This window comes from Cyprinodon tularosa, unplaced genomic scaffold (genome assembly GCF_016077235.1).
Source record: "Cyprinodon tularosa strain WSP-4 unplaced genomic scaffold, ASM1607723v1 ctg8, whole genome shotgun sequence".
Taxonomy (NCBI): Eukaryota; Metazoa; Chordata; class Actinopteri; order Cyprinodontiformes; family Cyprinodontidae; genus Cyprinodon; species Cyprinodon tularosa.
Genome location: NW_024039562.1, coordinates 3,015,593 through 3,087,681, shown reverse-complemented (window position 1 = coordinate 3,087,681; position 72,089 = coordinate 3,015,593). Strand labels below are relative to the sequence as shown.

General features: G+C 37.7%; 3 protein-coding genes across 3 annotated transcripts in view; 1 reads left to right on the top strand and 2 right to left on the bottom strand.

The window, feature by feature from the left end:
* Positions 1-6,909, bottom strand: part of eif2d (eukaryotic translation initiation factor 2D) — a 12,670-nt gene extending 5,761 nt beyond the window's left edge. The window contains exons 1-8 of the mRNA XM_038271312.1: positions 6,685-6,909; positions 6,201-6,391; positions 6,043-6,126; positions 5,872-5,962; positions 5,676-5,783; positions 305-579; positions 98-215; positions 1-18 (exon numbers count right to left, since the gene is read on the bottom strand). The exon at positions 1-18 is cut by the window's left edge and continues 28 nt beyond it. Of these exons, the coding sequence (XP_038127240.1) occupies positions 1-18; positions 98-215; positions 305-579; positions 5,676-5,783; positions 5,872-5,962; positions 6,043-6,126; positions 6,201-6,391; positions 6,685-6,740 (941 nt within the window). The 5' untranslated portion in view covers positions 6,741-6,909. The remainder of the gene's footprint in view (positions 19-97; positions 216-304; positions 580-5,675; positions 5,784-5,871; positions 5,963-6,042; positions 6,127-6,200; positions 6,392-6,684) is intronic.
* Positions 6,910-16,261: 9,352 nt separating this feature from the next.
* On the top strand, positions 16,262-27,948 carry fmodb (fibromodulin b). The gene is made up of 3 exons (XM_038271308.1): positions 16,262-16,432; positions 16,544-17,437; positions 27,598-27,948. Exons 1-3 carry the CDS (start codon positions 16,300-16,302, stop codon positions 27,747-27,749), a joined length of 1,179 nt encoding a protein of 392 aa, XP_038127236.1. The 5' UTR covers positions 16,262-16,299; the 3' UTR covers positions 27,750-27,948.
* A 22,033-nt stretch (positions 27,949-49,981) lies between these two features.
* csf1b (colony stimulating factor 1b (macrophage)) lies at positions 49,982-70,132 on the bottom strand. The gene is made up of 9 exons (XM_038271333.1): positions 69,888-70,132; positions 68,429-68,548; positions 68,291-68,353; positions 68,009-68,179; positions 67,684-67,885; positions 67,456-67,592; positions 50,897-50,940; positions 50,765-50,802; positions 49,982-50,627 (listed from the first exon to the last, which is right to left on the bottom strand). Exons 1-8 carry the CDS (start codon positions 69,927-69,929, stop codon positions 50,766-50,768), a joined length of 816 nt encoding a protein of 271 aa, XP_038127261.1. The 5' UTR covers positions 69,930-70,132; the 3' UTR covers positions 49,982-50,627; position 50,765.
* Between the last annotated feature and the right edge of the window lie 1,957 nt (positions 70,133-72,089).

The following is a 72,089-nucleotide window of genomic DNA, read 5'->3' as shown; positions in this document are numbered from 1 at the left end:
AGCTGCTTTCCACTTGGACTGGAAAACAAAAGATTGTCTCAGAAGTGCTCATTTTAGGTTGTTCTCAGCAAGTCTGAATAGAATGTGAATACTATACCAGCAGGAGAACATGTGGTTGCGTAGAAATGTACTAGTGAGCAGAGGAAGCTCTGACTTCTTAACCTTGCTTTTCAGAGCATGCAGGAAGCACTGCAGCAGCAGAGCATCCATTTCCTCTGTAAAAAAAGGGTATAAGAGCAGGAATGTATTTTCTAACGTTAAAAAAAAAAAACTTATTTTCTTTAGAGACACAGCTAGAACCTACCTTGTGGAGTTTTCTGTTCATCCTGGTTTTCCTCTTCGTTTCCGTTGCTGCCTTCCACTTGGTCTTCCTTCTTCTCAGTGACACTCAGCTCCTCTAAGCCACAACAAATTTGATCAGTGATAGTTTCATCAGAGCTCTGCTGCTCCTCCGTACCCTTTCCAACATCATATTCTCCATCTTCTTTCTCATCAACTTCACTTTTCTCGTGGTTTGAATCTTCAACTTTATCATCTTCGTCTGGTAAAGAGGGAGGGTTTGATTTATCTCCGAATGCCCTGTCAAATAAAAGAAATCCAGCGTGATTTAACATATGGTGACAGTATGAAGTAAGGCCAAAAAGGGATATAAAACAAAACCACCACCAATACCACAGTGCAAAGTTCACCACTTGTGTTAACACTGCCTTTCCTGTGTTCTTGCTTCCAGAATTACCTCCAGATATTTATATAAATGGCAAAAAATGTTATTTTAATTTGTGCTTTTTAATTATTTTGCTCAATTCTTTTAAAACATATATATATTTTAAAAAAATGGAGCATGAGTTGAGAAGCAATGTTCATTCAAGTTCAGAGTTAAGTTTTTAAAGTAGTTTTTTTTTTTTGTTGCTTTTCCAAGTCAGGTGATTTTAGATGCTGTACCCACTATTGATTTGCTTATACTGTAATACTTATGACTTACAGAAAACCAAAACCTAAAATTCTGTGTCTTACAAAAATATAAAATTGTATAAATGTTATAAAACACAACGATCTTAAACATATAAAAAAAAGTAAAGTCCAAACCAAACTTTTTCAATAATTTCAATGTTTTATCTGTGATGTGTCGATTGTCACCATTTAAATATTATGGGACACTAACAACAATACTAAAAACCCTAAAGATAGAGATGCAATAGAACTATATAACATATTATTTGAGTTTTAGTTTAGTTTAGACTATTAAACAGCAAAGGAACACAACAAGGAACATATTTTAGATTTGATCATCACTAAAGATCTAAACATTTCCAAAGTGTCTGTAACTAATTTTGCCCTATTTTACAACTTTCTGAGGTCAGATTGGGTGAAATGATGCCACCTTTGAAAGAATAATTTCCAGTGGCTCAGTTAGCCAAATAAATATAAGAAACTGGATCTTAAGGAGGACGCAACTGAAATCTTTAATTGCATTGAGTCATTTACTTCCACTTTGCACTATAACTCGTTCGATGAGCCAGTGGACACAACGCAGAGACATATTTCACAGATGGGCAACAAATGAAGCAGTCTGAGTATGAAGGCACTCTGGAACCAGATTGATCATCAGAAGCTCCTTACTTTGGCTAAGAAGAAGACAAAACTGTGGACAATTGATCAGCAGTTTACTGTACTATGTAATCTGTTGGTTCAATATTTTTACCATGTCTAAAGTCAGCAGTCATCTATTGACACATTTTACAGAAATGCTGATTTCAATTTCCAGCCTGTCCTTACATGCCCTATTCTCCATAGCATTGCTGTGCTTTGATGTTTTAACTGATAAAATAATAATCAATAAGCCATAATCATTAAAATTTAACAGAAATAAACAATCTAATCAAACTAAATGCAATGAATCCATAATATATTAGATTTGATTAAGAATTACATGGCCGATATAATTTATATGGTTGCATATAAGGGTTAACTGATTAATCTGTCAATATTTTTTTCAATTGACAATCTAAAAGCCAAAAGTTCCTTAAAGAAGAGTTTCTCCAAACTAAACCAGGTGAGAGTTTAACTTTTCCACTTAAGAAGTTTTGGATAGAGCATATTTACAGATGAAAAAGTTTTTTGTTTTTTGTTTTTATTTTAAATGCAAAATGTTTATATATGCTTTTTGTTTTTGTTTTTTCTGACAATTTTGGTATAATTACTGCTATAAGTGGGTTACTCTGTCAGCAAAGGCATGTTTTAGAGGCTCTATACTCCAGTTAATGATTAATCCATTAGTAAATTACTTAAAGATTATTAATCATGATTAATACGATTAATTGTCCCTTATATTTTACTGTTTGAAAACATTCTGATTTATTGTTTAGCCCAATATAAGACCCAAGTATATTAAGACAGTCTAAGATCTTGTTAAAGGTCCAGTCAAAAATCTTTCATCAGCAGTCAGTAATCTAGAATAGTTCGGGTTAGGCCTTTAGCTCATCGATTTGACCAGCTGAAAACCAAAGTAAAGCTTTCAAAAATGATTTATTCAATTCCCATGTTGTGAAAATGACGCAGATGTGACATCAGTGCCCCGTTTCTTTCACTTGGTGGTTGCTGGATTCTTAAAATCCTAAAAAGTTTTCTTTCATGTAACAGTGAAAGTATGTCTTCTTCTACACCTCGGCCAAGAGATGACACATCCAGACTTTTCAAACATGTGCATATACAAATATCTCCCTCGTGGAATTACATTGAGTTCCTGAACTCCTCCCTTTTTTTTGTTCTGCGTGCCGTTTTTCCAACATAGCTCACGGAATCGATGTTGCAGAGCTATATTACAGCCCAACAGATTAGCTTTCACATGCAGATCATTATGGTAGGACACAGAGACGGAAAGGGAGGTGAGGGGATAAGAACTAAGGGGAGAGAGAAAGACAGAGACAGGAAAGAGTGCAATAAAAGAGAGAAAATAAAACAGGAAAAATAGAAGAGAAGATATACAGTAACTCCTAGAAGTCTAATTCAACACCTGCATGAGATGAGAGGAACAGGGAACATAACAGCAAAATGAAGATAGACATGATAGCAGGTTTCCCCTAAGATATTAGAACCGATTAATCGGCAGGCTGGTTTATCAGCCGGTTTAGTGCCTGGCTCATTAATTCACATCAGCCAAAATGTGGCCGACATAAAAATTATATTTTTGCTGGAAACATCTGAAAGAAACTTTGGCCACACGCTGATTCGGCTCCTCTGCCCCTCTCTTACTGAGCTGCTCTGTGCCACCCCTCCCCTCTGTGAGCTCTATCTGCACTGCCCCTCCCCATAAACACACACGCTCACACAGCTGCTGCTGGCGTAAGCATGGAGGTGGACGAAGAGGTAGAAGGTGAGCAATTTAGTCCATGGTAAACTGGGATTATGTAAAACTACACTTTAGTGCCCCATGACAACAGACATCCTCATGGAAACACGCCATCAGTGCGCTTTAAGGAGAGCAGACAAGTTTTATATGCGCTAGTTTTGCTGAACATCTTAGCATTTTACCTCTGTGTACATTTTAGCTCTTGTGAAATAACAGAACTTTAGAAGGAAGATAAGATTATAATATTGTGTCCCACTGCACTTACAGACATGCAGACTGTTCCGAGGCTCATAAATTCAGAAGTTAATGTTTTCATTAAACTAATTTTTACATAATTTGAACAATTTTGTATTTGGTTATAATCTTGTTTGGATGTTATAAAAGCTGCAGCATCGCTATTTAAATCTAGTTTAGTTCCTTGTGTTCAGCAGAGGATGGAACTTTCAATTTGCTCGTAAATATGGCAAATTTAGAAAATTTAAAATGAACTGGATACAAACAAAACTCCCTTTTGGCTGTGTGTTATCACTTTAGACTGTTTGCAGTTATTTCATTTTTTTGAAAGGCTCATCTGTAGAACTGAAATCTAATTATCAAAATACATTAAATGATCATATATGTATTTCACAGGCAGAGGGGACCAACCAGGTGTGGAGCCACTTCATGAAGGATGTTACAACTGTTTGATAAAGCCTCTGAAGTTTTACAGATAGTCAAGGATCCAGCAGTAGTAAGGAGAAAAACACCTCAGATTTGAGGCAATATCTTAAAAAAGGGCAACAAAAACATATAGTGTTTATAGTCTTTTCTTTAGTAGAATGGATTATTACAACCAAAAAAGTCCATCCGGCAGCTACAGCTGATCCAAAATGTTATTGCCCGTGTTCTCAGTAGAACTAAGAAAGTAGACTACATCAGCCTGGATCTGAAGTGCTTCCACTGGCTCCCTGTAGCTCAGAGAATAAGCTTTAAAATCCTTATTTTAGTCTATAAACCAATGAATGGATCAACACCTCAATATATAACAGATTTATTGTCAGTGTATCAACCTTCCTGACCACTCAGGTCTTCTAGTTCCAGGCTACTCTGTAAACCTGGAACTAGAACCAAACATGGAGAAGCAGCATAGCATAGCTGAGCATGGTTCCTATGCTCAACATATCTGGAACAAACCCCAAGAAGACTGAAAAAGTGCTGAAAGCCTGAGTTCTTTCAAGTCAAAGTTAAAAACCTATTTGTTTAGAACTGCCTTTGACTCTTAAAGTTAAACGGTTAACTGAGGAATTATTAGTTTAAGGCAGTGGTCCAACTGTTTTATTGGTTTTACTACGTGCTTTTATCATCTTCTTTCTTTACTTGCTTTTATTTTTATTTTATTTTCCTACCATTTTTTTGTTTATTTCAGGGGTCTTCAACGCTTTCCAGGCCAAGGACCCCCAAACTGATGGCAAGATGAAGCGGAGACCCCCTAATTATATATAGTATGAAATTGTGTTACATCAAACTGCTCCTACAGTCACTCTATAACATATGGAGTCATGTAATGAAAGTAATTTAGCCCTAGAATTATTAAGTATTTCTGATTGGGATTCCTCATTGATGGGACAGGTGTTGTGAATGAAACGGTGCCACGCTGAATGTGTGCATTGATGACTCAAAGACATCTTCTGCTTCCATTTGTACTACATTGTGCTAAATTCATGTTAATGTGTATTCAAAGACATTTCAATTATTGGATAAACTGCAGGGGGGACCCCTATGCAGGACCTCCGTGGAACCCCTAGGGGTCCCGGACCCCCTGTTGAAGACCTCCAGTTTAATTCATGTAAAGCACTTTTAATTTTCCATGTACTGAATTGTGCTACACAAAGACATTTGTCTTGCCTTGGCTGTTCAGTAGGTGGGAGGTCAGCATCAGTAAATTCTAATTAGGGTTGTGCCAAAAGTCCTTCTGCCAGATTAACGAAAAAATTGATTGGAAGGCCGTGCACTGTCAGTCCTTTATTTAAATATAAATACTATCTAACTCTTTATTTTATCTACATCCTGAAAATGTGTAATGCATAAAATGTAAAAAATGCAGCCATATCTATATTTTAAAACAAAGTGATTATCTTTTCTGGTGTTTACAATGACACCTGTGTCTAACCTTGGACATTACAAACCACCATCTTCACATCTAAAGACAATATTTCATAAAACCTATAAAAAGTATTTATTCAGCTGGTTAAAATTGAAAGAAAATGACACTTTCCTTTTTCATAAAAAACATCAATGACTCAAAAAAGCTTGATTAGTGGATCTTTTCTGAAACAAAGCCACTCACCAGAGATAATCCATATAGGTGTGGAGAACACACACTCCTCTCCCTTTCATACCCGAGCTGTGCATCTCTGCGCTTGACATTGCAGCCTTGCCAACAGCAACAGGAGCTCTGCCAACAACCAGAAGATCACAGTTTTACTAATATCTTTGAGGAATGTTGAAATAAAGTATCCGCACATCTTTTCTATGTGACACACCTATTATTGACAACGGCAACAGCACAGCAGGATCCTGGCTTCACATCTGGGAGCCCACACGAAGGCACCACCACACCTGGCAGCATGAGATCTTGGGAAAAGAACATTGTTTTCATCTCAATTAAGACACTAAGACACATATCACACACCATGCTGAAATGGGAAATTTACCGGCCCCTCCGATCAACTTCTGAAGCACAGGGGCCCATGTTCTGAAGACTGGGAGGAGAGCAGGGTATCGCCAAAGCACATACACTGAAAGATGAGAGAAAAATAAACATTTATTACTCGTTAATCTCCATTTACTCTTTTTGTTTTTCTTTAATTACCTGTAGGATAAAGTCTTTTCTCCAGTTCAAAGAAGAGAGGGTTCTTATGAAGAACATAAAGGGTCACAGCTTCTCCTTTGTGCGCATAAATCTTGACAACATTAATTTCTTCTTTGTTGGGTACCAGCTCAGACAGATCATCGGCAGAAAGAGAAGGAAATGCTGCTGACAGGTCAACTTTTAGTTTCCTCCTAAATGATAATAAAGAGATTTTAATGAGATAATTAGCTACCTTATAGTAAACTCTCTATATAGCAACAATCTTCATAAATATTGACTACTATACTAACCTTCTAATAATTAAATAATAAACTATAATATTAAAATAACCATTACCACGACATCATTTAAATATACCAACCTATCCTATCAGGGAAGAAGCTGGGATTTATATTCAGATCATTCAAAACATCTAAAATCTCAGCACAGATAGGAGGTTTATGAAGGTATAAACATTAGAAATGTCTTAGCAGCAGTGGCTCACCTGTCTGATCCTTTCAGCACAGTATTGGATTTGACCCGAAACGCTTTGGCAAACATATTTTCCACAAATTAATACTTTCAAACGACTACTTCCGTGCATGAATCATAAAACACACGTTCTTTAATGCGTCAACAAATTTGTAGCCTAGAAGCACGTTTATACCGCAGAAACATCTTTTCTTTTTGCTTTGAAAAGATCAAGTGTTTTCAGTCCGACGCTTATACATGTCCGTGTGAAACAAGTTACCTAGTCATACGGAGCAATATGAGTTCCGGCTTCGTTCATACACATCCTTTTTCGTTGAAATTTTCAATGCTCTTATTTTGAATAAAATCACCTCTCTAGCAATTTACTTCTCAGCTCCCTACATACAGAGGGAGCTGAATCCAATGTTTTGGATTTGTTCTGTTTAAAAGGACTTAGAGTGACATATGGAGAATTTACTACACATTCTGATACATTGTCACTACCGATATCAATTTAAAATGTGTAATTTTACGCTGAAGAGAGCATAAATTAAAAGTCCGAATAAAGTTTTTATGGTTTTCTTTATCAAACTCTAAAGGATTTTATATATTTCTCTGCATACTGTGTTAAGGCAGACTAAAGCTATTGTACTGTGTTGGTTGATTGATCGCTTTGGTCAATAGACTCATGGTCCATAAAGAGATTATACACAACACAAAGAGTCAATACACAACAACATGACACAAAAAATAAAATAAATCGTATAAGAGATTTGCAAAGCAGCCCTGTGTGGAGGCACTCTATACTGTATATACTCCAGGAAAATTTTTTCTTCCTTTGGCACCTAACCCTTTTTGACTATTTGAGCTGATGTCATGAGTAAATTTCTCAATCAATCAATCAATCAACCAACCAATCAATCAATCAATCAATCAATCAATCAATCAATCAATCAATCAATCAATCAATCAATCAATCAATGTTTCCACAGAGCCCATTGGTATCTTGTCGAAATGAGAAAGGGATGTAAAAACATTACAATAAGACTGTTCAATGAGCTGCTCAAACCACACATAAACTTGCATATGTTACTGTTTTATAACATACAGTTTTCTACGGTGACCCTTTATTTGTATTTAATTGTTTAATTTAACAAAACATGCAAAAGGAAACTTCTCAGAATTATAAATACGATTTATCAGAGTATTGGCAGGCATTTATGCCAGAGTTTAAGTTTCATTTTATGCTACTTGTATTTAAAAAGTAACACAAAGCATTCTCATACTTCCATCTGTAATAAAAACTGCAATTAAAAAGTTTCTAAAAGAAACCATGTCATGAGATGAGTTCCATTTTCATGCACAAAGCATACCTTTATTTTCATCTCATCTGCTCTGGTTATTTGTGAATAGTCCTTAGAAACCTGATATGTTTTGCTGTAAACAGGATGAAGGCTTGCCTAACAACTATCATGCTTAGCTTCCCTGCCTTTTATCATATGCTCATAACAATTTGCAGAGTATCTTGCTGAACTCTTCAATCAGTTAAAGTAATCACATGTCTGATATCTATTCAACAACAGAATATAACTCGCAGTCTGTGGAGAGACACAAAGAATTTATTTAGATTAAAATGCAAGATTCTTTTAAATGGGTCTTCGTTGGGAAATGTAATTGTGACAAATCTAAGTCGGAAACTAACATTTAGAATATGAAAAAAATTAAGCTGTTCAGCGGAAAGGAAAAAAGGTATATTTATTGTCAAAGTCTCAGTCTCCTTAGCAGGTAGTCTGCTCTGACCCTTCCTCTGGAGAGCATCAGTCTTGGTATTTCCAGTCTAGTTTATTGTTAGGGGAACACCCAGATGTTCACAGGAGTCCAATATCAGCATCAGTTCTTTAACTTTTACCACTGTAAAGGACGTGGGTCTGTGTCGATAAAAGCCCATCATCAGCTCATTTAACATTTGATGCTTCTGTTGCTGCCAGAATACAAAGAAGCAAGGAAGAAACTGGTTCCTGGAGGAAGGGATGCTTAAATCTACATAGACTAAAAAAAGGAGATAAAGCTTTGCTGAGGAAATAAAGACCTTGCTATCATGCTGAGTGAACTAACAATCTGGCATCTCCTTAATGGGATCTTCTCTTCGAAGCCAACCAGTGGTAGTGGTCTTAGGCTCTGTAACTGATGTAGTAAGAGAAAGCAGCTCATTCAATTCCTGCTGCTGGCTCTCTAGTTCCAGCCTTTCCTGCAAAACTCAAAGAAAGAAATATGCAGACGGCCTGTTTCTAGTGTTTGCTGTGGTCATTAGACTCTGTGGAAGGAAAACTGTACCTAACTTTAGATAAAAGTTTGTAGAATGGTGTTCCTTGCCAGCAGGTTAGGTCGTTCGGCTTTGTCTCCTCTGTGCGGCCCGCAGGATGAAGACAATTAGTCTGCTGGGAACAAGGTTTTTTATGGCGAACTATTGCAGTGTTCGTATACAGAACATGTTCCTATTCCATCCTATTACATATTTATCCCATGGCTGTGAGGCAGAGCTTTGCATTCAACTGGAATGATGCAAAACTAGATCCATAGATTTTATAGGCATTTAGACAACATATAGTGTGGATTTGTTTATTGATAAGATGCAGCTGTGTGTTTCCTTACTTCTGAGTTCGACTTAAAGAGGAAAGCTATATGAGAAGCTGCAAAGCACCTAATACACGTAAAGATCATGTTAAAAATGTTTTATATTGCAACCATCTGAATTGGTTTTCTGTGACATATAAAAAGATGTTTTTTTTTCCACCAATGCCTTTCTTCAAAATGTCTTTGAGAACAACATAAAAAAAAAAAAATGACATTTAGCAGGAGATACAATTGAGCTAAATGTTAAAATTCAAGACAATAGTAGTTTCTTAATATAGGACAGTAAATCATAATCCAGTAACAGGGCCAGATTAAAATTGTTTGGCAGATTTTCAGTCATGCAACAGTTCTATGCCTTTAAAACTGTTCAGAACTTCAGCATATTTTACTCTTGGAATCAAATCAAACTGAAAGAAGTGATTGTATTTTACTATCATAATTTATCTACTGCTTAAACAGTTATTTATAGTTTTTTGAATAAGCATTAAAACATTTCTGGAAAAGGGTAGACATGTCTTAAAAATGAGTTAAGAGTAAAACAATTTTAATAGAAATGTAAAACAGACAAAAGAGAAAAAAACCCAACTTATACAGATCCAATGCAGAGCTAAAAACAATACTCCAAAAGCTTAAGGAGATTGCGATATTACTCCAGTTTCAGAACCTTAGTTGGCTGTTGCCCTTAACTCATTAACATTGGTTGGAGGAGTGGAACAAATCCTGCTGAGTGTGCAGACTGGGTTTGTGGTCCCAGTCATAAAAAATCAGGGACTTGAGAGCATGTTCCAACAATTGAGTGATCAGGCTTCCAGGACTTCCTTAGTTTACCCTAGGGTGCTGGAAAACACCCTAGGGTTTCTAGGGGATCTGGGGTTTTTAGTTCTCTAGTCTACATTTTTCCATGGATATGGAGGAGGTATACAACCATCTTCTCTGAGGTATTTTGTGAAGGATGAATAGAGAGAATAAAATCAGAATCATCTTTAGTGGCAAATTCTCTGAACACATTATATCAACATGATCTAAATGTCATCTGAATGACAGGTTGCTACCTATATATCAAAAGCAGGAAAAAGTGCGACAAAATTCTTGGCTTAAAGTCAAGTTTGTTCGGTTCTTCATGCCATGACCACCAGTGTCCACGAAAGCAGTTTACAAAGAGGTGTCAAGTAGCTGAGATGCAAATAGACTACTATGAGGTCATAGTACTTAACCAAAGGAAAGTCGGTCTACTCCATTTTGGTAATAACTTGTCCCTTAAAAGCTAAGACAGATCAAGACATGCCTACTTGTGGTTTAAAAAAAAAACTATCACCAAGGCAACTCTTAAATAAATAAATCATTTCTAAATTGTAAATAGTTTTTTCCTACTTAAAACATTTCCACAGTGCTTTATAACAACATTTTAGACTTTCTACCAGCAGCTGTCAACATGTGGGTTTTTTTTATTTAATAAATTGGTATTTGAACTACATGTAGAACATCTATGAACATTAGCCTATGTAGTCTTGCTTTTCAGAATGAAAAAAGTCTGTTTACTTTGGCTGAAACTCGACAATCCTTCAGTCCCCAGAGAGGGAAATGGGCGCCGGATACATCTAACCATGCTTTAAAAGTCACGTTTGTCCCATAATTTCTCTGTAACATATTTATGAGGTTATGTCTGTGCCAAAAATCATTTGTAGTGCTTGAGACAGATGTAGAGACAAATGCTCAGTGGAACAGTGGGAGGTCTGCTTATGCATTATTGAGCCTAATATGGTTCCGTTTTTGTGTTGTTTTCATAAGCTTTTATTGAAAATACATTCCCTTTAATATAACCCAGCATGGTCAAGGTATGGAACTGAATACTTGCAAAAAGTATTCATTACATCATTACTACACTGAATTTGAAAATGATCAAATAAATATAAGCTGTGGTTGGTCTGAATTTGAGAATGACAGATAAAATAAAAATTAACACCTCCATCCTCTGAAAAAAGGAGAAAATACTTACTACTAAAAATACTAGAAATCTTTTTTTTTTTTTTACATGAGACCTACATAGAGCTATATATTGTATTGTAGCTTCTTTCTTTTTGCAAAAAGAAAAATGAAATTAATGTTAATGAATGAAATAGGTTCTAGATTCTATTCCTGGCCTGGGTTCTTTCTTCATGGATTTGGCATGTTCTCCCTGAGCATGCGGGGGTTCTCTGTGGGTACTCCGGCTTCCTCTCACAATCTAAAAACATTAGGTTAATTGGCTTCTCTAAATTTTCTTTAGGTTTGCATGGTTGGTGGTCTCTGCGTTGCCCTGTGACAGACTGGCGACCTGTCCAAGGTGTACCCCGCCTTTTGCCCATAGACTGCCGGAGATAGGCACCACCCCCCCCGTGACCCTTGACAGGGGCTAAGCAGGAGAAGATAGATGGATGTTTAAGGTAAGGATGTACTCTAGGGTAAAAACATTGTGGTATTATTTAAGCTGTCTTTTAAGATTTATGCTTTCCTCTAAAACATACTTCTCAGGTTGCTACAGATAAGTTATTGTCATGATGGGTTGTGTTACTAGCCCAAATGCAGAACACACACGGAGGAGGCAGGGAAAAAGTTCAGAGGTTTATTAGAATAAGCTGATCAGAATGTCATCAGGTCCAGGGCTGGTCTAAGCTGGGTTCCTGCCTGGAGCTGAGTAGAGCAGCAGAGGAGATAGTCCAAGGAGGATTCTGAGGCTGGTGACTGACTAGGGGCTTGAGGCTTGAGGTTAGCAGGCCGTAGGAGGGAACCAGGAGGGTTTGGAGGCCGGCTGAGGTCTGAGGCTTGAAGTTAGCAGCAGCAGCGTCTAGCTTCTGGCTAGTGAACCTCAAACGTGGGTTTGGTTCCTAGCTCTTCCCTGAGAGCTGAGGGAGGAATCCAGACTGAGATCTTCAGGTTCAACTTCCTAGCTCTCCCCTGAGAGCTGAAGGAGGAATCCAGGCTAAGACCTTCAGGTTTGGCTTCCTTGGGCAGGCAGGCAGGTTTCCAGACAAAGCTCATCCAGAGCTTCAGACTTCGATCAGGTTTCCTGTGAGCAAGAAGACAGAGACAGGTTAGAATCTGGTTTCTCTCTTGAGAACTACTAAGATTCTTTTAAGTAACAGAGGCTCAGGTTCGCTAACCAAACTTAGTCAACACTGCGGCGTTGAAGACAGGTCTGGTCGCTGCTTAAGTAGGAAAGGTCTCCTGATGGGCTGACGAGCTTCAGGTGTGCTGGAGGGCTCCAGCCCAGGAGACCCACAGCGCACTCTGCTGGAGACAGATGGTAACTCTCCAGATCCCAACAGTAACCCCAGTCCTAACAGAAAAACAACATAAAACAGAAGAGGATCCTCGGCGCCCTCTGGTGGGCAAGTCTGAGGATCCCAACAGTTATGGCCTGTTTTTGTTCAGGCAAAATTTTGCAGGCCAGCTGACAGCCTTAGCCTGGCAGAATACACCCCTGGCAGACCACAAGCTTACTACACCAAACAAAATGTAGAAGTGGAGAACAGTTTCGAAAATTTTCAAAGCCTTTTGTGTCATCCAAGAGTGTGTGTAATTTCTCTCGAAGAGTTGTTCACAACCTGATGATTGTACCGAAGTTTATGGTTCAAATCATAAGATGTCTACAGATTCCTATATAAAAAAAAATGGCAGTAGGAGCTGTTGCTCTTACACCATGTTTCTCCACATGTAGCTGTCTTTTTTCCAACTTTCCAATGTGCATGGTGTGTAAATTTAGGCCGCGAGGAAGGCCCTGGTGCTAAACTTACTAAATTTGGCTGCACTGACTTCGCAGAAGCATTAGCATTAGCCTCTGATTATATTAACTACATTGGAAGCAATCGAATATTCACATTGTAACTAAGCAAAGCCAATCAGAATAGCGAAGCAATCATTCTTTATAATTGTACTCGTCGTCTCTTCTTATTGAGGACCAGGTCGTGGGCGCAGCAGTCCTCACCCCATCTTTAAGGGAGTGTCCAGCCATGCCGTGGAGGAAGCTAATTTCAGCCGCTTGTATCCGGGATTTAGGTGAGGGTCGGAACATAGACTGAATGCTATAATTGAGAGCTCTGCCTATTGGGCCAGCTCTCTCTTACCCACAAGAGAAAAGGGCAGCATCAGCATTAATGCGGAAGCTGTATCAATTTGTGTATTCATCTCCTGCTCCATTCTCCCCGCACTCATGAACCAAGAGATACTTGAACTGCTCCACTTGAGACAAGAACTGTCCTCCAATATGAAGAGCACAGACCACCCTTTTATGGTTAAGATGGTTAGGGTGTGCTCTACATCTTGCGTGGGGGCTTCAACAGTTTTTTTTTCCAACTTCTCATATCTTTGTTCAAAACACATAGAACTCTTATTTTTAATTATCAGAAGATTTGCTGAAAATGCTGCCTCAGTAAATGGTATCAGAGTGAAAATAAATGTCATGTAGCAGAAATATGAAAGCGTTAGAATTATTCAAATTAATTAAGGAAAATAAGTTTATATCATCACATATGATCAAACAAATGGAAGAGTAAAGACAATTCTGTTAAAAAAGAGTAAGATCAGTAGAAATAAGCCCAGCATGGAGAGTAATGTTCTGCTGCATTCTTTAGTTTTACTGACGATTTATTACCTCGTAAATTTCAAAACAACATTTGTTTCAGGTCACGAAGCATGGTCAAAGGAAAAAGAATAAAGGGGAGTTGGAGTAAAAACCTAGACATATTTAAAGGAAACGTACTTATTACCTTATCAGAAATGATAAACAAAAAATAATTGTTGAAAAAGAAAGTCTAGAAAACATTAAATGAAATATGAAAAATCAACAGTATTTTTTTGCATTCCTAAAGTGTTAAACTATTAGGCCTATTATTATAATATTGATGATTCATATTTATATATTATTTTGTAGGGACTGCACAGTGCCTTCCAACGTTACATTTCCACTCCAATACAGAATCTCAGCATTGCACTAAATCTACACCTAAACCTTGTTGGTTTGATCATAAAGTTTTTCATGGCTTTCTTAAAATGTACCTTTTTTTCTGGTTTCATTCCATTACATTTAATTCCACTGTTTCTCAACACTGAAAACTGTAGAATCAAAGCTTAAGATAAAACTCTATACAATTACATTATATGCCAGAGGATGCAATTGATTATTCTCTTTTTTTCTTTTGTCCATTTTTTTTTACCTTCTCTCTCTTTTAAATGTTTTTCCTCACCTCCTTTTTGTCTTTTTCTATTTCTTTCTATTGCATTTAACCTGTAATGCTCCACATGTAAAAGTAACTCTGTTTAGCTTATCTTTGGTAGAATTATTCAAATAACTTTACACTGTATACAAGAACAATTCCAATTTTAAAGTCAAGACTTTAGACTTGTTCTTGTGCTCTAAAGTCTCTGGGCTTCAATCGGATTTGAGGTCTGGGACTTGGACATCATGAACAACCTATATCCCATTTATCCCACTCAGAAACAAGCAAGGAAGTGTATGTAATGGAAGCATACCATCAATGTTGTATTAACTATGTGCAAGTAAAAGGAGTTAACCACAGCTTCTACATTTGTATCTGTTTATCAGATACAAATGCTGCTCTAATAAAAAAAGAACATAAAAATACATGAAATCATGAATTAATCTCTGAAAAAATAGGTACTGTATTCAAAAATTGCATTCCTTTTATAGGTTTAATGCATTTTAATCAATCTTGAAATAATTCTCTTTTTAAGCATTCTCGTTCATCACTGTATCTTGGACCATATAGAAAGTGTTTCACAGATTCTCAATCTTGGCTCAACTAACCTCAATCTGTAACACGTCTTCTTAAGTATCACACGCTTGAATTATTAGTCTCCCTCTTAAATAACTCAAATTTTCAGGAAGCCCTATGGTAACAGAAATGCCTTAAAAGTGAAAACTTACAGGTTTAAATGTATTTCTTTTCAGACAAAACCAAGGAAATATAAAAGCTAAACATTAAAAAAAAATTTTTAAACTTGCAGTTTGACATATGGTTGTTTATTTTAAATAAATGTTTGTTTTTGTAGACTAATGGGCCAGAGGGTTTTAAATTATTAGGTTTTTTTATAAGTAAAACAACTGCTTTCCTCTGCCAACCAGCTGATATACTACAGTACATCTTTAAAGAGGTGGTGACAGAATTGTATTTAATTCACAGAATTTGTGCGTTAACAGTTGTTTGCCAAGTTTTTGTTAAACAAGTAATGGCAAAGTGGTAATTTAGTTTTCTGTCAGCATGACCTCAATACCTCAGTATGAGAAAAATGGTTTTCTTTTGTTTTTCACTGTAATTTTAACCTCATTAGGATTAATTACCTTAGGAAAAAAAGCTAAAAGATTTTTAAATCCGCAAGTTGTCTTTCTTTTGTGGGGTTGGAAAGGAAATACATAGAATTAACTTAATCACCTAAACTCTGAGTCCATTTTTCCTGGCCTAGAGGAATATATAAGTAAGGGGGCCTTTACTGAATAGTATTTAGAGCAGGATAATGGTTCTCTGATGTATGCAGGCGCCAGCAAAACCATATGTGCGAAACCTCTCAACAGGCTCTATACTGTAAAGGGCACAAGCAGACGTTGAAGCCTGTAAAAGAAAAATGTAATTGGAGGATGTTCTTGGACAAATAGCCAGGTTAAGCATACCTTGTTGACGCATGCATTCCATTTAAAGTGTGAAAAGGCATGAAGAGACTCGGGGATAGGACTCAAAATTATATACTTACCACACTTATGATTAACGCATTGATTGTGGTTGATAAAACTCTCAATTCCTTAGGGCTCAAACTTCTCCAAAACTTCAATGACACAACAGTAGATAGCAAACCAGAGTACGAAGAGTCATGCTAATGACAGGGAATGTCTGTGTAATGGATGAAAGACATGTTAAAAAGCAGATGTCTTCACTATTCCCCAGATGGCACTGATATTTAGATTGCTGCAGGTAATAGGTTGTTGTGTAAGTTACATCAAAGTGAAAAAAAGGCATATGCACTAATGAAACAGAATGGATGGGGCCACAGCTGCAGAGAGGGTTGGTGGAGCTATTTATCCTCAGTAGGCAACATATTCTACTCATTCAGACTGAAATACAAGAGAGGGGAGATTGGCAGGAGACATCAAGAAACTGGTAGGTACCGCATCAGTTAAGTTTGATTTTAGCAGTAGGAGATCTGTATTAAGAACATAAACTGACTGCCTTCATCTTTAAAACAACCATTTTTTTGTATCTTTCCTTAAGTGATCATGAGGACATTGGTGCTCTTCCTTTTAATGGGAACAGTGGATGTGACCATCAGCCAGAGCTACAGCCCCTTCCAGTGGCTGTCTCAGCTACGAGGCCGGAGGCAGAATGCAGGCTGGCATTCGGAGGCTGCAGATTGCCCCTTGGAGTGTGACTGCCCAACAACCTATCCCCCAGCTATGTACTGTCACAGCCGCAACCTGCAGCACGTTCCCTACGTTCCGTCACATATAAAGTATGTATACCTGCAGCGTAACCAAATCACAGGCATTCAACATGGCGTGTTTGACAATGCTACAAACCTGATGTGGGTGATTTTATCACACAACAAGCTCAGCTCAGAAAAACTCAGCGACAGTGTGTTTGTCAAGCTGGAAAACCTGGATCGACTATATCTGGATCACAATGAGCTGACCCGGGTGCCTCGTAACCTTCCAAGTTCTATATCTAGACTGCAACTTTCCCACAACAAAATTGCAAAAGTTTCCTCTAAATCATTTGATCGGATGTCGAACCTCACCACCCTTCAACTACAGGCTAATGTCATAGAAGAGTTAGAGGGTGGGTTTAAGGATCTAAAATCTCTTACTATGCTGGATATCGGGAAAAACAAGCTAAGGAAAATCCCCGACAGCCTTCCTGAGAGCCTGCAACAGCTCTACTTGGAGTTTAATAAGATAGAGAGTGTGCCAGCTGGTTTTCTTACTATGTATCCCAACCTGCAGTTTGTCCGCTTAGCTCACAACATTCTGACAAACAAAGGACTTCCCTCCAGTGTCTTCAACACAAGCACACTCGTTGAGCTTGACCTGTCCTTCAACAAACTGGAACAGATCCCTAATGTCAATAGGAACCTGGAAAATCTGTATCTACATGCCAATAAGATCAAAGGTACGTACACTTATATGGAACCTAAAGGAAAACAAAATACAACTAAGGTTTAAAAGGAGAATTTTGAATATTTTATTGTTTTGAATACTCTATTGCTTTTATGCCTAGAATAATACAATTTTCATTTTCAATCACTGAAACAGGACATAATGGTTTACACCTGATTTCATCATCTCGGTAAAATGTTTATCATGCCCTCAAAAAGCCTTTGTTAACACAAGTCTTGCTAACAGGTCACTTTTCTTACAGCATTTGTAGTGATAAGGACGATGAAGTCATTTCACAAATCCTTACTGTTGCAGCACTACTTCAGAGTGCAGGGCCACATCTGTTTTAATCAAGAACAAACAGTATACAATTAGTCAATTATATAGCCAGCAATTGGTAAACAAAATACACAAATGCTAAATGCTGCATGGATTTATGCACTCTTAAGATCAAATGTGACATAAGTTGACATTAATGTTGAGTTTTTCACTAATGATTTAGTTCTGTTAGTTGTTTTTTACTTATGTATTTATTTATTCATTGCTTTCCCATATTTAATTTCCTTAAGATCATGTTTGCTTTGTGTGTAGAATGACTTTATTATTAATATTTAGTCACTTTTAGATGTTTTCAATCTATCATTACTTACCTTTGCATATTCATCTCCTTTTATTGTATACATGTGTTTAATGGCCTCAGTAGTACTTGTCAGGCTTGCACACAGCCAAGACATCATATGGGTCCCTACTCATAGCATGTATTATGTTGCCATCCCCCTGTTGCTTAAATGCTGTCTCTGTTTGCAGCAGTTTCTAATCATTTTGCTGCTGTGCCAGAAATCTCATGATTGAAATGTTAGTGAAATGTTACAGTACGGAATTTTTTAAGAGTTAAAAGTATTGTAGAATATCTTTAATTATGGTGGTCAAGAGGCGCAAACGATGTGCAAATCAATTATTTGACATCAGATTTGGAAAGTTTTGTAAACACAAATGTGACACTACTAAATAAAAAAAATGAGATGAACAAACACAAAACCTGAACTAGCAAACACTCGAGTTAGAAGTAAACTAACGTAAATATAGATGCATGAAAAAAAATGCAGTAAAGTAAAAAAGCTGTGATAACTGAAATACAGAGAAGCAAGGTGGAAATGCCCTGCAAACATAATACCCACTGAAAATAGATAAATTATGTTAAATCACAAATCCATGCAAAGGAAAAATGCTGCAAGCAACAAAAACAGTAGCAAGTTAAAAAAAGCTGCAAACTACCTCTGGATATAGAAGTGCTCCAAACCTATAGGGGAAACGATAATCACCTCATATGTGACCAGACCATTAGTCAAGGCATAAACAAAATGCTAAGAGAGATGGTTTAAAAAAGATTAAAAGGAAAACTTGCCTCGTCTTTATTCCATCCAAGCATCCCTGGAAAGCATTCCATTCATGTTTGAAACAGCTCTGGTCCTTAACATTAACTGCTAATAAGGTAATGATCGTCTCTCCCTAGAAGACTGCCCACAAATAATAACAGACTAGTGAAACAAAACAGGAACTAAGATCAACAATTAGAAAAACATGATTAGAATCCATAAACCAACACTGCACCATAGATAAAACAGGTATTTTAAAGGTATAGAGGACAATCTTTTATTTCCAGGTGGATCATCTAAATAAGCGGTCCTGCTAATTGTCATTGTGGATGATATTTTTACGTAAAGCCGTCCTACATGTTCATTCTGTTTGCTATCTTTTTGCACACATTCAGGTGTATATCCATGGTGAGCTACAGTTTCAGACATTCATTCAAGCTCACCTTTCTCACAGAGGTTCAGAGAAAAACTGTCTACGAATTACATATGTGATGAAAAGAAAGGCCTCAGAAGAGGCAGATATATCCCGGAATGCTTTGCACGGAGGAATCTCCTCACAAAGCATTATGGGATTTGCTGTCACAGCGGCCCGCTGTCGCTATAGGCTGTCGTTACCCGAGAGCGGCGACTAATAACAAAGATGGAGTAGTCACCTTGCAGTGGAGGAGGAGTTACGTGATCATCTGCCCAAACGGTCAGTTAACTGAGTTCACTATAAAGTTCACTATATAATCCCCGCTCTATATAGTGATTGAGGGATTTAGGTGTCAGGGCGGATGTTCAGACACAGTAAACTTGTATGAGCCATGAGAACAGCAACTTTTAAACAGAGCGTGGACAAGAAGAAATGGGCTTGCGCATGATCTCGCAACGTCGTTCGCTCTCAGGGTACAGGGTTGTGCATGTGCATTATTTTTAAAGTAGAGAGGGTGGGTCTTTTAAAAAAAATCCTCCACAATACTTTAAAGTTCAGTCCAACAGTAAGCAGCATGCTCCACATACTGAAAGGTTTGGTCGTAAGCTGAGCTTTTGATCAATGTACTTTGGAATAAAACATACTTAAAGGGGGTCATAGAATTATTATATAGGGCATTTGGTGCTGGTCCTTAAAGTCTCTGAATAGGGTGTGTAACATTGGTTGGGCTCAAAATGGCATATTTGCTCTTCTATGAGCTCTGATATAAGCCTGGTTCAAAGCCCTAGAATGAAACGACAGGTTTTCTTCTTTTTATGGTGTGCTCATGAATATTTAGATGAGCTGTGCGCTGATTGGTTGGTTTACAACAAGCGAAGCTGCTGAGCAAAGGCGCTTCATAGCAACAAGCACTCACTGAAACATTGAGATTTCTGATATGGTAGGGTGACCAGACGTCCCCTTTATCCCAGACATGCCCTACCTTTCACACCTAAAAAAATGTCCGGGGGGAATTCCAAAGTCGTCCGGGATTTTGGTTGACTACAGTGCAGCACAACCGAGCCGGCAGGCGGGGGGAAGCACGGGGGGAATCACGCTAAGGCAAGCATACCATCACCGGATCAGGTTCGGATCAACCCCGGAGCTGATGGTTCAGTTCGAAAGCCCGGGTCCGCTCCAGTCAGCAAACCAGCTCTGTATGTCAATTTCGGGGCGTGACAAAAGTACAGGCCAGAACCAAATAGGACAACATCCCCGAATTGATGTCAAATCGTTGCTTCGTTTGAATTTGCTCGTTTTATGGTGGAAGTTTAGAATTGTGAGATTTGCAGAGAAAGGAGGTGTCGATGGGGTTTGAACTTGTCTGTATGTAAATTTCACCCACTGAACTATTGTTATTCATCTATGACAATGTAAACTCCGTTTTGCGTTCTATGACCCCTTTAAGCAAATCTAAAACACTAACTGTGGAATAAAGCCAACTTTGTGCAATTTTGTGCCCCTCCCTGTATTTGTTTTCACTCTACTTTTAAGTCAACCAATGCGGTGGACAGTAATATTTGGGTCTTTTTGTACATTCAATTGCTCTAACAGCTGACAGTTTCCACCAAAACCAAAACCACAATTCCCAGATAAGTTCTATGAATATTTTTCAGCTATTGTTAATAAATTTACTGTAATGGTTGTATTCATCTTTCATTTTTCACAAATGTTGGTGGTGGAAAGATCCTGGATCATTAATCATGATTGCAAGATGTTCACAAGCACTGCCTCCTTAGTTATACAATGTGTTTACCGCCATGTTTGTAGGGATACTGAAATAAAAATTATATGATATGTGTAGTTAAACTTTAGCGCTTCGCTGCACAATCAAACCCGTTCTTTTATAAAACCATTAAAGAATTTTGATGGTAAATAATAAATCACAATGGTAAACTTCCCTTAGCGTACAATAAACACCAAAATGTCCAAAGCTTGCCAAATGATTTAGATGGAACTATAACTGCAACTGCACAGTTGCAGTTAAGTATTAAAACTCAGAGCAGAAACTATTAAATTAAAACATTTTAACTGCCACAAGCATTGCACTCTGCCAAATGTCCTAAGAATGATTGCCATTATTGCATAAAATTAGATTAGAAACCACAGCACCTTTGCATAAGAAATGGAGCACAGTTAACGGCCTACTGGTGTTTTTCTAAAGTTTTATTTCCTTAACTTAATGAGTATTCCTGATAATGTATCCCATTTTGTTATGGAACTTTGTAGCCACAAATTAGGTTATACAAAAGTTGAGTTTTAATTGTTTCTTGCATTTAAAAAACACATAATTTAAAAATAAAATCCGCAAATTGAGAAAATGATGGATGATCTCAAACTGTACTGCAACTCTGTTTTATAAACAAAATGGCCTAGTTTCATTTAATTGACTGAGCTAGTAAGAGCTGATAAGCAAAAACAGCTGATTAGTTTTTTTTAGCACATTAGTTTTGCTTTTTATAAAGTGAGACAGTAGATTTATTTGATAACTTTAAGTGCAAACTAGAGAATACACAAGTTGTCTAAATCCGAAGGCAAGGTAAATAAAAAAAACAAACAACATAAAAATGAAGAAATACATTTTGACAACATAATTACTTTTGCAATTATGTGCTCACATAGACGTTGGTCTTTATGCAAGAGAGAGTTTATATTGTTAATGAAATCAAGCTTTGAGAGTTTTTTAAACAGGATCAAACTGCAGACAGGAACTTGGTAGTTGAAAATTAATACGATGATTCAATTATAGAATTAAGAGCAAACTTAGAACAGAAACAAGGAATCAGGGCAATGAGCATGAAAGGGCAAATTGTTAGAGTAAGGGACCTGTTGTGCAATTTTACCAGCAGATGATGAATATATCAAATAACTAGAACTGGAAGTTATAGTTAATTAATAGGTCATTCAAATCATGAGTAAAACCAATTTATGATAATAAGTTAAATGATTATACCTGTAATCTGCTTACTCACTGTGATTGTTTAGTCTTCTGTCCAAAGTTGGACTTCCTCAACTGGCTTTTAAAATCCAACTGTCTTTACCAATTTAGTAATTTAGACTATTTTTATTAACAGTTATTAACCATCAAGCAAAAGAAAATGTCTTTGTTTATTCAAGTGTTAACCAGAGGAGGGTGGATCTGCCTTTGAATGATAAATCATTCACTGCATAAATTATCACAGACTACTAAGGGTTAAAATATCAGTACCTCTATTACAGTTTTATTATGTCTAATAACTATACAAACACTACTGAAAATAAGCACAATCTAATAAAAGGGGATAAGGAATGTTCAATTTTAGGCTGGATGTATTAATACAACTGTTCGTATTTTTTAAAAAATAGCAGCAGCTAAATGTGAAAAACCGATGCAGAGATCTTGAATACAATCAAAACAGTGTAGTTTATTCAGTTTTACAGTAAATTCAGGAGTGTATTAAAATGTAGCAGCACTGGAGCAAAATAGATTAGCTCAGATTACAACAGGGGAGCAAGCCACGAGGCGCGCCAGCTGGAACAATGGGCCATAAACTCACATTAGCTGAATATGAGGTAGCTTGAAGCCATAGAGAATTATATACGTGGAGTCCTCACTGGATGCTGTTGGCAGCAAGGCCGACGTACCTAAAGGGCAGCCATCCTGAATCCTCCCACAGTTCAGACAGCTAGTATCAGAATGAATAGGACACGCCTTTGATCTCATTTTTATCACATGTAAGAACAGTCAGAGATAATATTACAATAACCTCTTACATGTCACAACCACTTAAAAGAACCACTAAATTCACCTTTAAATTAGATAACACATATTTATTTAGATTAAAACAATTTAAACTGAACTCAAACTGGATGAGATACATGCAAAGTTATGTTTGCATGTTTTGCAAATAAATATTAATATGATATACACAAAGTTTTATATCGATATATTATAATATGTTTTTACAAATATTAAATATTTATATGGTATATTATTTTGTATTTGTAAGGATTGCTCTTTGATAATGAGTATTATGATATATAGAGGGAAATTTGCTGTAATGCGATTTACGAAAGAGAGTTAAGTTATAATTATTATTTTTTTATTTTATTTTAATTTTTATTTATTTTTTGTTATTATTAATACTCTAGCAAGAGAATTATTCTGATGAAAAACATCAGAGGCAGATCTGCTGGGCTTCATTTGATCATTTACAGCAATTTTGATCTTCTCCTCAGAGTGGCTGCTGATAGCTTTGTAGAAGTCAACCATTTTCACCTACTGGTGGTGAGTCTGAAATAGTGGAAAAATTGCAAATCTTCTTTTGGAAAGTAAGCTTGTAAGAGTGATGCAAACAGCAACATCTAAACAGAGCATGCACGTGGAGTGGGTTACGTGGTTGTGCATGTGCATTTTTTTTTTTAAAAGAGAGGGCTAGTTTTTTCAGAAGTTCACAAAAAATGTCCACTATACTATATTTAACCCTGAAATGAAGCAACCCTAAGGTTTAAAAAAAAATTGTTTCACAACAGCTGCTGCTAGTTTGTTTAATCAACTCTGAGTAGGTGTAACACCTATGGAAAGCCATTGTAAATGGAGCTCCATAATGCAGAATTACAAAAAAAGTTATTGGAGAGTGTGTTTAAAAGGGAAAGAAAATGCGCACCAGCAGCAAAAAAGAGGGAGGTGGCATAGGAAAAGGTTGCTGCTCGAGTTAATAACTAAATTTAGATGATGTCCACTGGCATGCCTTTTTTGGCATTTATTGAAACTGGTTTGCTCTCTGTTATTCCATTTGTAGATCACTTAAATAGGATTTTTCCTGGTCAAAATCACATTCCTAGTCTGAATTATAATAACTGATTTTCTAAACTTCATTTTTGCAATTATAAACAGAATTTCAGAAGGTCAAAAAACAGACTTAGACTTGTAAGAATTAAGTGTTGTATACCTAGAAATGTTGACACATTTTAATTGCCCTTTTTGACTTTTATGAGCTACACTGAATATGTATTTATGACATCTGAAATGAATTTCTTCCTGGTCCAAGTAATGACAAAGAAACATTTGACACAATATTTATTTTAGACATGAAGACTGTCATTTTATTTGCAATGTTCATTTTGACAAGGAGAAAATGTATTTATACTTTGTCAATAAATTTTCAGACGAACTAATAAATATCAAAATAGATTGCCATAGACTGTTTTAATCACAATAACATTATGGTGGAAAACTATTTTACTGCTTTAATGTTAGTGGATCAGTTAATTCTTTTTGGTGCAATCTGACGGGAGACAAGCACACCTGTTAACAGGTGAAGATTAAGAAAAAAAGGTTGTACAGGTAGGACCTGCGCTTCAAAATACTTTCCCTCTGGGATTATTAAAGTTATTCTGATTCTTACTGTGCAGATGTTTTCTATAATGATGTTTTCACACACAGTCCTTGTAATGCTGTTAATATGAGGCTGGATAAGGTTGTGGATGTATGTGATGGATTGTGAGGTAAAATATAAAGATAACTTTCAGAATATAAAGAACACCTATACGTGGTCTAAGAACCCTCTTCCTCTAAATATTTAATTCTCTGTGAATTTATGCCACCTATTCTTTAATTGGATGCTTGTCAAAAGGACTGCTCTGATTGCATCAACACCTAAGGTGTCAAATGGACTTATTGAATTATTTGGAGACAGAGGAGACTAAGTTTATTGAGGAAAACCTTCTCCCGATCAGGTTAGCTCTAGGGAGAATGTTACTACGGAAACAGATGCAGAGGTTGAGTAAATCTGTGAAACAGGCCTCAGGATGACATCGCTGTGATCATGCCAGGCACTGAGAAGGACTACTTGGTTAAATGAGGGAGTTTAATGGAGAAACCCCACAATTTGAGCACACAGGGATAAACCATCAGGGTAACAAACATTGGGTATTGCGAGGAATCTATGGTTGGGGAACAGAAACTTGGTTGAAGCAGTAAAAGCAGAAACAAGTGATGAGGTCCAAGGGTCTTTCTTAACACAGCACAGGAAAAAATGTTGAACTAAGAGCAGCAGATACAGGCTGACAGATCCAGGGGATAGAAAGGAGATGGTAGTGGGAAGCAGAAAGAAAGTAAATGTCCAGGGATCAGGATCAAGGAGAATATTTGATGTGGGTGAGGCAGAACCAGATGTTTCAGGAGACTGAAACATGATGGAGAACATGCAGATAGGCAGGGAACAAGAACTGCTGGACATTTACTCACTTAAAGGCTTTTAAAAATCTGCCAAAGTTAGCCAGACAGAGTTGGGTATATGTATATGTATGTGGTATGTGCAGGCAGGATAGACGCAGGTGGAAACAATGATCCAAATTAATGTAGCGAGAGAGGAGCCAGAACAGACAAATACTACCATACAGTTTAACCCAGAATATATCCTCCTGGGCCTTCCGCATCCTATGATTAAATCAATAAGCGGATAAGCAATAAGCGATTTTATAACCTTGTAAAGTTTGATGCCATTAAAGGAATAGTACACCCAAAACATGATTAGCCTTAATTTTCTACTCACCCCCATGCTGAACAACACTCTGGAGTACTTTTTTGATATCTCAAATGCATCTGGAGATCTGGGAGGCTTCTTGCTGTCTGCTGACATTCAAATAATGGAGGTCTATGGTGACCGAGACAGAAAGGTCCATAAAAGTCCACAAAAAACGTGTCAATATTCCTCCATACTGCTCGTCCAATGTATTCCAAGTGTCCTGAGTGGGTAGCATCCAGAATTTACTCGAAACAAAGTCATTTAGAATGTTTTTAGAGCATAAACAGTAGTGTATAGTATTTCCTGAAAGCGTGCACATGCGCGCTCACGACGCTACGGAAGCCGGCAGACCAAACCAGATGAAAGTGCGCATTCAGCGTCTGCGCCGCCAATAATGCAAGCGTAGAAGAAGAAATGTGCTGTTTACCTGTGCAAAGAAAGAAACAACGAAAGAAAAATGTCTGAGGACTTCAGTGTTAAGGAAGAGCATGAGTTCTTTGCCGAGCTGAATGCGCTGGTTTGGTCTGCCGGCTTCCGTAGCGTCGTGAACGTGCGGGCGTGCGCTTTCAGGAAATCCTATACACTACTGTTTATGCTCTAAAAACATTCTAAATGACTTCGTTTCGAGTAAATTCTGGATGCTACCCACTCAGGACACTTGGAATACATTGGACAAGCAGTATGGAGGAATATTGACACGTTTTTGTGGACTTTTATGGACCTTTCTGTCTCGGTCACCATAGACCTCCATTATTTGAATGTCAGCAGACAGCAAGAAGCCTCCCAGATCTCCAGATGCATTTGAGATATCAAAAAAGTACTCCAGAGTGTTGTTCAGCATGGGGGTGAGTAGAAAATGAAGGCTAATCATGTTTTGGGTGTACTATTCCTTTAAGGACATTCTGCTTTTTGGATCAAGGAATCTGAACCCTCTATGACCTCATAGCACAATGTGATACAGGAGGGTATGACTAGTGATTACACATTTTTCCCTTGGAATTCAACAAACATTGTTTACTCAACCTGGGACCTATACCTTAGACATAATGGGGCCTATGTTGGCTTTGCACCTTTCGAGTTTTTTTGTTTAATCAACTAGATTAATCTATTAAACTGTCAGCTTTAAGCTTTGCAAGGGGTACAAGTTTGCTTTGAGCTGATTTTTTGTTTTTATTTGTTGCATTTGTTAAAACATTTGTTATAAAATTGTCAGACCTTTATGAATATGTGTAAAGAAATATGTACTATTACTATTATAATAGTAATTGTTATTAATTATTATTGTCCTAATTATTACTATTAAAGCATACAGTCATATGTTTACATTATCACTGCTGCTTACCTTTATCAAGGCTGCACTTTAAAGAATGAAAATGTCTTCAGAGCTGTACTGAACGAAATTTCTTTTTGTATACACTCTGTGTACAAAATGACAAATAAAGTCTGTCTAAGTCTATTTAATGCAGCCGTACTTATTATCAAAGTGATGCTATGATAAGTGATGTTAAAAAAGCAAGTCAATTTCTTGTATTTGAACAATTTTGTCTGGGAATTTCTTCACTAAATAAGCCAGCAGCTGCATGAGCAGTGAATTCAAAAAGTGTGAACCCATCTGTTCCTAATTAAACTATTCACAATTGAAGGACTAACTTTAATTATACGCCTGCCTAGTTTGACTGGAACAAAGGAATGTATAACCCGGACACAGCCTTTAAGAAAAGCCTAACATTTCATTTTCAAGCAATAACCACTTCTCAGAGGATGGGTTTCACAGCTGTAATTTTTTTAACTGCTCATGTTTATAACATATTCTCATATTTCTGTCTCTTTCCAGAGTTCTCTTTGAGCAGTTTCTGTGACACATATGATGGGACAAACTTCTCCAAGCTGAAAGTGCTGCGTTTGGATGCTAACAAAATCAGTGCTAGAGACATTCCTGCTGAGGCTGCCTACTGTTTGCGGCTGGTTTCCTTTATTGATGTGTAGAGCTTCTTGTTCTTTTCTTTTTTTTTTTCTTTATCTATAACTTGTATGCCCTCACTGTTACCGGTCTGTTACATTGGTCAAGAAAATGTTTTATTAAACAGTTATGCTATTAACATTCCACTCATAATTCCAGAGTCAGCCAACAGGAAATACCAGTGTTGGATAACCTAATATCTAGATTACAGTCATATGGACATTTGAGACCCGATAAAAACATTTTTCAGAAATATCAGAATTGAGGTTTTTGGATTAATGCTAAATATCATAGTTATACATAAACAGAATGTAGCTAATTGTGGACATTTTATTCAGCCTAAAACTTTTAATCATCTGTATAAGATTCAGTATCGATCTTTGCCTCCACCATGTGGAACGCCATAAAACTTCATGCTAAGGAATTATGTATTAGGCAAAAAAAAATTTTAAATCTTAGTTGATTATTATTTCTGTTTCTTAATTGCACGTATGGCTCTGTAAACTGAGCTGCCTGAATTTGGTCATGCATAAGTTCCATGTTGTCGACATGGAAGCTTCCTTTTTTATCATTACAGTGCTTTAAATACTGGTTAAGGGCTGGTGTCTTTCTTGGTTCTCAGCAGTAACGAGTTATGTAAATAAATGTTTTGCTTTTTCAAACATTCCCCCATGAGGCCCAAGTTTTTTAGTGCTTTTTTTAGGGAGGCAAATCTATGAGTGAGCGTCTTCCATTTTTTGTCTTTTTATTCAGTTGAAAAATGTGTGTTTTACAATGTGTTTAAGAATATTATTTCCCTTTTATCTAACCAGCAAAGCATTTTGATTAATCAAATCAGATAGACTGTATCTAAATGAATGTAAGTATGTTCAACTTGCTTTATCCACCTGGGCAGTTCCACTTAAGGCTTGGGGTCATTGACCAGAGGCCTGGGAGCTTTAGTGTCTGGACAGCATCTACGCTATTCCCAGGACTACGATTTTTGGACGGAGGTTTCTCTTGGAATTTGTTACAGCATTTCCCCCGAGTTCGGGGTCACAGCCCCGAGTGCGCTGATGACCACTAAGCCTTGAATCTCCTCAACGTCTCCATTTCCTCTCTAAGCCCTTGGTATTTCTCAAGCTTCTCATGTTCCTACTTCTTGATGTTGCTGTCCATTGGGATTGTTGTTTTATCTGTCAGTGCTGCTTTTTCTTCTTCCACAATTTCTAGTTAGCTAATTCATGTTGCACCATTTCAGGTAGAATCTTTTCAAAAGGTTCCTTAATAGTTCCTGTTTGATGTGGTAGAACTTTATTGCTCTTGTGCTCATGTTCCTTTGTTATTTGTTCTCCCTTCAGGCCTCATGATGCTTGCTATTTGGGGGTTTGTCACTCACATTCACTGCATGAAAAGTGAGATTTTCGTCCCCGTAAACTCCCGCAGATCTGCCTGATTTTCGTCAGTTTCCGACAATTTGCAACCCGCGCTTGTCCGCGTTTGTCGTGCCACAAATTGTCGGAAACGGACTCTGACGTATGTGGAGAGCGATCAGCTGTACTAATGGCTCTAATTAGCATATGAATGCAGCAAACCCGTGCGGCTGGCCAGGTCTGGCTTGAATAACCTTCTTAGTATTGGCTGAAACCACTATTCTCAAACAAATGAAATCGCTCGTGATTGGCAGCAAAACCAAACGTGGCCACGCCAGGCTTTAATTTTCTTACTGAGTATTGGACGGAACCACTTCTTTTTAAACAAGTAAAGTCGCTCGTGATTGGTTGGCATATATATATATATTTACATATAAATTTACATATATATATTTATTCATATATATATATATTTATTCATTCATATATTTATTCATTCATATGGTGTGTATTTATGTTATCCTACACTACTACACAATTATTATGCTACCATCAAGGACATGAATGAATTTATACAGGAAATGAACATTTGCCAGGAAGCTGTTTATGCAAAGAAAGAGCTTTATTAAAACACACACAACTATATACAACGCGTATCCAAACACATGCGTTTCTAAAAATTACAACTCCATGAACGGTCCGTTTGCTTCCTCGGGGTTGGAGGTAACTGGCAACATTCCCTAACCCTAACCCATTCCCTCCGAGGCAGGTCCGATGTGCTGACGCCTACTGTGCGTGGCTCTGTACTTCGGCATCGCTTCTAACCGGGACTGCAGCTTAACATATGGTTCAGTGAGATCCAGCCTACGAAATGGCGAGTTCCACTTCCTCATCTCCTAGCACACTCTGCCTCGCTTTCAGCAGCTATTAATGCACCTGAAAAATAGTCACCAAATAAAGTATTACCTTCTTTCTTCTGGCCCGACTCCGAGCAGATTGCCTCCGCACACAGCGTGTTGGCTGGCTGCGTATATCTGAAGCTCCTGCGTACCGTCTGAAAATACGTCTTACAGGCAGCTGGAAAACAATTAAATGAGAGTGGTATAAATAAAAAATCAAACGCAAGTCACAGTAACAAGGAAGGAGAAAACATTAAAACAAGTCACTTACACACAATGTCGTCTTTATCAACATCGTGCAAATCTGGACTTGCTGATATGGCTCCGAGCAAATAGGAGGTCACCGCCTCATTGTGAGGCGACAGTAGTCTGTGAAAACAAAATGTAAAGCTATGATCGGTATCTATCCGTATCCATTGCCTTTTACCGCAGAATGAAAGCATATTCTTTAAATCTTACCCTTGCTCCGGTTCATAGCGCCTGCAATTAGTCTCCGAGTTGTTAAGACGGCATACTGCTTCCTGTAATCACAAAAAATACACTTTAATAAAGCTTGTTCTTGCAAGGCTACTATTAGCGGTAGCTGAGGCTAGGCTACTATTAGCGGTAGCTTAGGCTAGGCTGCTTTTAGCCTAGCAGGCAGTAGTCGAACATATATTTACCGCTAGCATCTCTTCTTTGAGTTCGTCTTGTTCGATGCAGAGTCGCATCGCGTCCAAGAGGAGTTTTACCCCGAAATCCAGACGCTCCAGACCGCCTGCACAAAGCAAAGCATACATCCTCCACTATGGCTGCTCACCGCGCCGCTCTGAGTTTCTTGGAGATCGTAGAGCGCATGCGCGAGATGAACCAGGGTTTCCGCGGATCAATAAAAATAATTAAAAAATCATTCATTTTTTTTAAATCAAGGCCTTAATTGGCACTAAAATTATTTAAATATGTTTATCGAAGTATTTATAATTCTTTAATAAAAAATGCTTATAAAAACAATTTTGTCAGATATATCGCTCCAGGCGGAGAAAAAGCTAGAGGATATATATATACGTATATATGTGTGTGTGTGTGTGTTTACATACATACAGGAGTCATGGAACTGTGCTTACAGCTCCTTCATATTTCATGTACACTAATAACTTGTGTACATGGTTCTTGTTGATGGCATTAAAATAATTTCAAATTGCATTAAATTAGAGTCACTCATTCCTGTATGAACCCTGTGAGCGCTTAATTTAATATGACATATTAAAAAAATCCCACCATCATCCAGCATATGTTCAGTTTCTGCCCAAATATATATTTATACTTTTGTAGATTTTTGTAACGGGGATAAGGATAATTCAAAACTGCTTTTTTTGAATGAACTTGTTCTCTTCTCCCAAACATCTCTTTTCATTCCTGTAATAAGAAGTTTCTTTTGAATGGATTTGATTAAAGTTTAAGTCCCTCTGTATAAAATAAATATTTTTATGGAGATGAGAAATCTGCTTCCTCGTTGGTGAATAACCAATAGTTTGGATCCAATCATTTAAATAAACGGTGTTATTTTTTTTTTTTATATATATAAGAATTGTGCTATAATTTCTAGTCATCTAGTCATCATCTGTTGCTGCTATATTTTAATTTGACGAACCGGAATTTGTCGATGTTCTTTTTCCTGTTTGGTGCGATTGCAATTGCGGATCTTGACCTGGCTGGACCTTATGACCACAGTGTACCAATCTTCTGATACTGAATCTTCTACTTCCAACAGGATAATGCGCCATGTTATAAAGTGAATCATCTCAGACTCATTTCTTGAAACTTTTCCACTTAAGTTATTGTGAATTGAGCATATTGACAGACAACATTTTATTTTTTATCTTAAATGCAAATTTTTTTTTTTTTATAATTACTGCTCTAAATGTATTGCTCTGTCAGCTAAAGATCTGTTTTGGTCTCTATACTTTAATTAAATAAATCAATTCAAGCTAAAATGTAAGAGGCTATACTGAGCCTGATCTCTTTGTATCAGAGATTTTCTTACCTTTTAGAAAAATGTCACTTGGAGTAAAACCCCCCCTGCAACCCTGATTTGCATTTGTATAGCTCACAGCATGTTCATTTACATGTTAAAGCCTCCCCTAGAATTCCATGGGGGGGAGGCATGGGGGGAACACTGCCTAACAAAGTCCACGTCAATTTCTGACAATTTACGGGAGTTTTCGGCGAAGCCTGCAAATTGTCGTAAACTGCCGCTAACCTGAAGTTCCACGACAATCTACAGTGCCGCATATTGACGAAAATCTCACTTTTCATGCAGTGATTTTTTTTTTATTATTATTATTCTTGTCCTGCTTTTTCTATGGGGAGATGTATTTACTGTTGCACTTTGTTATTGTTGGTCATATTCTTGATGCAGCTCAAGATCTTTGCCGATTTACCATGAATCGTGACCTTCCACTTAGCACCCAGTTTAAGGCCCCGTCCACACGAAGTCAAACCCTGGCCTAAACGCACAAATTTTTCACCAAACCAGCCTCTCATCCATACGAAGCCGGCGTTTCGGGGTCTGAAAACGATCTTTTTTTTATTAAGCCGTCAGAGTGGGAAGATTTTGAAACGCCGTTTTCGCGTTTCCATCTTTAAGGTCTGACCGCATTTTTTTTTTTTTACACGCATGCGTTATAGCGTCGCCTCTAAACACGCATGCGCGACACAGTATCACAACAACAATGGCGCCGTACTGTGTTGAATGGTTGCTGCTCATGCTACTCACCCTGCTGTCGGGCTTACAACAGAATCTTCTTCTTCTGGAATATCTCCAGGAAGAACAGAGCAATATAGACGACATAGTTCATCACCTCAACTTGACTGAACCACGAAAATGGACCCGCAGGGCCATTTTCCGGTTTTCCGGTTTGGTTGTTGTATAAATATTACTGTGCATGCCCAACATTTCGTTGCCTGTTTTCGCTTATTTTTGCTTTGGCACCACAGCGCCACTTACAGGCCTGGCATACATTTTGCAGCGTTTTCATGCATTCGTGTGGTCGATCACATTTATTTTACGTCTCCGTCTTTACGACAAACGTTTTGGAAAATATTAAAGTTTCGTGTTCGTTTTGACCTCGTGTGGATGGGGCCTAATAGTGCTAGGCTCTTTGTCTCACTCACTGTGTAGCTGAGTATCCAAATCTATAAACGCAAACCACCTTAAAGCATATTTGTTCCATTAAAGCTAAATTGTTAGATTAAGCACTCAGTGAAATACTTTAAAAATCAAAATTTCAACACAGTAGTGTTATTGGAATCCAAGACCTTATTACCTTTGTAACATAAAAAAAAACATGGATATTTTGATGGCAAAAATGAATGTCAATGTAATAACAAGAAACGCTAACTTGCTTGAATATAATATGAAAAATAACAACGGTGCTTCTATAAAAAATTCATGAAAAACACTCTGAGAGTGAATGGAACTTACATTTTTTAGTTTATAAACCTAAACATAATTGTTAACTAGGTTTATTAACTTTACTTTTTAACTTTTCAATTAGCTTTTTACCTTTTTTTCTTGACTTTTCTTCCAACTTAATTTGCCGTAGGTAATATATCATTCAGGCATGTAGCAGTATCTTTGCTGAATAATATGATATTGATCTTGTGCTTCTAGATTTCACTTTCGGGGGTGGGGGGGGTAGATTCCATTTATAAGGGGTATGCAAGTGATCTAAAATGGTAAATTGCCCTATAATGGGTTAAATGTACATTTTTCAAAATATTTCTGTATTAAATTGCATTCTGTAACTAACTTTGATTTTTTTTATAATTTGCTGTGAGTGAAAAAAATTAAGTGAAGCTTCCACCAAGAAGTTCAAAACTGTTACAGCAAAGGAAGATTCGTCTTATAAAAGGAGCAGGGCATACCCTTCCCCCCTCAAAAGAGCAACTGTGATGCTCTAGCCCAGTGGTTCTCAAACTTTTTTCAGTGATGTACCCCCTTAAAAATATATTTTTAGTCAAGTACCCCCTGACACAGGCAAAACATTGTTGGAAGAAAAAAGAGGTACAGTGCTGTAAAACCACTGTCTTATTTATTAAAGCCAAACAACTGATCCATACTCCAACCATTGCATGTAAAAAAAAAAAAAAGAAAAACAGAAGACGGTGACCACCAGGAAGGCATAACACCAGTCAAAACTGAAATATGCTGCTAACACTGCTAATTTATATTGGTCTCTGTAATGGTACAAAATTGAATATTTACATAAATAACTAAAATGTTTTCACAGAAATAAATCTATAACTTAATTATAAATAAATTATATTTTGTTTACAAAATAAATTTACTTAAATAAAGATTTGCTTACAAAAAAATAAAGGTTACATCTTTTAGGATAAAAAAAGAAGATTGCACTTTAATCACTTTGCATTGAAGCTGCTGCAGGATTTCCAGCTGATAGCGTTTTCAGTGAAAAACATGTTAACGACATTAAAAATGTCCTCTCCGGTTGTTCGCCCCTCCATTTCTTTGCAGAATAGGACGTGTTCACAGATGTCGTCTGTGTCAATGTATCTTACAAATACAACAAGTTGCGCATTGAACTGAACTCAGAAAGTTTCCTCCTGAAGAACTCCGGTGGCTTACCAACGTGACATCCATGTTTTGTTGTGAAATGCCGCTGGAGGTGCGCTGGCTTCATGCTAGCGTTGGTTAATCTCTCCCCGCAAAAAAAACACAGTGCCTGGTGGGGGGGGGGGGGGGGGTCAGAGATCTTGGACGTAAATCCCATTAAAGCATACTTCTCCATGTACGTTCTGTACTTCGTTGGCTCTGGTTTTGCCTTCTTTTTAACTTCATCTGCACTTTCAGCAGCGTTGCTGCTACGCTTTAGCCACGTCTCCATAGTTACAGCGTAACCATGTTAACGACAGGTCGTTGACAAGTGCGCTGGGTCCGTGGGTCAAACTAACTTGGTGGGGGGTCCGTTTTATTTTAAAGGATATTGAAACTAAATACTGAATATAAAATGCAGTGCATGAACACCCATTTATATTCTATCGAACTTTTTACAGAATAATTTCTCCCAAGACTTATTATGAGGAGCCTACTGATTTTTAAAATATATTTTGAAAAGCTTCACGTACCCCCTGCAGTACCTCCACGTACCCCCATTTGAGAATCATGAGGACATGAGGAGGGAAGGGGCAAATGGGATTCAGACCTAACTACCAGGAAGCTCATGTTTCATTTTGAAGAACCACACAATGATACTGATCAATTATATGTAAGGAGTATATAGTTTTTTTTTGTACTGCATTCAATTTATTGTTTTTCTATTTCCTTATTCCAGTTGTTGTGTGATGTTTCATGCAGAACACTGTATGTAGTTGTTGGAGTTCTTGTAGACTGCAAACATAAACTAATGCAATGTTAACCAAAAATGCTTTGTGTGCAGTGTATTCCTTGACGTTATTGAGGAATTAAAAAAAAATAATTTCCTACCTCTGCATTTCCCAAAACACGCTTCTGCTTCTACCATCTTGGGGAAGACAGCACAAGCAAAATTTATGGTGCCAGTATTCCCTCAGCAACATATAACTTTAGCAAACACATGGTCAGTATTTTCTTGCCTCACATCACATTACATAGGGAAAAAAGCAACATTTGATAAAGGTTTTGAGCAACGTTTGATATCACTTGCTCTTCACAACAATAGAGGCGAGGACAACGTTTAGACAAATGTTTGGTTAAGATGCAGATTTCTACAAAAGGAACAGGTTTGATCTCTGTCAAGAATTATTTTTTTCTTCCACAGAATCATGGCTTTGCTTTGAGATCTCCAGTGTCACTGATTGTTGCCGATCTCTACATGGTTAAAGTGGAAGCGAGCCCTGAATTCCTTTAAGGGAACGCCACTGGGGCACTGGATCAAATATGTGACAGATAGGCTACTTTGGTCTAAATCCAGGTGATTGAAATAGAGGGTATCACAAGACACATCAACATCAAGTTCACCAGATAGATCACTAAAAACCAAAAGCTATCTTTTTTGGACAGTTCAGTGCACATGGAAAGAAACAGTAGCCTCAACATTCAGGTTTACAAGAAACAAATGCACACAGATGGTAAATGGAGAGAGTTTGTGCAATGCTATTTTAGTCATATTGACCACCACAACTGCTTCATACTACAGAAAAATTCACTCAGTCTCTTTCTCAAATGTATACATATTCAAACCAATATGAAGATGTTATGCAATTTGGGGTATGAGAGGATTACTCTTTCCAATGAATCACAGTCACTCCAAAACTGTACATTCCATTTGATTCTCATCACTCACTGGAGCACATATGTTATGTTTTGAAAGAAAAAAGAAGATGGTCAGATCAAATAATTGATCCAAAACTGTATATATTTTATCTGGGCTTTAATTAAAGCAGTGAGGAAACCCAGAAACAACACTAAGCAGAATATGAAAAAGACTAACCATAGAAACATTGCCATGGCCTATGCAGCTGGAACATCTGAGAAACTCAAAGGAATTTTCTTCATATTTTCTTCACCTTGGTCTCATGTGAGTTTATAGTTTAATCTTCCTAGTGCTCTGGAGTATTGCAGTTACATTTAGTTATTTTTTAGTTAGTTATCTGTTTATTTCGAAAAAGCATAAAGAAAGACAATGTGTTATAAAAAAAAAAGTACAGTCTTCAGACTGTACTGTTACTGTAAATCAGAATCAAGTTTATTCCCAAGTAGGTTTGCACTTTCAAGGAATTTGACTTGGTGTTGTTGGTGCAGACAAAAAACAAAATAAGATAGAATATATATATATATATATATATATATATATATATATATATATATATATATATATATATATATATATATATATATATATATATATATATATATATATATATATATATATATATATATATACACACACAGAAGCTATATACACACAGTATACTGTACGTTAATGTAACGCAGGAATCCTGAATGGGGAGAGAAACATTGTCCAGTGTCACGGGCGGCTCTTGGCCTTGTTGATAAGGCCTGTAGCAGATGGGAAAAAAAACTGTTTTTGTGACGGGAGGTTCTGGTCCAGATGGACCGCAGAGGGAAGTGTCTGAAATAATCTGTGACTGGGGTGCGAGGGATCAGCCACAATCTTCTCTGCGCTCCTCAGAGTCCTGGAGGCGTGCAGCTCCTGGAGAGATGGGAGGTTGCAGCCCATCACCTTCTGTGCAGACCGGATGACACGCTGCAGTCTGCTCTTGTCCTTAGTGGTGGCACCAGCGTACCAGATGGTGATGGAGGAAGTGAGGATGTACTAAATGATGGAGGAGTAGAACTGCACCATCATTGTCCTGGGCAGGTTGAATTTCTTCAGCTGCCACAGGAAGTACATCCTCTGCTGGGCTTTTTTGGTGAGGGAGTCTATGTTCAGCTCCCACTTTAGGTCCTGGGAGATGATAGTTCCCAGGAAGCGGAAAGACTCCACAGTGTCAATGGTGGAGTCACAGAGGGTGATTGGGGTAGCTGGGGCTGCGCTCTTTCTGAAGTCCACAACCAACTCCACTGTTTTTAGAGCGTTGAGCTCCAGGTTGTTCTCCCTGCACCAGGTCACCAGATGGTCAGCCTCCCACCTATAGTTGGACTCGTCACCATCAGAGATCAGTCCGATGAGACTGGTGTCGTCCGCGAACTTCAGGAGCTTGACAGACTGATGACTTGAGGTGCAGCTGTTGGTGTACAGGGAGAAGAGCAGAGGAGAAAGAACACAGCCCTGGGGGGAACCAGTGCTGAATATGTATATATTATTATCTTACATAAAAGTACATAAAAGTACATGGGAGTGTACTTTAACAATAAGTTGGACTGGACTAGAAACACCGAGGCGGTCTACAAAAAGGGCCAAAGCCGACTATTCTTCCTGAGGAGGCTGAAGTCCTTTAACATCTGTGGGACCATGCTGAGGATGTTTTATGAGTCTGTTGTTGCTAGCACGCTCTTCTTTGCTGTCACATGCTGGGGCAGTGGGCTGAGGGTCGCTGAAAACAACAGACTGAACAAACTGATCAGGAGGGCCGGTAATGTTGTGGGGGAGCAGCTGGACACCCTGACCACCGTGGCAGAAAGGAGGATGCTGTCCAGGTTTCAGTCCATCTTAGACAATGACTCACATCCTCTCCACGACACACTGGTCCAGCAGACGAGCTCCTTCAGCAGAAGACTCTTCCTACCCAGATGCACCACAGAGCGCCACAGGAAATTATTCCTACCTGTGGTCATCAACCTATATAACGCCTCCCTCAGGTGATTCAGCCCCCCCCCTGTAATTGACATTTATGCACTACTTTTGCACGCCACGTATCACCTTACTTGGATTTATTCACTTTAATTGGACTTTTCACTCTATTTGGATTTAGGTTTTTATATATACATAGATATACGTACGGATATATATATAGAAGAGCTATATGTGTATATATATTTTATCTCTTTTTATTCTTATTTTTTATCTTTATTTTATTGTATAGTTGGATGTGTGTATATATCATGTAAAACTGTAACTAGAGCGTGTAACAAAAGTAATTTCCCTCTGGGATTATTAAAGGCACACTATGCAACATTTTTCAGTTAATTAATGTGTTCCATAACGTTTTGGATGATTAAATTAGTCATTTCAGGTTGAACAAAGGTATTCTCGGCCGCCCTGGTGGTCTGTGGGGGAAATACTGCACTTGCAATTGCAGGAGCACCGACCCGCACCCACAGGCTCAGAAGTCTCGTGAGAGTCAGTCTTGCTTTACGGCCGAGAACTGCTACACCCCCCAGTTAAAAGCATTCTCGTTGCTAGCACAGTGGCGATCTTTGTGCAGTTATGCTACGTTCACGCAGCAAAAGCAGCAAAATCGTGTCTGCTGCTTCATTTTTGCTGCTTGAACCAGTTAGTTCTGACACGCGGCTGAAGCAGCTTTGCTGCTCTGGCTGTGCGGTGCAAAAGTGTGTCTGACGCGCGTTGGGCGGAGCTTCACTATCCTTTCTCTGCCTTGCAGCTATATTTGCTGTGATCATTTGGAATAAAGTAGTTTTAATATGTGTTTAAATGAGAAAATACACCTGAAAACGTAATCAGTGCCGTCAGTTCATTCAGATTATTATCCTGCGTTCAATATTTTTTCTGTCGGAGCCGCTCAGACCCCCACATACCAGCGGTGCGCCGACAGAAGGAACCCCTTCATCAGCAGCCTCTGGCCAGGTCACGTCCTCGCGGTTCACCGCGGCAGCTGGTAGGTGTTTTTGATCTAAATAATCCAAACTGCATATTCTGCCGGCAGATTTCTGCATTTTAAGTTAATTTAGGCGTCAATAAACTGTTTAAGAGGAGTGATCATCAGCGCTGTCTCTCTCCCTGCGTCAGATGCTTAAACGCACCCGACGCGCTACTTCAGCTGCTCAGACGTGCTGCGCCTGCTGCTCAAAACGCGCCGCGGGACCTTTTGCTGCGCCTTGACGTTACGTTGCATGTAAACTCGCTGCTTCTGTCGCGCCAGCTGCAGTGTGAACGCAGCATTAGTCATTCGTTGCGTTCGCCTGTCTGCTAAGCTCAAAACAACCGCGCCTGGCTTGACGGAGAAACCAGGAGAACAGCTGTGCATATTTACGACAGTGCACTTTTACTTTCGCCCTCTGGGGGGAGCCTTGCTGGAAAATCAACACCGGTTGCATAGTGTACCTTTAAAGTATTTCTGATTCTGATTCTGATAATCAGAAAGGAGTGGGTGGAATTTTACACTTATTTTGTCCCACCTCTTTTCTTGTTTAACATCAGACATGATATACTTTTACATTTGTTTCCTTGAGTATTTGTAAATACCAACATGTTCAACAATGTACCTTGGTTTCATAGCTCTCATAATTCAAGAAAATAATTTCCTTATATTTCTTTATATTTATATTTTATATATATTTATAATTTTAACACTTACTGAAGCACCTTTTCTTTGTCTTAAAGTTCTTTTTATATCGTAACTTAGGTATTCCTTCCCTTTAAATTATACGTTTTTGAATATTCTTAGATAATAATTTTATTTTATCTTTAAAAAACTATTTGTGATGTTTTAAAAGCTATGAGAGCTGTACATTTTAATAATTTAGACTTTAGGATCAGTGACTTAGTATGATCTTAACAACCAACTTTGTGGAGATATCTTATTGCTCTTTTCAGTTGTGTACCCAATGACTGCAAACATGTTTTATAGGTGTTTTCCCAAACCTTAAAACAATATTTGAGATATTATAAAACAAGAGAACAATATAATATATGTTAGGATCTTAAGGGTTTTACTATTTTTCTGGTGTGAGTGAGCTTTCCTGTTACAAAGAGGATCTTTGCTGGTGGCCGGGCCAACCTGTGTTGCTGCACACCTGAGAGCGTTTCTCAATCAAGGTGACTAGCATGTATATAATGAGGTGAAGGATCATCTCTCTTTGCTGAATGATTACCTCTGATGGTATTTCTGCCAAAGACATAAACCAGGAATACCTTTCTGTTGAAATGTATCTTTTTGTGAATCTTTTAAATGTGTGTTATTGCACCAGACCAGTGAACCCTAGTTTTCCTCCAATCTTGATAGAATTTTGTTTTATCCTTTTGAAAAAACATGTCTGTTTATTATTTCATTGTGATTGTTAGTGGTTGGAGTTTTTGTATGCCTTGAGTCTAGAATTAAATAAAATCAATCCATCAATTCAGGTTATTAATGAATATAACTGAACCAACTATGAGCCACTTCATCAGTCCAATACACAGAACTCCAAAGAAAAGTTGATTTTATTTATTTTTCATTATGTATATAATACGTTTCATAACACAAACCCAATGCCAGCCATCTCCTTAAGTTGCGGGCAAGCAGCTCAGTCTAGTTTCACAACAGACTTGTAAAGCCACCCATCAGCACAGCCGGACACTTGTCTGCATTCCAGACGAGGCTCTGTTGTTCTCGAACGCACCTATTGACAGCAGCCTGTGGTTAAGGTAGTGTATTCTAGATATAAATTTACATCTACAGAAGGGCACCTTCCAATCAGCTTTAAAGCTAGGAAAGTCTCCCTCACTAACTTTGACATTAGAAAGCCCTTGGGATAAAGGATTAAACATTTTCAACTACAAAAAATTAATTCCAGCTGTCTTTATTTGTCTTTAACTGTGTTTCAAGTTGACATATTCTAGACTGAGAGTCTTTACCAACAAGTATTCCAACCACAGATGCTTCTGTCAATCTTCAAGGATTTTATTTTTGGAGCTATATATATAATTAGCTTTAATTATTGACAAGGGAATGCTGCTGCTCATGGTGAAAACATTTTTCCAATACCAGTCATGATTTTCGTACTGCACTTAATTTGTTTAGAGGGGTTTTCATTCAGAAATTTGCTAGCTGATGGGGATAATGACTCACACCTGGTAGTCTATATGTAAACTTGTGTATATTTGTTACTTTGTGGGGACCAATTTCCTAGGAAAACACTACTTGTGGGGACTTATGGGAACTTAAAGGTACTTGTGGGGACCAATCAACTGGTCCCCATAATAAAAAGTTCTATTCTTGGGTTTGGTGATAGGTTTAGGTCTAATTAGTTAATTCAGTACAGGTTAGGGTTAGATATATATTGGTGACGGTTAAGGTTTTTTTTTTTTTCTCATCGTTCTGCTTCACACTGGTTGAAAATCACTGACCTAGGGTACAAAATCAGTCATGATGGCGTCTATTTAGTTAATTACAATGTCCAAGCCATTTTTGCTGTTTCTTGACCATAAAATTAGTCATTTCTAAAATCATTCTTGGGCATGGTTTATTACTGTCACAAGTTTTTGCCTGACATTACTATGATAGACCCTAAACAAGCTTTTAAGAGTTGGGGTTCTGGGGAACTGAGGGACCTGTAAAACACAGGCTTTTGAGAAGTCAGAGTAGCATATCACCATATGGTCGAAGCTCTTTAGGCACACAAACTTCCAGTTGGCACAGTGAGACATATTGGTTTCAAGGTAGGCTCACTGTCTTCATCAGAAGCTTAAGAAAGAGGCACTAGCCATCATCTCTGGCCTGAAGAAACTCCACGAAGCACTGGAAAATTGTGACCAATCCCAAACCATTACTGGGCCTCACAGTTGAAATAAAAGGAAAACCACACACAGCGATGGCCAGAATTCAGGAGTGGGTGATGATTAAACTTACATGAGCCAGCCCCCGCCATACATCCATATTGTTTTCGACCAAAATAACCATGATTGTAATTATTTCCAATATCCAGCAGTGGAGCTGTTATCTTTTTTTCAAATTGTATTGTTATTGTTTGTAATTATTAAAATGTAGTAACATTATGAAGGAACCATAGGTAGGCTAATATAAATCAAGATTGATTTAGAGTAAGGATCTACATTAAGCAGTTTTCATTTGAGCCATGAGTCTGAAGAGTGACCAACCAAATTCACATTGCAGGCAAAAGTGGCAATAATCCAATTTATTCACCGTATGTGACCCATATTTGATCTTTTTATGAATCGGCAGAAAACTGCAAATCAGATTAATTCAGATCAGACTAAAGTCAATTTCACATGTAGTTTTAAATTAGATGTGTCTGATTCTTTTCTTCAGAAGTCGGAAGTCAGAATAATCGTTCCAGATTTTATTTGACTTTTAGGAAATGCCAGATTTTATATGACAGGTTTAGAGGGCAGAAAGCTATAAAATCAAAACCAAAAAATTGACAACACATCCAAAGAAGTTGTTATGACTGCTGCTATGATTCTAATAACTTTAAACTCATCCTGCAGTTCAGGTTCAACTCTTTCTTAATATACACTATACAGAATAAAACTACTTACATGTGCCTCAAAATAACTGATATTACAACAGACAGTGTTGACTGTGCTTAACAGAGTTTTAATAGCTTCGATTTGTACAACTTAATAGCCAATAGATGTGCACATCCTTGTATCAAATGCTACCTGAATTGTTATGTCACTTCTTCTGCACATTTGCATCACTTAGTGTCATGATCGGTTTAAGGAATCTGACCCACATGCAGAGAAACCACTCAGAGAACACGAAGAAAAGTTTAACAGGCTTATTTGTAGAAATGTGAACGGAGGTTGGATCTGGAACTCAGAGAACTGGTGAACCGGAACTGGAAAGTCTGAAGTGGAGATAAAAGAGATCAGTTCAGGGACCGTGGGAAATGAGACTGCGGCTTGAATTATGCTGGAATGGGAATCACGTTTGAGGGGGCTCTTGTCAGTCCTTGAATTCAGTCTTTGTGGGTTTATCAAGAGAAGAGGGAACTTGTTGGACAGGTAGACATATGTTGGACCCGGAGGAGTAATAGAGCAGAATGTCACTTGGATTTCCGATGGAAACTTGAACGGATCATGTGGAGGTTTTCCCCTGCTAAGTGTGTACTCAGTAAATCCTTTCAGGGGGAGAAGGTCCAGGTATCCAGTTGCGCAGGAAGACTTCCTGCCGAAGAGCAAAAACAAAAACAATATTAGACTTAGAGAAACAAGGCTCAGGTTAGTCTAATCTCAGCTTGGCTAGAGTACCCAAAACTGGCAAACACTCTGGCGTCGAGGTAGTGACAGCCCACAGCTCAAATACTCCTCCAGTAATGAACCAACGAGCCCTAGGTGTGCAGGGAGGCCCACCAAGGACAGGGCACCATCTGGTAGTGGAGAGAGACGAAGCACATAAACTGGATGCCTAACACTTCGGGATGTAGATTTCTCACACTGTATGTTGAATTAACAGCGTTTTGTAAAGAACCACAAGAGGAAATTTTATATCTAGAAAATTGAATATGTTCATCATAGCCATTTAATATTGCACCTGTTCTTTGGTTCTGTAAATTACACCCACCTGTTTCATATTATCAGTTGTCTTTTTTTTGTCCATTTCATTTCCAAGTTTGATGTTTTGCTACTGCTCTGCACAGAATGAATTGACATAAAGAAGAAATTGGCAACAGGTGTTAAAGTTGTTACCTTTTTTGAGGGATAGGGGACCCAACTGGGCTGTGACCTTATGTTCAAAAATCATTATTCCACCTCTAGAAACTGCTTTGTGGCACACTTCTCCTTCACCACTATAGAGCAGATCTTTGTTCTAACAAAAAGGATGCCAAAATAAACTGTCTTTTTGCCTTGCACTTTCTCCATGGGCCAGCACACCTCTGCATGCTTCCAGCAAGCCCCATGGCTAACACAGAGGACTTCAGTATAGGACCCAGTTGCTTTGGTCAGTTCCATGGCCGTATCTGACTTTGTATTCAGGGCTCATAGCCTACTCCACTGTACCTCCTAGATCCCTGCACATGTGGTGTGACAACACCAACATTTAACTCCATAAAATCTAGAAGCGCCAGAACCTGCCCCTAGTTATTTGATGGCTTCTTAGCTTGTTCTTCACCTTAGGTTAGTGCAACTGACTTATGCACTGGTTCCTGATGGGTGTCCAAGATGTCTCAGATGTTGTTGTTCAAAAAGACCTGCATTGCAATCCAGTCTTCAAATGTGTCCAAGGGGCTATGTATACTGTTCCTGAGTTTTTCCTATTCCTACGAGTTTCAGTTTTATTTGGATCCAATTTTCAAAAAGACTTTGGTGGATCCAACCTTCCATGGCTCCTTCATGCTTTCCAGCCTGCCTGTTTAATGATCTCCAGCCTTCTGCTCTCTATCCGGATTTTAGGTTTCTCTTTAGGTTCACCATGAATCTTCGCTACTGGCTTCTGGAACGTTGTTGTCGACCTCTTGAACTCTGTGCTTCTTCAGGTTGACCTACAGGTCATCTGCCCGAATGCTGCCTCCTTGGGCTGACCATCTGGTTAGCCTGCCTAAACTTTGTGCCACCTTGGGATGGTCTTTAGTTGAAAAGCCAAAACTCTTGTTTTTTGTTATGTTTTCCCTTTATGAGAGGCCAGTTTGGGTTATTTTCTGTTTGTTTGTTTTTTTCTGTTTGGTATCTGCCCTCGAATGAGGGGAAATGTCATAATCACACCTGTTCTGGTTTTCTGTTAATTGCACCCACCTCCGTTTAAATACATGTCCTTTCATCTCAGTTGTATTTAAGTTTCTTTTTTTATTACTCAGTTGTCAAATCATCCATCATTGTATTGTGTTTTCTGAGTTCCAGCCACATTTGTAAGCTCAGCCTTAATTTCATTAAAATACACTGCTCAAAAAATAAAGGGAACAAGTAAACAACACAGTATAACTTCAATTAAATTTAACTTCTGTGAAATCAAACAGTCCACTCAGGAAACAACACTGAAAATAAATTTCATAGGCTGTTGTGCAAAAGGAATCGACAACAAGTATAAATTATTGGCAATTACCAAGACACACTCTATAGAAGAAGTCCCACTGAGCAAAAATTGGTTGAAAAGTTATTGAAAAGACAACATGATTTACATCCAAATCATGTCTGCATTTGGTTGAAAAGTGAAAGGGGAAAAGCTGTAATTTTCAGATCGTTGAAAAAAGATTGAAAACTGGGTTTGAAACGTCTTTTTAACATCCAATATTGGAGTAAAGTGGAACAAAATCAGACTGACCAAACACAGTCCAATGTTTTAGCAAATATTTCTGGACTAAATCAAGACTATGATGGACCGACCAGATTTAGCCTAAAAACCAGCATCTAGATGACATGTTTGGGGGTGGTGATTCTGCAGGTGGGGACGACACACCACTTCTCAGTACCTCTGCTTTCTGGCTGATGTTTTGGTCACTTTTGAATGTTGGTTGTCTTTCACAGTCATGGTAGCATGAGACAGACTCTACAACTGACACAAATCGCTCAGGTAGTGTTGCTCATCCAGGATGGTACATCAATATGAGCTGTAGCAAGAACGTTTGCTGTGTCTGTCAGCGTAGTGTCCAGAGGCTGGAGATGTAACCAGGAGACAGTCCAGTATACCAGGAGACATGGAGGAGACTATAGGAGGGCAACAACCAGCAGGACCACTACCTCCACTTTCTTGCAAGGGGGAACAGAAGGATCACTGCCAGGGCCCTGCAAAATTACTTCAAGCAGGCCACAAATGTCTATGGGTCTGCACAAACGGTTAGAATAATCTCACTGAGGATGGTATGAGGGCCCGAGTGGACAAATGAAGTTGTGCTCACAGCTGAACACTGTTCAGGAAGCACATCATTTGCCAGAATTTGCGCCTGGCGCCCTGTGCTCTTCATAAATGAAAGCAGGTTCACTGTGGATAGCAATCTGCCACCTGCAACATCCTTCAACATGATGTTGGGCAGTGGGTCAGTAATGGTGATGGATGGCATTTCTTCAGATGGCCGCACAGCCCTCCATGTGCTCATCAGAGGCAGCATGACAGCCATTAGGTACCAAGATGAGATCCTCAGACCCCTTGTGAGACCATATACTGGTTTGGTTGGAGCTGGGTTCCTCCTAATGCAGGACAATGCTAGACATCATGTGGCTTGAATGAAGGCATTGAAGCTATGGACTCACTTGCAGTTTCCCCAGACCTGAATCCAATTGAGTACATCTGGGACATCATGTCGCAATCCATCAACCAACGTCGGTTGCACCATGGACTGTCCAGGAGTTTGCAGATGCTTTAGTCCAGGTCTGGGAGGAGATCCCTCTGGAGACCATCAGCCACCTCATATGGAGTATAGAAGCACCTCTAGGCATTGTCGGGAGGTCATACAGACACGTGGAGGCCACATACAAGACTGAGCCTAATTTTGACCTGTTTAAAAGACATTACATCAAAGTGGGATCAGCCTGTAGTGTGTTTTTCCACTTTCATTTTGTGTCTAATTCTAAATCCATATTACATTGGTTAACACCGGCGACCTGGTGGATGTTAAGTGAGGTAATAACTCAGAATGCATAAAATTCCACCGATAAAATTTTTTCCACTATAGACATGTTAGACGTCATTAAAAAGCCTAGATTCTCCACAATTCAACCACCAAGATCATTTTTTGGACACAGTTAGCCCATAACGTCCGGTTGTTGACATCAGCTTATTCTCAGCATCTTGCTAATATTTACTTCTAATACTTATTTCCTCGGTTAGTAGCTTGTGATGTTATTCTTTGTTGTTATTGGTCAAGACCACAGGGGTGTTGGGCTTTGTAGCCAATTAAATAGGCTTTCGAACGACCCCACATGTGTGTAGTGTAGTTAAAGGGGTACCGCATTACAGGCTTGTGTTAGAGAGAAACACAGACAGCTGCGGTTGGAGCCATTGCGCGCCAATCCAAGCTGACACCAAAAGTTCAAAAACCCACAGCTCTGGAACTGTTGTAGCTGGAGGTCTGAAATTGTCTGCATATGTGGTTGACATGATGTAGAACAAATTTATAAAATGAGACCTGCCTTTTCTCAAGAATGTCTTTATTACAGCTGTTCAAAAAAGACCTATCATTTCCAGAGGTGTTAAGTAACAAAGTACAAATACTTCGTTACTGTACTTAAGTACACTTTTTTAGGTATTGATACTTTACCCCATTACTTATTTTTCTTCCTACTTCTGACTTCTACTCATTACAATTTCACAAAAGTATCTGTACTTTCTATTCCTTATATTTTTAAAACAAATATTACTCATTACTCTTGGCTTCGGTTTAATGTTTATAAATATTTATTTCATGTCATGTGCGCCATCCACATCTAGTGAAAACTAGTGTAATTGGATGAGTCATATAAGGCGAACACTCATTGGTTAGCTAAAGGAAATCATCAAAAGCTAGCAGGTGTTCTTCAAACTGTAAACGTGAATTGTCTATGCCATGCTACAATGTCAGATTCAGAAAAAGATGTTGAAACGTCTGAAAGGTCAGACACAGGCGAGAGAGTATCGGAAGATGGAGATGTAGACCAACAAGACCTCCCTCACCCATGGCCCTATCTCAAAGAATTATTCGAAATAGCCAAAACACTGAGCTTTCAATATATATAGTAGCATCTGACTGTTTTTTAAAGGTTACTTTACACTTTTATACCTTAAGCAGTTTTTGGACCACATACTTTTCCACTTTTACTTGAGTAAAGAGCTCAAGTGGATGCTTCAACTTTTACCAGAGTGTTTTTAAACTGCAGTATCTATACTTCTACTTAAGTAAAAAATGCGTGTACTTTTGACACCACTGATAATTTCTGAGAATAACAAAAACAACTTTGAGTCATATTATAACTGATGCAGCTTGGTCTGTGTTCTACTCACCCAATTGTAGTTATATATTCAGAAACTAAAGGGTGTTAACGTTTCAAAAACTTTTTTGCAAATGTAATTTGGGCTTACAGTTTCTAAGTTATTTGGTTTTCCATTTGGGTATGCAAAATAGTGGAGAGTTTACCAAAATGAGGTGGGTTTTATTTGATTTCCATTGACGACTTTTGTGTGATTTTTGTTATCAGCACATTCAACTTTCTACAGAAGAAAGTATTTAATGAGAATATTTCATACATCCAGATCTAGGATTTGTTATTTGATTCCCCCCCTTTTTGATTGAACAGTTATATCCATCTATCACACACCTGTGCACATACTGCTGCACTGCAGATAGGATTTGTCTTCACTCCACATCATGATATAGCTATAGTGAAATCTGGTCTTTGTTTTTGTCGCTTTCTGTGTTGTATGAGGTGTGTTTAAGTTTCAGGTTTGATTTTTATATCTGACTTGTATTAGTATGTTTAGTAACTGTTTAACAATATATTTTAGAAGGTGGATGGAGTAATAGACTAGGCAAGCAAAAAAAGATTGAGAACTCTTCTGACAGTGTTGTTTGGAGATACCAATATAGTTATTGTTAAAAAGAACTTCCCTTTTTATCTCTCAGTCCATCACTCAGCAGCTGCTTTTAATCCCCCAAAGAAAAGGCTTTACATTGAATTAGGAAAATAACTTCCCTCTTTTGCAATAGAATAGTGTCTTTGTAACAAGAATTGATCACTGTCACTGCAGCAATAATTTGCTCAAGGAAAAGTTGTCACAGAAAAATTAATGTGTTGGAGGTCACGTTATATTGCACGCCATGCAGTCAGGGCCTGGTTGTTTTTTTCCTCCTCTTCTACTTCCTACACAGATTACTAAAATACAAAACCAAGGCCAGCACACATGCACTTGATCACATGTGGAAATCTTTTCAGTTTTTACTGATGTGCTCCTCTGAAACGCAAACAAAGATTTCATTTTGTGGAAAACAGTCCAGTTCTTCCCAGACTCATACTGTTAGGGTCTCTGGGGTATTGCTGTTTTTCTGGTGTGAGTGAGCTTACTGTTACAGATTGAATCTTTGCTGATAGCTGGGCCGACGCATATTGCTGCACACCTGAGAGCACTTCTCAATTTAGGTGACTAGAGTGTACATAAGGAGGTGAAGGATAATCTCTCTTCGCCGGAGGAGTACCCCGATGACAACCAATTAATCTTGGTTCATTTCCAATCTTATTAGAAAAGGTCTTACCTGTGTTCAGCAGTTCTCAGTCGTCATCACCTGCCTGAGCACTCTCCAGCAGGAAATGTCTTACAAGTACCAATGCTCTTGGATCTCACTCACATTCTACTGGCTCTCTGGGCTATAGTCTGCAATGCCCAATGAATCAAACCTCTGCAGATCCATGCAACCTCCCTCCTTCCTGATCAGGCTTCTTTCTCCCCTCAGACCAACCAGAAAGTTCCACTGACTTCCTGCAGTTCCCCGCTTCCAGATTCTTGTTGCTTTTGTAAGTAAAACGTTAACACTCACTGGTCCTTTGTGTGATTAAAAAAACTACAAACCAACATGACACAGACATGATGCAATCTAATATTATAAAACACAAGGCGTGACCATTGCTTGATAAACGTGGGAAAGTCATAACTTAATCCATATGCAGCACATGCATAACTTGTAAAGCTGCCAGAGTGTGTGATCTGTGCATATTTCATTCATTCCTCCATTCTCTGCCAGTAAGAACAACTCAGGGCACGTAATCAACAACATTTTATTGACCAGGGTTTATGTTGAATCTGCACAGCAGTCGTGTATGACAATAAATTTTGGCATACAAATCTTTAATGAGAGCTAGTTTAAAATGGACATGACAAGATCTGTTTCACTGAACAGCATTATATTATTGCTCCTTAATCATCAGTGCCTTCCAGAGAAGATCCAGCCAGTAAAGTTTTGCAGATTTTTTAATAAAATAATTACAGGCAACTTAGAGTTTTGACATGACCTTTTAGCTTGCAGCACAGGCACAATCAATATGTAGGTTGTTACTGATAGTTATGTACTTTGAATTCTTATAACGGTGATTCAGTCAACTAAAAGAAATAAATAACTTATGGGAACAAGGTCACAAACATTTGGTTAATTGGTTGCAAATAGAAAAACAATGACTACAGAAAAAAAAAAAATAATTGGTTAACCTGAAGAGACACCTGCAATACATATTTCTCAATATACACAGCTCCAGAAAACATACACCTTTGTTTTCGGTCAAAGCTAAGATTCTGATTAAACTGGTAAGCTGAATACATCACACATATAGGGACATGAGAACACTAGTTTGGAAAAAATGTACAGCTTCCCAAGCACTCTGTCTTTTGATGCAGCAGTGGGCTCCCCAATGCCTGATGAAAAAAAGAAGGAAAATACACAATGAAGATGCAATCTCAATCACACATTACCGACATGCCATTATTGCATGTTTCATCAGTGTTGCCTCTAAATGTTTGACTATATGCTGAACATACTGTAAAGTTCCTTACATTACTCTGGTTCCATCTCTATATCCTGTCGATCAAAGCTTTAGTGGGAAATGAGAAATAGGCATTAGTATCATTTAAAAGATTTAAAAAAACAAACAATGTGATGTTTAAACTTTTTTGGGATCATCTTACTTTGCGGATGTATCAAATCTTGATCCATAATGGGAATAAACTCTCTGTTTTGATAAGAGAAGGTATAACATCATAAAGTGAATATAGTGATATCAAGTAAAAGAAATAAAATCTCTCTCTCTCTCTCTCTCTCTCTCTCTCTCTCTCTCTCTCTCTCTCTATATATATATATATATATATGTATATATATATATATATATACATATATATATATATACATATATATATATATATATATACATATATATATATATATATACATACATATATATATACATATATATATACATATACATATACATATATATATATACATACATATATATATACATATACATATATATATATACATACATATATATATATATACATATATATATATATACATACATATAAATATATACATATATATATACATATATATATATATATATATATATATATATATATATATATATATATATATATATATATATATATATATATATATATATACATATAAATATATGTAGATAGATAGATAGATATAGATATGTATTGGCCAGGTGACTGCAGCAATTTACCAACTTTATCCACTGTAATTTTTTTTTAACAATCATTCGATTCCATTGATTCCATCAAAAAAACAAAAAAAAGAAAAATTCTGATTTTTTTTGTCCCTTTAATATGTTCAATTTACAGTGGATGTGTTTCTCAGTCAGGAAACATATTTTTTGGTGGAAAGGCCCCAGGAATGTGGTGTTTATGATATATTTCTCCTGTCCCTCTGGTGTGATCGGTGGTGACATACATAAGGTGGTATGAAAATTATTTTTCTGAGAATCCTAATCCTAATGAATCGGTCTTTTGTGATCAGACATACTTTAGCTGGAAATAAATTCTTGGCTTAGTCGGGTGTATTAAGGTCTTTTAATTGCTTTGTTTTATTTGTCTGTGAAATTGTGTGTCCTTTTCGGATTATTGTATGGTCTTTCAAAGAGCTGTCAAAAAAGTGGATATCTAGTGTTCAAATGTGTTGGGACTGTGTGGAAACAGAGAACCAAACACTTTTAAGTCCGCTAATAACTCCTCCAATATTCCTTTATCTTAGAGATATATGGCATCCCACTCAAATATTGCACAACAACGTCTGGTTTTACAAACTAGGAGCACCAAACCCATACGCTCAGTCCATTGAATTTGTAATTTAATTAGCTCAGACACTCCAGATATATAAAAAAATTACTTTTTGCTGTGAGCTCCAAGCACCATGTCTGGAGAAAAACGGGCTCCTGATCTTACTAACTGGATACTGTGAAGCATAGTGGTGGCAGTGTTGTGGTGAGTCCAATGTAGGGGTTATGAAAAAGTTCCTGTTACTAGAACTCACACTAGGGTTTATAATTTTTTATTATTTAAGATATTAAAGATAGCAAAACAGTAGCGTTAGATGCAGTCTGTGGATATTACTGAGTGGGCCTGCTAGAGCTCAGCCCTAAAACTATCGTTGATAATGTTGGAGAGCTAAAGCTCTCACAGCAGAACTGGGCAAAACAAAGGGGAGCCGACTCAACCATTTCTTTCAATACATTTGGGTCTTCAACCCATCTACCCTTTTGAAACCGTGCAGAGAACGGTCCGAGTGTGGTAACCAAGATAACTGTTGAGTGTAAATGGCATGCACAACTGAACTGGACAGCGTCATACACAATCGAACCACGATAAACTAATACTAGTTCAACAGTAGGGCTTGGTGCATCTCAGTTGCCCACAGAACCCACTTTAGACTAAAGTCCAGATTTCACATTCTCCTCTCTGTTTCAGGTCAGTTGCAGACTGCCTCGGCGGGTCAATGAAGGGCAATGCTAACTACATCCACGTAACTGCATTTAATTTGACTACACATTTGAGAGATGAGAGGAAACCCACACATAAAGAACAATACCTACATTTTGACTCATATCACCCACTGGAATATAAACTTCCCATGATCAAAACTCAGTTACTGGGCTGACAATATTCTCTCAATTACAGAGGAGAAACAAAAAGAACACAAACATGTTAGGAAATCACTTGAAACATGTGGTTATCACTAGTGGGAGTTTAAGTTGGCCAGAGAACTAGCACGAAGAACAACCCTGCATCTAAAACAATGGAGAAAACAGAGAGACTAAAAAAATCAAAACATTGTAATTCCATTGGTGTCAGGAGTTTCTGAGAAACTCAGAAGATTTTTTCCAAACACAAAATACCAGTTACTTTCACACCCAACAACAAACTCAGACAAGGATGGGTTCGTCTTAAAGACAAAAGAATATCCAAACCTAAGCTGAGCAGTGTTCTTTACATGATAAAGTGCAGTGAGGTACTGTACACTTTCCTATATTAAAGACCCAAACAACAACTAAACAAGCTCATTACACAGTATAGGAGAGACAATAACTCTGGGCAAGATTTAGCTGTTCACTTGCACCTCAAGAAGAAAGGGTACACCTTTGCCGTTTGACCTCCCAAGTATGTACAATTCAGACATTGAACTCATTCCAAAGAAATCACATAAGAACACTTGACACTGACTCAAAAAAGCCACATAGCATATCACATAGCCCATACACAACAAAACACTCCCAATAATCTAGATGAACAAAGGGTAGAGTGGTGACCAAGTTGGGGAAGTTGTGGAATAGTGGTTAAATTATTTCGCTTGGGTCCTGGAGGTTCTGAGTTCAACTCCATTGCTCCCCAAAGGGGTGTGCTAAATGCAGATGTGGTTTTCTGCAGTGTGAGATCAATAATTGGATTATTACTATTATTAAAGGGTGACTATTTGATTTGCACCAATCTTGGGAAACGCTGAGAAGGATCAACCTCAATCCCACTTAAATACATCGGCTCTCCAACTACAGATTGCTCTGGTGCAATCCAACAGAACTGACAAAGATGCCTGGATAAGTGTCAAACCATTTTCTGAAAAACACTGAGCAAAGGTCCTGTTGCCTTCAAATTGAAGGCTTCTTATGTAATAACTGATCATAACATGAAATTTTATATTGAAAACAGAATTTTAGAGACAAAAACAAGACATTATGTTAAAAACCTGGAATCCTAAAGAATAAAATGACTATTTACAAGTACAGCATAACTCCAAAATAACAAATTGAGACAGAAGATGCCATTTCATTATTTTTTTACATAAATCTTATGAAACATCTACAATTAAGTGACAATATCAACCGTTTTCTATATCAATTAATTGCCAAATGGCAAAAAAGTATCACTTTAACAATTATTGGTTAAAAATTTACTCATTTTCATTTAACAATGAATAAAATAATAGTATTGTTCAATTGATACTAAATAGTGTACTGCATTAAAATACACCCCCCCAAAAAAAAGTTAACTAAATGAATGTAATTGAGTAAAGCTCCCAATTTAAAGGGAAATAGTTTGTACAGCTAAACTTGTTTAATCCTAGGACAGAGCCAATAAACATTTGACTATAGTCCTTACTCAAGAAGCAGCATTCTCACAGTATGTTTAACTTAACCAGGATATTTAATGATTTTATTTTGACATTTAAAAAAACTGATTTTGTTATGTTTATTGACCCATTCTTACAGGAAAACACAACCGGAAAGCAGTCACTAACAAAATATTTAGCAGACCTTGTTATTTACAATTATGGCTACTTCTAGCTCCTTTTTAGTTCCTCTGTGTTCCAGTTGCCAAACATTCCCACTGCAAACACAGATGATTTTAATCAGTGTTTGAGGATTTAGGGCTCCGGCACTGTGAGAGCCCATCTTTACCACATGCTATGCAAAAAATACTAGAGAGAGATTCTGAAGATAAACAAGAAGGCAGAAGCAGACAAAGCTTAAAACATACGGCTAGTATTCCACATGTGGGATATTATCCAATTTAAGATGGATGGGTTTTTTTTTCTACTTTGTGTGCTTTTTAGTTTAATAACATCCGACCTCAGGTTGAAAAGAAAAGTTGAGACAAAACATGCACTGTTTTTTTAAGACCAAAGGTTTTTGGAATTTGAACTTCTTCTGGTTTGACATTGTGTTGGACTAAATAAGAATAGGTTGTTTAAATCACTAATTATAATATGAAAGCTTATAGTTGGTCCCATTCATTGAATGAAACAAGTACAAACTCTCATTCCTAGAATGAAAAGTGCTAATCTATTTTCATTAAAGCTGTCAAGAAGGCGTTTCACAGCTGCAATTTGTGGTCAAAGAGTTATAAAACTCATGTTTGCCCTCTGCTCTTAAAATGTTGCTTTAGGAGGAAACATTGTTAATGAATATTTCTGGATCTTGCAAGCCAATTAAAAGATAGTGTCTTCCAGGAAACATTGGATCCAATTTATTGTATGACCTGCTTTTTGCATACATGGTGACTGTGCCCAGCGAAAAAATAAGACTTGCTGCCAGACCCAGATGCTGCAGTTCCATTCTTTAAATTTTATTGAGTTCAATCGCGCTCCATTCCCGCTGAGGTGTGTCGTCCCCTATTAGTCCAAACTCTGTCCCATTGAGTTTTTATTTACCGGTATTTCCTGTTGTCATCTTGGTGGTAGCAACCTGATGTTGAAAGCCTAATCAGCATCCATCCATCCATCCATCCATCCATCCATCCATCCATCCATCCATCCATCCATCCATCCATCCATCCATCCATCCATCCATCCATCCATCCATCCATCCATCCATCCATCCATCCATCCATCCATCCATCCATCCATCCATCCATCGTATTTGACAATAATTTTTTAAGGAAGAAAAACATTTGGGCACAAGGCCAACCTTTGTACATTTCTTTTAAAAGAAAAAAATATCACTGAATAGTCTATTGTACACAAATCAGTAGACCACAAGATAAAATCATTATCCGATAAACTGCTTACAGTTACAATTAGATTATGTGTTTTGCTGGCTGTGCCTCAAATTGCTGAAGTATTTAATCATTAATAAAAACCTCCCTCTTTTTCTAAGGGGTCAATTGTGGCTGCATGTCTGTTTCTTTTATTATCTAGAATCTAATGCATCAAAAAGTTTGATATTTAACCAATGCCAGCAAGCATACCAACAGCAGGCTATCAAAACAGCTTGTAAGCATATCAGCTACTATAGCACTAAAAAAACAACACTTTCCCTTTAATCTTATAATAACATGTCCTAAAAAAGCTTCTCCATGTCACACTAATGATCTGTCAAACATCATAAATATCCTTAAAGGATAAAGCTTACATAAGATCCAAGTGGAATCTTAACAGTAATCTATACATTTGTCTAGAGTAATGTAAGACATGTGAATGCTTAAAGGTGTAGTTCTGATAAGATCTTGTTCTCAAAATCTCACGCTATTAAAATGGCACGGTATCTATCATCAAAGTGGCTCTGTACGGCAAAGCAAACTATCTTTGGAGGAATCAGCATGGGACTTCAGATGAAGTAAGTCTTAAGGCTCTAAGAAAGACACTATGTCTGCGTGTGGCTCTGACTCTGAACGCATTGCCCTGATAAGCTTTAGATTATCATTGTCATTTCATTGTCAGGCATACCTCTTCCCAAAGCTTCAGTTTTCTCAAGTTCCTAAAGCTCAGGGTTGCATATTTAACAGGTTAGATTGAATAGCTGAGTTGATTTTTTTTTGCAAAGTGTTTGTGACACCAAATGCATGTGCATGGTTATGAAAATTGAGCTTTGCACAAAGGTGTCCAATTGATGTTCACTTTAAATTTTCACCGAGTATGCAACACATACACAAACTTTGGTTTTACTCAGAGTCTGTGATATAACATTGCTTTAGAAGTTACCTTTTAGTTTGAATTAAAGTAACACTCTGTAATGTTTAACTCAACTAGCAGCTTTATTGAGAATATATTAAAGCATTTTCCAGCGTAATTTACAGTACTTGGCACATTTTCATGTTCCATTTGGGCCATTCTTCTCAAAAACTTGCCCATGTAATTTGACAGGGGTGGATCCATTACTAAATGGATCATGTTACCCAGAATGCGGACATTAGTCTGAGCTCCTCTTAAACAGTTACTTAGGCTAAAATGTATTGTTAGGTAGCAAAATATACTGTATATAATACTTACCTGATCAGGCATTTTTTTGGTTCTCTGATGTAGAATTTGATCTAGAGAGGTTAATGTGACCTTGGCTTAACAAGTAACTCCATGACTTCTAAAGCTGATAGCCCAAAATGGTCAGCCATGATGCCAAAACATGTTGGGAGACTGTACAATTTTGCATCAGTGCAGGTGCTTTTAGGGGCACAAAACCTGGAAGTTACCAGTCTGGCATCCCTAATGGCTAAAGGTTAGTGTTGTTTTAAGGAAGAACGTATATTTTTCATTTTGCTCATAATCTGCTAACTGGGATAGTCAAAAACTACAGAGAAAATAATTGAAGAGGCCTTCATTAAATCTAAAGGGTTAAAGTATCAGTAAAGCCACGACAGGGATTATATCCTTTCTTATTAACTAAGAAAGCAGGAAAGGGGCATCTTTGTATATTTATTCTTAATTTGGCATAAGGAAACATTAGAATCAGAATGTAGCTAAGCCTGAACTGGGTTAATAGAGAGTAATTTCATCTTAATACTTTGACCAAAAATACATATTTTATACATATTTATAGTCTTGTATCTTTCTTGTGAATCCAATAACATTTCTTTTTACATAGAGAAATACATTCAAAAATGTGCACATCTAAAAATATTCTGACCAGCAGTATCACGTTTTCATTGGCAAAAGCAAACATAATAAATTCCTTAAAATACTTCATAAATCAATTATACCAATCTTCTAAATCTACAGGAGCTCTGGCTACATTTGATAAATTAAGTAAAATTCAGATTGTGGTTAATGATTATTAAACAACAGCTGTCAAATGCTTCTTTAGATTTTCTTTGTATAAATGATCCTATAACTTGAAACTTAGTAAATTGGTTCCTTTGAATACTTTTAAGCTGAGAATGAGATGTTTTGAGTTGGACTCCCTCACATGTCAATGTTTTAATTGAAATTTTATTGTAAGTTCATATTTGGCTTTTATGTGTGTGTCTTTGTACGTATGTAATGATTTGATGTAATTTTGATGCCTGTCTTGGCCAGGTCTCCCTTGCAAAAGAGATTTTAATCTCAATGGGTATTACTGTACCTGGTTAAATAAATAAAAAAAATCCTTCAATTTGTTTATATAACAGTAACTACATACATTGTAGTAGTTGAATTACTTTTTATATGTACTTTTAAAAAGCAGTTGTAATGTTACATGCAGAAATACATTAAGTTCCTAAAAGTTAGATAATAATTGTGGCTTATTATTGACCTATCATACACATAGCGCTCTCTCCCGCATTTTGTGTTATGCCGCTTAATGAATACACCTAAAGTAGAACATGAGTAACTTCCCAGAAGAGGAATGAATCCCACATGCTTTCTCATATTGTCGGTGCTGTGTACCAAGCAATTTAGGGGTCAGTCAAGGGGTCAATTGAATCATGACATGAAGACAATGTTCGTATTCTTTTTCTGTCTGGAAAATCATCTAATCTTCATTTGTCTGTGCAACAGATTCCTTCTCTTTGTGTTCTGCAATATCTGTTAGCATAGCAGAAATTCTTTTCTAGAAATAGCAATAAATGTTACTAATCCTTTATACAGAAAATCAACAACAACAGATCTATTTCGGTTAGAATCAAAACAGTTTGAAAAAGCCAGAAATCTTATATGACTATTCCAAACCATGCCAGTGAGAGCACAAATTAAGCTATTCACAGCAGGTAGGAAATGCAAAAACACATAATGGACAGAAATTTTCATAGAGGATTAGAACAGAGGTACTTAGAAAAATCCATCTGTTTTCTTAACATACCAAAAAGCCCTGCTGTTAGGAGACTGTGCCAGTGGAATAATAAAGAAAAGATTTCCCTTGCATCATTTGACATATCCATTGATCAAAAACAACTTAAGTTTGTAAAGAGGACTGCAGCGTCTAAAGTGGAACTCAGCCGAAAAATCCAAATTTTTTGCAGTTAAACTACATAAAATGGGATTATGGGATGTTATTGTAATGTTGCTACGATTGCCGTTTGAGCCTTAGTCTTGCAACATAAAAAGCCATAAAACTTTGTAGAAGTGCTGCCCTGAGTGGTAAAACAGTTCAATTGTCCTATTAGTTAAACAGTACCTTCTGGTACAACTTTTGTTTTCGGTATAAACACAGTTTAATCAGACACATGCCTCCTTTTGAGTCATCCTGTCCGACCACTTTCTTGGCAGAACTGGCTCCGAGCATTGATTAATTAATTTCTTTGAGCAAGCTGCTTAAACTTAGAAGCCTCTGACTCACTCCTTCAACCTCCAGTGTGTGGGGAGGTGAAAACTCCTTAATCTCTAAAGAACTATCCCTGGCATAACCACCACTGTTCCTCTGCTGACTGAGGACAAAAAAAAAAAAAAAAGCTGAGCTAAACTAGCTGCCCTGTCCTAACCATAGCACTGGTTAGACCCCACAGCTCATCCTTAGTCTCAGTCGTGCCCCTCAGGGTCTCTTTGCACAGACCAATTTGTTGCCATTTTTCAAAATGTGTCAGGATACATGGTTATGTATTTACAGAGTAATGAGTTACACTTCAATGTAATGTGGCTTTGGCAGTGCTTTAAAAAATTATCCACAGTATTGAAAGGTTATTTTCTTTAATGAAGGATAAACGAATAAATAGGTTAACTTTCTTTTCTACAGTATTTTGTTGTTTTTCTTACTCTAACCATGCGTGCATTTCTTATATATACTCAATAAAGCCAAATATCCCTTTTCAAATAACACACAGCTGTCAAAATTAAAAGGAAGTCCATATTAATTATTCTCCTTTGTCCCCTTGCCAAGAGTAGTTGCTTTTGCTGCCTTTAAGAGCTAATGCTTACTTCACAGCTGAAAAATAAGTAATACATTGATGATAAAGATGATTACAACAACCATAAATTCAGGTCTGAGATACACATTTAATGTTCCCATCTGAATTTTGGGGACCATCAAGGTGCTATTGGTTGATTTGAGACAGGCCTTTGTGCTGCAAATAATAATATACAACCTGCTCATACATGTTATAGAAGAATCATGCTTCAGTTTTTCACCCTCTATTTAATTACTATATTCTCTCTCCCACTGTTTGTAACCACAAATGGCGTTGGGCAAAGTGTCCATAACAACCTGTCTGATTATGTCCTTTATTTTTTTTCAACAGTCTGTGGATAGTGCAGACTTTAATGTTAATTTTTCAATTACTGTCTTGAAATAATTTTACTGACGTTGAGTCTTTTTGCCTCAATGTTCTTATCATGAATCTTCTTTAGATTTTTTTTTTAAATTTAGGAAAAAGTGGGTGAAATATGTAAGTGAAAACTATGTGTGAATCTACTAATGGGAAATTATCACTATTAGGATGATTTTTTTATAGAGCAGATAAGCAAGCATTCATCCTAATTGCTGTGGAGAGATGTTTTCTTTGTCAATCAGGCAATGAATTCCTTGCATTAGCACTGGTGCATAAGGAGAGGATGGCCAAAGTCATTAAAAAAATTTCAGACCATCCTGACTCCCTGATACAGTCTGGTTTGTTAACACCATTATTTATTGGTATATTGGCTGATGGGCAGATGTCAATGGCTCCAGGGATGACTGATGGAAGACTGAGGAAGAAGATAGATGATTGAGAAATGTTGCGTACCAGATGTGGAGGATGATGATATGAGAGGAATGATTGTACATGCAGCAGTATCCCTTAATGCTATGGATTAAATTGGTGCAATGCATCTGAAACCTTGGTAGTAAGGAGGATGCGGTATTCACAGAGACTAGAGCCTCTGTAGCTGAAAACCATGTTAAAAATCATGGAAAGATAGACATGGAGGTATGGTCTATGATCTGGACAGACAGAGAAAATAGTGCACATTAAAAAGGGAAAATATCAAGGTATGTTTGAAGAAGTAAGTTCTTTGGAGCAAAAGAGCAGCGGGTAACCTCTCTATAAAACCCGTAATTCCTGGACTCACTAAATTGAAAATGTTATTCGATTCAATTCAATTTATTTACATAGCCCTGGTTGACCACATGCCGTCTTAAGGTTCTTAACAAAGTAAATTCAATCAAATCATAGACAGATTGGTTTAAAGTAGTGCTGTCAATCGATTAAATTTTTTTAATCGCGATTAATCGCATCAATGCCTGAGTTAACTCGCGATTAATCGCATTTTAATCGCAAATTTTTTTTCTGATTGAAAATCATTTAAATACTCTCGATGACATACAAAAAATACATACAGGCTAGGTTTGTGCCAATGTTCTTTTTTTTAAATGAGAACAGGTCACAGATACTGATTTATGCCATAGAAACATATGGCAAGAAGATGGGGAGGCATGTAGCAAAAAATAACAAATATGTAGCCAAAAAAAAGGCCCTGAAAACAGGCTGATGTAAAAGACAGTCTTTACAGTTAATACAGTCTTTTGAACAAAGACAAGCATTTTACCCTACTGCTATAAAATGTAGTACAGTTAACATTAGATGTTAATTAACCAAGATAATAATGAACAATTTTCAATCAATACATCAAAATCAATAGACCGACATCACTAGATGGAGGTAGTCTATGAAAGTTACTTTTCAGACTCTTAACAAAAATGAGAACACAGACACACCCACCCACACACACACACGATACCGACCTGTGACAGCAAGAGTGCCGTAGCAGGTTCCATTTCACCTCAGTAATCTGTTTTCTCAGCGTATTTCAGGTTGCTACTAGTTACCAGACACTCAACTTGTTTGTTGGTGGTGGGGCTTAAAGAAAAGGCACTAGCGTCACTCAGTGTATGAGCGTCTTTTTCCCTTGAGGAGCTCTCCGCTCTTGAAGCCTATGAGAAATGCATAGACTGGGGGAAAATAGCCCCGCCTTCCCGCAGGCTGCAGCGGGATGTACTTGGAAAATTGTACCATAAAACCACATAGCGTTAATCTCACGTTAAAAAAATTATCGCCGTTAAAATGGCCTCGCGTTAACGCGATAATAACGCGATAATTTTGACAGCACTAGTTTAAAGTTTTTCTATCTAAAGAAACCAAGCAGACTGCATAAAGACCCGGATCTGCAGATTTCACTCCACTAGAAGAGCATGCAGTGGCTATGGACAGTTCCCTGCATTCTGTTGTTGACTGGTGCTGGGTAAAGGTGCTGAAAAGTCTTCAGACAAACTGAGCGAATGTTTGGTTGCCTTTAATTAAAGCCTATTTTGTGTTTGCCATTACCCAGACTACTGAGAATTTACAAAGGCAGGATAGTTTATATGTTGAGGAAATAAATGGTAAACTAGATCTATGGGTGACTGTCTAGGGAAGGAGCACAATTAGGCAGTTGGGCTCTGAGGTGGTTTTCAGATCAAAAGGATGAAAGCTCAAATGGTTTGGACAGCAGGCTAATTTGGATGAACAGGTGCCACAAGAAATGGTCACTCATTTGAGCATGCACGAAATGTGTTCAGCAGAAAAGAGTGTAGCAGAAGGGATAAAAGGATCATGTACACAAAGATTTTGTGGAGTCAGTGAGGGAAGAGATAGTGAAGATGTGTTGATAAAGGGGAAGAAGGTATGTAAGTAAATATGTACTGACATGATCTGGCTGCTGATGACTGGTTGGATTACTCATTTCATTTACAGTACCTGTCTAGCTCTGCCTGTTTTCTCATTGCCGTTCATCTTATCCACCTGCTCCAGCTTCTGTTTAACCAGCCCTAAACCAGTCATTAGGGCCAGGTTATTCTCCAGCCAGTAGGGAGAGTGTTCCAGTGTTACCTTAGTGTTTCTGATTACCTGATCCTGACCTGTTCTCCCTCTCAACCGCTGAGTCTGCCTGTTCCAGTATGATCGGTTTGCCTGCCCTGTCATGAAGCTCCTGCTGGATTCTGCCTGTTAACTTTCAACTGCTTCCGGTCACCGACTTTTATTTCTCTTCGTAACCTCTTCGGACTTCTGATCTCCTGGTTCTGAATCCTGAGCACGTCCTCGACATCAGCTTTGGCTTCACCTTCGGGATTTTCCTGCCTTCCTTTGTCTGCTCTGATCTGATTTCCTGTTTGCTCCTGTTTGTCCTTTGGAACTACGGCGTCTGGGACACACTGGCGGGCGTTTGCCACGCCTTGTGGACAGCCAACCGGCTAGAATCAACCTCGTTGTCTGGGCACGGACTAAAGTATAGAACTACAGTAGATTAGTAACTCACACGTTCAAAAACATCCTCTGTCAGATTAACGTGGTCACTAACCTGTGTTTTCCTCCTGCAGAGGTTCCTGTCTTGCTGCAGTAGCAGCAAGCCGTCCCTGCTGTTACTGCAGATCTGCCGTGTTTAAATAAATGCTTTTGAGAAATCTCTCTTTCTGCCTTGAATACTGGGTCCTCTGTTCTGAGCTTTGACACTAACTTAATCTACAAGAAGCTGTTTGCATATGCTTAGGCCAGGACTGTAGGTGACCTTGGATGAACAAGACTCTAAGAAGAATGCAGGAATCATGTTCAAGATGTGATATCATCCTGGCTTTGATGTTGTGGTGGCAAGAGAAGACATACAGTAAGGCAATGTGGGATTAGTGTGTAAACAGTGCATAATAATGAACGCCTGGAGGCCTAATGCATCCCTTGGGAACAGAGGAATTGGCTTACACTTCCAGTGATGGGACTAACGGCGTTGAAAGTAACGGCGACCTTGTTTTAGTAACGAGTAATCTAACTAATTACTTTGACTGTAACTATAACGCAGTTACCATTGCAGACACCCCGTTACTGCGCGTTACTCAGGTCGCACAATGAACCTTTTTTCATGATAGGACTCGTGCGCAGCTGCGTGAAGCTGACACCCCACCCACGTCAAAAAACTCTGCAAATAGACTGAATGGTTAGTGCAACGTTAGTGCAGATTTGTGCAGAAAAAAAATATTGTTTGTGCTACTTTTGTTTAAGAGATATTAAAGATTTTTTTTTTAGGTCATCCAGAGGTGCGCGCCTTGTCATGAGAGAGGGGAGGATGAGAAAGGCTGATGTATAGTGAGATTCCGTCTGTCAGTTGAATAGGTGGGTGTTTCCGCTGGCGGGTGTTAACGTACAGCACACACAGAGAGATGGAGAGTGAGGATGACTCCAGCAGCAAAACAGCGTTTTCCTGATGGAAATACCGGTGTTACGTCGAGCTGCGTTTCCCCATCACATACGGTTTCCTCTGCATCTCCGAACAGCGCAGGCGGCACGAGTCACCGCGCAAGCGAGAGGAAACACGTATGCTCGCTAAAGGCACGCAACAGTCGCCCTGTTCAGTCGCGCCACAGGAGAACTATGGAGAGCGTGAACGATCAAATGATAGCCTATATGGAGAAAGGGAGAAATCTAGATGGATGGATGGATGGATGGATGGATGGATGGATACTCTGCCTTTTCAACCCACTGTATTTTTTATTTTAAACAGTATTCGATGGCCTTTGTGGCAGGGATGGAGATCCATATTTTATGTCACACGCAGAGTATACATCTAGATAGATAGATGATAGATAGATGTTGCAGTATCTATAACCACCCAAACACACGGGATTTCAGAATTAGACATCCCCAGTTATTAATTTCACCAGATCTGAATGCCCTGTTAAAAAACTTCACATGGCGTTCCCCCCTGATGTCATTTACGTTGAGTTGCAATAAATGCTAAACTCTCTGCAGGTTCATGTCTTTGTTGTCCACTCTATTCAGCTGGCTTTAGAAACACACAGCGAGAAGGTGGGGGCTGGGTGGTGAGGGTTACGGGGGCGAGAAACGCAAAAGTAACGCAATAGTTACTTTTACTAGTAACTAGTTACTTTTATTGTGGAGTAACTCAGTTAGTAACTCAGTTACTTTTTGGGAGAAGTAACTAGTAACTATAACTAATTACTTTTTCAAAGTAACGTGCCCAACACTGTACACTTCTAACAGAGTAATGGCCATGCATTTTGATGAAGAAGGGGAGCCAATCTGAGTTGGCAATATATTTTTGCTTTACTGTGAGTGAGATTGGTAGATAATGGCACATAGATGGCTTCTTCTTCTGATTAAGAGTTTTTAGTGCTGCATATATTGTTGAATCAAAGTCTAACTAAGAATAAAAACCTCTACACTGTGAGGAGCATAGTGTTGAAAGAACATAATCCGCAGTAAAGAATGGATGAACTGGGTATATATAGATTACTAATCAAGTAAAGGTGTGTTTAAAGTGTGGCCCTGATCTTAAGTTAACATGTTACTTTATTAGTTGCTCTGGGTGAGTAGTCAGCGCAGTCTTGGAATAAATTTAGTCGGTCAGTAGCTAACTGACCGATTAACTTGTTCTTGAAGTTGTTTAGACTGTATGTGTTCCAGCTTAAAATCTTTTATCCTACTTTGTGTTGTCAGATAGGTTCTGCTTAAGTTTTTTGATTTAGCAGATCTAAATATGAGAGTATACATGGCACATTCTCTTGACATCTCTACCTCTAATGATTTGCTATCTCCCTTAAAAACCTTCCTCTTGTCTGGATTTTGGTTAAAGATGCAAACACAAAGATATATTATAGAAATGTTTGCCTTTTAAAATAATATAAAAACAAAAGTTCTGTACTACGTTTTTGCATTAGTTGCAATTCACCCTCATCTAATGTACAATAAAAGCATGTTAATTTTGATTTTACATTTGTGCTAATTTTATGTCCAAAACATATTATTTTTCATTTTCATAAATTATCTATATTTATACAATTACATTCATTTATTTTGTCAAACCTGAAAACTAAATCTTTAAAACTTACTGTAGAATGCCCTTGGGGAAAGGAAAAATCTAAATTGAGATCTTCAAAATGTTTCATGTACTTCTCCTAAACAGCCATGTGAATATGAAGGGTTTATTTCTCCTCTGTCTCAGCTTTTTCTCTAGGACAATAAGATGTACTAAAGTTTGATTTAGTCTCCTTTCAAGTTTCAGAAAATATCTCAAAAAGCTCAAATATAATTTTCAGAGTTATTCAACTTTTGTGCCACCTTGTGATTCTAAGCAGAGAAATCAGATAGCTCTCTCTATGAACTCAGTGTACTTTCATCACCACTCTAATATCCTTTTTGGAAAGTATTTAACACAACATTCCTAGAATTGACTCCACATTCAAGACGTTATGCGACTGAAATACAGATAGAAGATTAGATTATAATTAGATGAATTGCTTTAAAATAAATGTCAGTAGGCAAAACACATGGTCAAGATGGTTCGACTTCCAATTTTCTTCAGTTTTTCTTTTAGGACTTTTAAAAAAATAATAATTTTTATTATTATTCAAAGCCTTAAAATAGTGTATTAAAATTATAATTTAATGCCATCTATGACACAAGGAGTTATTACATTATTACCCAAACCAGAATTAGACAAAATATATATCGAATAATCTGAGGCTAATAACTTTATTGAATGTAGATTACAAATGATTTACCTTTATCTTCCCCAAAATCTGATTTTGGACAGACAGTGCAGAAAACCGTGTGCTTGTGAATGGCTGAATGACTTAATGTAGGGTAAAGTGCTTGTCAACTCTCCTGAGTTGAGAAAGTGCTATATAAGTACAGACAATTTACCATTATAGGGGATATGAGAAGGAGTAATTCAAGTTTTGCAATGCATATCCTATAAATCTCAACTATGACTTATGTTTTGTAATGTTAACATATCCCTTTATTTCTCCTAATAAATTTTAGGAGAAACATTTGAAACAAATAAACTAAAATAAGGCTGAGATGAGAAACTCATATATGTATCATTAGCTATAGACCATGCTTGAGCAGTAAAATTTTCCTCTAGGTCTTGATGATAATTTTGTTTATGTTGGGATTTTAATGGGTTATTTAAGACTTGTTCTTTTTAGAGGCCTGTACTTTATTAGTCCTGAAACCCCAATAATATCCCTGCAATGGTTTTATGTTTTTGAAAGGGTATTAAGAGCTTTAGAAGAGCAGCTAATTGGGACATAAACTAGAATTGTTCTTCCAAAGTATTAAGGAAAATGAATATAATTGCACACTTTTGTCTCTGTTGATGTTTAGCTCGTCAACTTGTTGTTTAGCCTCCAACTTGTTGCCTTATGACCCCTAAAGTACATACGGTTCTTCTACAAGGAGGGCCAAAGGAAGCATTACCAAACTGCCAATGGATGCTTTAGTACACTGGTGTCAAACTGGTTCCAGAAAGGGCCGTGTGGCTGCAGGTTTTCTTTCCAACCAAACAATAGCACCAGACTCCATTCATCTCATCAAGTCATCATGTTCAGATTGGACTCCCTTGATGAGATGACTCAAGCCTGGTGTGCTATTGCTTGGTTGGAAAGAAAACCTGCAGCCACATGGCCCTTTATGGAACCAGTTTGACAGCCCTGCTTTAGTAGAATACCAATGGAGCTCATTAGGAAACTTTATTAGTTCACATGTGATATTTGAAGGTTGCAAGAAATAAATGCTGGTACCTTGTGAACAATGAGGCAGTAGAGACTAAGTATGAGCAGCAGTCCTCCACAGATGGATGCAATGATGAAGCCAAGCTTGTACACATCTCTGACTGGTCTTCTCTGCGAAGCCTTTGCTGAGTTCCAATCATAGCTGTCTGTGGAAATGTTCACACGATCTGTGATCACAGACTTCCCAGACATCTGCATTATTCATCACACAACATTCCAGAAGTTTGACTTTCACACCTGTAAAATACTGAACAGTCGACCCTGCGGGTAGCTCAGTCGAAGAGCTGAAGTTTTCTGAATATTCCTGCCGGCATATCCAGTCAATCGGTGATTCACTCGTTGTCACCAGTTCCCAGTAAACAGACAATACATCTGAGACTCTCTGCAACGCTTCTGTCGGAGACCCACTGTAAACCATCTCAAAGCTCTCTGGCTTATCCTACAACACATAATGAGAAACAGACCTTGACTTTTTTTTTTCTCAAACAGCAGGTCTCTTAATGCTTTTACAGCTCTTACAACAGGTACGCGACAGAATGTTAATTTGGAAACAAACATTCACCTCCACTTCTTCATTAATCTGAGGCACGCATCTCTGTGAATACATGTTAAGGATAAGCGCTCTCAGGGACTGAACGTAGCCATCGTTGACTGAGCCCCGACTGTACTTGAAGTGCGTGGTGAGCAGCTCCAGTATCCAGGGTAAAGCAGCTTTCACAAAGCAACATTTGCTCTGTAAGGAAGGAAATGAAAATGAGCAGGAACAGAAGAGTTTGTTAAAGTTTTAGTTTTTCTTAAAAAAAAAAAACCCAACACAGCTCCATTTGGACCAATGTTGCCTTACCAAAGTTCTCCGCTCTATGAATGTGTAGGTTATTGAACACCCACTTCTCAACTGGTTGTCCATCTGCAGAAATAACAATGGGAGCATTTCAGCTGAGGATATTTGATCTGATCTGTTTAATGTTGTTTTAACACCTACCAGTTGCCTGACTATCAGCAGGTGTTCCCTAGTGATTGAGTGTCTGCATGGACCAGGAATCTCGGCCATTGACAGAGGGAAGCTCAGGAACATAAGCACACACAGACACTTTACCTGCAACTGAAAAAACTAAATGTTACTCTAAAGCCAACTCAACTCAAAAGCTTGAAAAACTGTTAGTTATTTGGCTCTATTTATCTTGATCTAGACAGCTTGTTCCTAAATAGTAAAAGTTTTGACAAGAACTTGTTGAGTTAAACCTAATGCAGTGTGGTTTCTTCTTCTGCTTATTAGCATCATTCCCACATACCCACTATAACTTTAATCACGAAACTAACAACGTAAAATTCTCGTAATTATTTTACAAGAAGAAAAACATTTAAAGCAAACTTTAGTGAAATTTCCTCTTAATCACACCACAACACTTTCACAACTGGAGTGGGACCAATTCTCCCATTTCCACCCAAACAACAGCAAAGAGAAGAGAACAGCACAGAGAGTAACAAATAAAAAACATTTTCACCACTGAGCCTGTTTAACTGGGGTAAGCATTTGGGTCACATCTGGACAGAGGTAGCTAATGTGTGAGTCTGACCTTGAGAGAACTTTTAGATAAATCTAAATTATAGTCATATTTTTTCTCCCTGCAAAGACACTTGGCCAGTCAATCTGCTGCTACCAAGCACCTTTTGGAACCTGTAACATTAAAATAGGCTCCACCTGGACTTATACTCTGAATTAAAGCATGATGGCAAGTATATGCTCTTCACACGGCAGAAAAATCTCCATACTTAAGAGTTTCCCTTTCTTTCTAAGTGCTCATTGAGGTGATTTATTTGAGATGTAGATTTTTTTTATCTGATAACTATTCAATTCAGATGTGATGAAAGCATCAAACTGACATGTGACATGAAGTAAAAAAAAACAAAAGATGGAGAAATAAAACGGATTGCTCTCTTATTTTTTTTCTCTCCTCTTGATGTAACACAGAACAGCATGCTTGATGGATTTTATGCTTTAATGCAGAAGAGCAGAGAGAATAGGGTGCATCTCACGCTGATAAAGTTTTAACTCTTAATCAATGGTAAAACAATGCAGTGTTCTATGAAACAGTAAAGTAATTAGAGTATTTCCCACAGAACATGAGTGGGAATGTGAGGATACATCTCAGCTCCACTATTATTTGGAGCCCAGTTAATGACTGATGATGATACATAATCTGATTAATGTAATCTAATACAACTTCAAATGTGACTGGTATGAGGCAAATGCAAGGGCACATGATGCAAATATAACTTATCACATGATTTGTCTTTTTCATGTGTTCTATAATAAAATATATTGACGTCATTAAACTGCACATTGAGGACCGAAGGTCCAATAAAGACCCAATGCAAGCTCAGCAACCGATTGATTTTGTTTTTACTATTCAGCTTACTAGTAAAAAGCTTTCACCTACCTTAGCTTTGCTCTGACTCACTGTGGACACAGGGATGGTCATCTGGTACGTGTTTGGCAATGGAAAACACCAAACTCCTCTGTCACACACATTGAAGCAAACAGATCTTTGTCATTTACCCACTTCCACTCCACAGAAAGGAACTTCTTAACTCAATCTGGCACTTCTTCATGTGGCGCTGGTCTTCAAAGCATTGCCTGATGTGCTCCTCCTCCTTTGAGGGAGTTCAACTGAGAGTGAGTGTTTCAGCTGACAGGCAGCCTTCTTAAAGACCTCCCACCTCTTCTCAAGTTGGATAAGATGCATAGCTCTGCCCAGTGTTTGAAGTACTAAAATACGAGTTTTTATTTTTTTGGTTTATCTCAATTCAAATATCATTATGCAGATTTTTAATGAAAAGTAAAGTCATAATAACCAATTTATTACTTTTAGATGGTTGTTTGAATCTATTCTTGTCTTTATTTTTACTCTATTTGTTTTCAATAATTGATTTATGAACTAAGTTTTAGACTCAATAGAATGGCATTTTGAAAAAAAGCAGACACTACTTCTCACAAATGAATGGATAAAGACACAAGGAACTTTTCTTAACCCACTTATTTATTTGCCAATTATTTTAAATGAACTGTTTGCAGTATTTATTAGTATTATGCTTTGTGCTTTCATTAAGTCTAAAATTTTTATTTTTAGGATATATAATATCCTAGAAGTTGAGAGAATTAGGCTTTTTTATGTAAAAGCTGCAAAAACAAAGTAAAATTTACAAATCTAAATAGGCTTAAGTATTTTAACTTTGCTCTGTCTTTCTTTCTTTCATAATAATAAAAATAAAATCATACCTATCTGCAACTTCAGAGTCCATTGTCCGCTTAAGAAGGAACCTCAATTTCCTCCTTTTCTTCGACAGTTGTAAATAAGAGAGAAAGCTAATGTGGTCTCATGGGGGAAGTGTCTAGGTCATATGTAGTATTACCAAAGAGAACTTAATTACTGTAAATTGCCTTAGCATTACTTACACTTTGTAGTTAGAAACCCAGAAGAAGAGAAGGAAGTTAATGAGGCTTGACAAAACAAACAAGAGATGTATAGAACATGCTTGAGTGAGAACCTAATATTTTTGCCATTTTAAACAAACTGATGTCTAGATCATATGGAAACTCCCCCACTTAAACTGCTATACAGTTGAAGTTTATGCTCTGACCCTCAAATCAAAATTGTGTGAGCTGCAGTGTTTTTACAGGATCAGATTAGCGGTGTTCACAGTTTGAATGGGGCCCCAAATTCATACTGAATACCATAAAATGAATTGTGGAGACAGTTTGTTTTTTATTTTACCCTTTGTTCTTGCAGTTGTCTCCCGATTAAGTGCTGACTGATAACATTTGAAATCAGATAGTTACATGCAATATTTATAAAGACTGATGAGCGTCATTTCCTGCCTGCATTTAATCAGACTAGATTTCCTATGTTTAAAGTCAGTAAGGAAGACAAAAATATTTATGTTTGTTAAAATCCCCCAAAATCCCCCAAATTATCTAAAATAAAACTTTTCTTTAACTTCCGTTGATGTGGTTGGACTATGAGTGGGGTTAAATCCTTCAAAAAATTATTTTTTATTTATAACTCGTAATCTTGCCCAATGTAGCTATTATAAGTCACCTTGCTTGTAGACAACATTAAACTTTATGCCTGTATAGTTAATTTTGAACTTTGCTTACTTAAGTTGTTTAACTTGTAATCTCATTTATGCTCAAACTTTAGCTTACTAGTTCATGTTTCAAATCAACATATCCACTATTAGTTCTTTCCTTGTGATGCCGTATATTCTATTAGGTGCGCCAGTCCCTCCAAATACAAAACATCACCAGAAATTTTTTTTTTTTTATCACTGAGGCTGCTTCCAAATATTTTATGTTGCTTTTATACACCAACATTAAACGGGTACAAACAGTCAACAACAAGAACACAAAAAAAAAATAAAAAATCTGTTCATTGGATTCCTGTTTCATAAAACCAAAATAGTGGATTAAGCCAGGGTTTTTCAGAAGTCCTTCCCTAATTGGGCATTGACTTGATTTCACAAAAGCAGGAGCACATAAGTTCCCATAGAGATTTATTCTGTACAGCTAGCTTGCTCCAGACCAGGCTAACAGCCAGAATTAATTAATCTCAGTGCCGTATCTGTTCAGTCAGCATCACACC

Bases quoted from the DNA above. Each gene is read 5' to 3' on its own strand.
- fmodb (XM_038271308.1), top strand. From the start codon at position 16,300: ATGAAACAGAATGGATGGGGCCACAGCTGCAGAGAGGGTTGGTGGAGC. The intron at 16,433-16,543 runs GTAGGTACCGCA...TCTTTCCTTAAG, and splicing joins CAGGAGACATCAAGAAACTG to TGATCATGAGGACATTGGTG. The intron at 17,438-27,597 runs GTACGTACACTT...GTCTCTTTCCAG, and splicing joins ACATGCCAATAAGATCAAAG to AGTTCTCTTTGAGCAGTTTC.
- csf1b (XM_038271333.1), bottom strand. From the start codon at position 69,929: ATGACCATCCCTGTGTCCACAGTGAGTCAGAGCAAAGCTAAG. The intron at 67,593-67,683 runs GTGTGAAAGTCA...ACATTTCCACAG, and splicing joins GACTGTTCAGTATTTTACAG to ACAGCTATGATTGGAACTCA. The intron at 50,941-67,455 runs GTACCAGCATTT...TTATCAAAACAG, and splicing joins ACTGCCTCATTGTTCACAAG to AGAGTTTATTCCCATTATGG.